Source organism: Lycium ferocissimum, chromosome 6, assembly GCF_029784015.1.
Source record: "Lycium ferocissimum isolate CSIRO_LF1 chromosome 6, AGI_CSIRO_Lferr_CH_V1, whole genome shotgun sequence".
NCBI classification, from domain to species: domain Eukaryota; kingdom Viridiplantae; phylum Streptophyta; class Magnoliopsida; order Solanales; family Solanaceae; genus Lycium; species Lycium ferocissimum.
Genome location: NC_081347.1, coordinates 1,157,140 through 1,211,650, shown reverse-complemented (window position 1 = coordinate 1,211,650; position 54,511 = coordinate 1,157,140). Strand labels below are relative to the sequence as shown.

General features: G+C 32.5%; 6 protein-coding genes across 9 annotated transcripts in view; 2 read left to right on the top strand and 4 right to left on the bottom strand.

Moving 5' to 3' along the window:
* Positions 1-7,682: 7,682 nt before the first annotated feature.
* On the bottom strand, positions 7,683-8,681 carry LOC132058819 (uncharacterized). Its single transcript, XM_059451183.1, has one exon. It carries the CDS (start codon positions 8,521-8,523, stop codon positions 7,876-7,878), a length of 648 nt encoding a protein of 215 aa, XP_059307166.1. The 5' UTR covers positions 8,524-8,681; the 3' UTR covers positions 7,683-7,875.
* A 4,676-nt stretch (positions 8,682-13,357) lies between these two features.
* On the bottom strand, positions 13,358-19,534 carry LOC132058818 (probable carboxylesterase SOBER1-like). The gene is made up of 6 exons (XM_059451182.1): positions 19,246-19,534; positions 15,010-15,062; positions 14,735-14,858; positions 14,518-14,639; positions 13,800-13,907; positions 13,358-13,707 (listed from the first exon to the last, which is right to left on the bottom strand). The coding sequence occupies exons 1-6, from the start codon at positions 19,502-19,504 to the stop codon at positions 13,618-13,620; spliced, it is 756 nt and encodes a 251-aa protein (XP_059307165.1). The 5' UTR covers positions 19,505-19,534; the 3' UTR covers positions 13,358-13,617.
* Positions 19,535-24,266: 4,732 nt separating this feature from the next.
* On the top strand, positions 24,267-28,715 carry LOC132058817 (mitochondrial pyruvate carrier 4). The gene is made up of 5 exons (XM_059451181.1): positions 24,267-24,424; positions 25,773-25,871; positions 26,024-26,076; positions 28,232-28,305; positions 28,452-28,715. Exons 1-5 carry the CDS (start codon positions 24,370-24,372, stop codon positions 28,498-28,500), a joined length of 330 nt encoding a protein of 109 aa, XP_059307164.1. The 5' UTR covers positions 24,267-24,369; the 3' UTR covers positions 28,501-28,715.
* Positions 28,716-35,395: 6,680 nt separating this feature from the next.
* On the bottom strand, positions 35,396-41,527 carry LOC132058816 (uncharacterized). Of its 4 annotated transcripts, none has more exons than XM_059451176.1 (4): positions 41,139-41,518; positions 37,149-37,236; positions 36,875-37,030; positions 35,396-35,788 (listed from the first exon to the last, which is right to left on the bottom strand). In XM_059451176.1, exons 1-4 carry the CDS (start codon positions 41,414-41,416, stop codon positions 35,630-35,632), a joined length of 681 nt encoding a protein of 226 aa, XP_059307159.1. In that variant the 5' UTR covers positions 41,417-41,518; the 3' UTR covers positions 35,396-35,629. The 4 variants fall into 4 exon arrangements, with proteins under 4 accessions (XP_059307159.1, XP_059307161.1, XP_059307162.1 ...); XM_059451178.1 differs by having other exon boundaries at positions 37,149-37,233; positions 41,139-41,517; XM_059451180.1 differs by lacking the exon at positions 35,396-35,788 and adding an exon at positions 35,812-36,246 and having other exon boundaries at positions 41,139-41,527.
* Positions 41,528-44,718: 3,191 nt separating this feature from the next.
* LOC132058815 (phosphoribosylglycinamide formyltransferase, chloroplastic) lies at positions 44,719-51,262 on the top strand. Its single transcript, XM_059451175.1, has 5 exons — positions 44,719-45,203; positions 46,599-46,710; positions 47,748-47,924; positions 50,271-50,397; positions 50,829-51,262. The coding sequence occupies exons 1-5, from the start codon at positions 44,852-44,854 to the stop codon at positions 50,940-50,942; spliced, it is 882 nt and encodes a 293-aa protein (XP_059307158.1). The 5' UTR covers positions 44,719-44,851; the 3' UTR covers positions 50,943-51,262.
* Positions 51,263-53,468: 2,206 nt separating this feature from the next.
* Positions 53,469-54,511, bottom strand: part of LOC132058814 (large ribosomal subunit protein eL6-like) — a 2,375-nt gene continuing 1,332 nt past the window's right edge. Inside the window, exon 2 of the mRNA XM_059451174.1 lies at positions 53,469-53,777. Within this exon, the coding sequence (XP_059307157.1) occupies positions 53,622-53,777 (156 nt within the window). The 3' untranslated portion in view covers positions 53,469-53,621. The remainder of the gene's footprint in view (positions 53,778-54,511) is intronic.

Genomic DNA, 54,511 nt, shown 5'->3' with positions numbered 1-54,511 from the left:
AGCAGAACATTATCGGTATCTTGTGCTACTAAAATATCATAAAATTATTTCAATGTATATTTTAGATTGGCTTGTATTATTTTAGGTGTGCCAACTACATCACTGAATAAGTGCTACAACAACAACTGCGCTTGTAAAGTCCTCTTCATTCTGCATTTTGGACATCCAAAGGACCATTTGGATTATGGTCTCGACGTGATGGCGTTGAGGATGGAATTGCTTATATTAGTTTATACAAAGTTTGATCTCTCCAAAATTACGTATTTAATATTTGCTTATGTATGATCAAGATGCTTTTTTCCCAAAATTACTTATTTAACATTTGCTTATGTGTGATCAAGATGCTTTTTTCCATCTTTTTTTTTTTCTTCGGAAATCATGTAAGGACCTCTTGTTTCGATAAGTTTACCTATTGCTTGCAAAATTGCGGTTCCAAAATGTACTTACTAATTTTGTCAGATTATTTCATGCTTAGTCCTGTGCCTATAGTTTTGCCACTCTGAAAAATCAGTATTAAAAAGAATATATTGATATTCAAAGTAGCTAAAGATCCTGAGTTCCTGACTCGTGAGATGAGATAACATAAACAACTTTGGCAATATTGAGTCGTCTTTGATAGGGAGCAGTTTACTTCTCAAAGTGGGTCTTACATAAGTGAATTCAAATTAATCGAGTCCCAAAACGGATATTGAACACCAGATGAGAAACCTATAAAATAAAATAAAAAAGACAAATACATTATATTTCCTACAATGACTATTTTCAGCTCACTAAAATAAAAAAGACAAACAGATTATATTTCCTACAATGACTATTTTCAGCTCACTAATGCCCAAACACTACAAAAAAAAAAAAACATGAATTAGAGACAGATAACTTTTATCGCTAAATAATAAAAAATTGACACCCAACGAAATATTTAATCATAGATTAATGATGAATTTCGTAGGTAACAATGTTTTCGTAGGAGTTGGTAGACTCTTTCAGTTCAGCTATAAGAGTTGTTGAGTAGTTGAATAGACTCTTTTCAGACCATTCGTGGTATCTTGTACTACTAAAATATCGTAAAATTATTTTATTGTATAATTGAATATTGGCTTATTTTAATTTGTGTGTGCCAACAACATCAATAATTGTACATTATTTTAATCAATTAAACTGAGTTTCAATAATTAATGCTTCATATTCTACTCGAGACGAGATTCATGCCATTTTTAAGTGTAATTTCCATTTTGTTGTCGAGTTTAAAGTGTTTACTAATATACATCGATGATAAAAATAACTTTTCATCATAAAAAGGTAATTATGTGTAACGCTTTGCAGTAGACATAGATTTGTAACCTGCAACACAGGGTAAATGAACTCTTACAAAAGGTAAATTAGAACTACACTACATTGATGAACATTAATATCTTAATTTTTGTGATAAAATTATGTATTTAGATATTAATAAAGGGAACTATAAATGACAATTTTTAACGAGTTTAATTGCATTGACAATATAAAGTTCTTTACACTATGAAAGTATATGTAGGTTATTTTAAAAAAGAAAATCAAGATGATATGGAAGTGCACATTTTTCAACATTGTTGTTGACTTAATTTCAATAGTATGAATTGTTGAACAACAAGCTGACTCTACTTTCTGGTAAATTCTCGTACTCAGACCAGTCTTTAGGTTTTATTTTGGTCTGTTTTATTTTGGACTTGGTCATGTTTTTTTTTTTTATTGACCAAGTATATCCGTAGACTTTTAATATCTTATACTATTATTCTATTTTGTACGTAATTGTTGAACACGTTGATGGTTCTTTGGACTGGACACAGACGATTTTGCACAGGTGTCAAAGTTATATATATACCAAATTAATTTGTAGGGACCAAATTTAAAATCAAGAACTGAAAGCTCCTCCAGGTATTATGAATTGAATAAAGAATTTAAATTTTATGAATTCGATTTTTAAAGTTTTAACATTGAATTTCTTATATTTTAAAACAGTTGAAATTTGTAATTCCCAAAAAAGAAACAGTCAAATACTTTAGGCATATTTTGAGCAAAAGCTAACAATCGTAATCATCATGAATTCAAAGGTGGCCAACAAAATCCCAAAATGTTAGTTTGATCAACTAGACCCTTGTCTCTATTTGAAGACCTTGATTTACACTTTTCATCTCGACCAATGTGATTCACTCCTACTAAAATGCCTTTGACCAAGTCAAATTTCAACCTTTCCTTTTATTTACTATTTTTTTAGCAAATGTTATTTCTCTCACTAGATATATGTTCGGTACTCGCTTTGAAACTCGATTGATTAATTCGAATTTGCTTTGAGAAGTTTCACTTTAGAGCTAAATCATTCTCTATCAAAAACGATTTCATACTCTAATACGAGGATGAAAGCAGTGTCAATTGACATCCTTTCGTCGAAAAATCACACACAATATATGTTAAATTCATTTGGCTTTTCATATACTTGCTTTTTTATATTCTGAATTTCCTTTAATGAAAATTCTAACTCCAACTGGAATGAAGAGGTACTTGTCATCCCACTACAGTCTTTGGTGGTAGAGGAGATAAATAAGAACGACGGTATATAGTTATTCCAAGAAAAAGTAGCCTCAATTGAGAAGTTTTAGCCACGTTAGAGGAATTGGCTTTCTGAGTTTGGAAGATCGATCAGGGAAATGAGAAAAAGATCAGATTAGTAATTTCTTCTTGATTCTATATACTTCTTTTTTAGATGCAAAAACTAGCATATTTCTCTTGTCTAATTGATTCTCATGTTTTCTTTACTTTTAATGAGTTTTGCTATTTTTAATGAAGCTATTGACTTATTGGATAATGAATAAAACAAACTATACGTAGACTTTGTGATTATCATTGGATTGTTTAAAATTTCCTTCTAAATGTGATTATTTTCTCGATTTAATCCTGTGATATTTGAAGTTTACTAGCCCCACTAGTTTAGATTAGCGTTGGTAGATCCACAAAAAGTGCAAACCGCTCCCACAAAGGGGATTATTTGAATTCTCTTTGCCAAAAATTCCTATAGTATAAAAATTATCTTTTATACAAGACATATAAACTATTGAATTCCCTTATAACACAAGGAAGGTTTCTAGTATTGTATGTGTGCATTCTTTTAAATCTCCTTGTTATAATTTTTAGTTTTATCACTGAGAAATGAAAATCACAATCATCCCATCACACACATAAATCCTTTTTAAATAACTAAAGTGCTTGAAAAATGAGGTTGTTTTGGTAATTTTTGTGTCCCATAATGTTATAATGGAATCATGGCCCTTCCTTCCATGCAGTATAATGCTGGATATTGTGACATTTATTTATCTATTTTTTTCTTGGCTTAACGCAATAAGATAAGATCCTGTCAAGTGATTATGGTGACAAAGTTTCAAAACCCAAATTGAGTTCTGACTTGGAAATTGTAACATATAAAGTGAAGTATTCTTTTTTTGAGACCCCATTATGTCATTTTTCTCATAATGATAAAGTGTTATACATATACTAAAATAACATGCATTTTGCTAGTTTCTACCAATAATAATATCTTTTTCTCTCCTTTTTTCATTTTTCTTCATGATGCTAGAAGCGTATTCAGAATTTGAATTTTATCGATTTTAGTTCAAAATTCTACAACTCATTTGATTGACTGGGTTCACAATCTGTATTTCAATTTATTTAATAATTTTTTTTTAACATATACATAGAGTCAGAGTCAACTTAGGTTCAGATTAACCTATAACTTATGCACTAAATTGACGCGCCCATGATGATGGACGTAATATTTATTCTTACCGGTAGTCGAATATAAGGGTTTGTTAGAAGTTTCACATAAATTTGTTGGAATTTGATGAGATAATTAATATTCAGATCTTATATGATAGGATAAATGATATACAATGTCTAAAATTAAACTAACGGAATTAGTAACGGGGTTATAAGATTGGACCGTAAGTTCCAATTATTAAAGAAATGATAAAGACAGATGTATTATCTTTACACCAGACTATCAGTTCTTGTGTAAATATTGATTGAATCATTACCAAGTACAAATAAATTTTATCTCTTTTAAAGGACTTACGAGAAAAAAATAATTGGCGTGCGAACAAAATCTCATATTGATAGTTGAAAAACGAAGCAACATATAAAGTATAGAATACTCTTATTGATATGAGATTTTTTGAAAAAATCGTGCGTGTTTGGCCTGATGCGAATATTACATAATAATAAGAGTATTTTTTTAGCTGTCGTAGCCCAACACATTTTATTAGAGCCAATAATTCAGTGAGTCGCGTATGGAGATGACAAAGTGACGTTATACGGTCCAACTTAGTGCCTCTGCTCATCAGTGGGCCGATTTTACTACTTTTACTCGTACCTTGAAGAATGAAGATACATACAATAAAGAGAAGCATGTGAGCTTTGAAGGCTATGCCTATAAATACATGATATAGGTGACGCACAATTAATCTCCAATTAAGCTGATAAATTTTGGTGATGGGTCATATGGAACTTAGTTTGGTATGGGGAAGGAATTGTTGAGTGTGCGAATAAAATTTCATATTGGTAGTTGGAAAAAAAAAAAAGTGTAGAATACTCTAATCGTGTAAGGCCTTTTGAAAAAAAATGTATGAACTTGGCTCAAAATGAACAACATTACAAATGATAAGTGTATAATTTTTGGGTTGGCTTAACCCGATAGAAATTGAAGTTGAGTATATGGGTTTTAATATAAAAGCAGGCATGATCAATTCAGAAATGATGCTTAATAATCATAATAAGTCCCAGTCTAAGTAAACATTCTTTAAACAATATTAATTCTTGTTTGGTTCATTGTTTGACTTTTCAGAGTTTTAAACTCTCAATATAGTAACCACAAAACTAAAAGAATTATATCATTGCTTATATAATACGATGATTAATTCAAAATAGGTCGTGAGAAAACAGACTTATATAATATTTGTTTTAAGTGTTCAACAACCAATAACTCTGACGTGATTATACGTTAGTAATATAAAAGACGTCCTTATACAAAAATCTCAAATTCTAGTGAGAGAAATTAAAGTTAAACATTAGGAAAATTCCATCAAATCCTACGCAACACAATAAATTGCACTAACACCAAAAATAGATTAAAAAAATGTCAGAAGTTGCAACCATAAAAGCTACAACAAACTCTAGAAAATAGACAAAAAAAAAAAATTGCAAAATACACTTCCAAATGTGAATCCCTTTGAATCCTTTTTTTCCTCGCAATTCATCAAATCTAAGAGCATAGCTTGTTAAATATTTGACGGAGGCTTAAAATGCCCACGTACATTTAACAAATTTAAAGGACCAAAACTGCTCAACAATATATTTAACATACTACTTTAAATCTATGCCAAACATAAGGGACCATTTTATTATTTTACCACATGAGTGTAGTTTCCCAACAAAATTATTTTCCAAGATTTTCTTATGAAAATCAGTAAGTGCACGGTTCAAAAATGGTGAATAATGAGTCCATCCCTCTATCCTTTTTAATTTAAATGCTGGAGTTTCACTAACCGACATGGTTTAAACGCGTTACTTGCACATACTTTAGTTTTAACGTGTTGCGCTCTTACTACTAAAACAAAGCATTTGCTAGTTTTTCTTTGGAAGATTCCTATTTCCTTATTTTAAAACATATTTGCCAAAAAAGGCAGAAACCCAATAAAAAGAATGTTTGTTTTGGTGTTTAAATAGTTGTGTAAAATGGAAGCAGAGTACTTAATAATGAAAAGAACAAATTCCCTTATGCTAAGACTCAAAAAGAAGAAGAATAAAAAGGCAATTTTGGACTTAAGTCTCTTAGTGCCTCTTATTTTACCTTTAATTCATGCTAACTTTGCCGACCTCGTTAATGCTTTGTTGACATCACTTTTTCACAAAAGAAAAAAAAACCCAAAAAGCAATTTATGGAAGAAAAAAAAAAGATGTTATATCGAGCAAATAAAAATGTAAATAATCATTGTAAATTAATTTAGAGGTAGGAACTTTTTTAAGAGACGTTTTTCTTAAAAAACAAAATCTGAAAAATGTTGGCTCACTAAAAAGATCTTTTCGTTGCAATTTTTTAGGTTTCTTACTTAATGAAATACCCATGTTACACCACAACTGATTCAAATTTGTGCGTGTAAGACCTATTAAAGGACAATTTATTAAATTCGCATGAATTCATAACACATATACTACACCCGCCCCTACATAAAGACAAACTTAAGCTAGAATTTAAAGAGTAGTGGATTTCTTTTTCCAGGCGTCCCTAACAAAATTAGAAATATGATAATGCCAAATTGTATGTATGTGATCATCTTATAATATTAAATAGCTGGTGTTTAGATTGAAATAGCAGTAGATCACAGTAGTGGATAATTATATCACATCATGAAATTGAAAGTTCCGACTACTGGGATTTATTGAATCCTTTTCTTCTACATTCATCACATTAAATGTACTATAGACAATAAGAAAAAGATTCAATAAAGTTGGTAGTGTTAGTATTACCAAACCCACATTAACTTTCGGTATTAGTATTACCAAACCCACATTAACATTTGTACTATTACGTACACCCTTATTTATAACCATAGAATTCGTGTCGACTTATATATCTCAACTAATTTCATAATTACCTATTATTTTTACCAGCACAAATATTAAATAATTATATCTACTAAGAGACTTAAACAAGGCTCGGACATATAGAAATAACCATAGAGTCCAGACATGTTCACACACCCTAATTAATTCTACGAGTACCTGCATATTTCTCCCCAACATAAATATCGAATAATTCTATCTAATAATATTAAGACTTGATGAACCTGACTGAAACATATAGAAAGAAATCGTCTCATATTTCTGCCTAATATCCTTTTATAACCAAGGTACAATCAAATGTCTTTTTTTTTAAAACCAAAGTACATTCAATGATTCAAGTACATTCAATGATTCAAATGAACTAATTAATTTAAAAAAAAAAATCAAATTTGAAAAAAGAACACGGCACAAACAAAAAGACCAGGAACATGAGTGTCTGAGTCATCCCTAGCAATATGACAAAATTTTGAAAAGTGTCGTACTTTGTTTCCTCGAGCCAAATGAAACATAAAAGGACAATTGTTTTGAATATTCAGAGTAATTGCAGAAAAATTATTTTAAAAATCACTGTTATTTTCTCAGGCCAACAAAAAGTTTCCACCTTTCTCTATATCCAAGAAAGAAATTTCAAGAATGGCTAGCTTTTTTACCCCTTTCCATTAGTCACTATTCAAAGTTGAAATTTCAAGCCGTCCATGGAAGACCTAAACCTAAACTTCTCAAAATTCACATCTTATTGTAAACTAATTATTTACAAAAATGTTCCTATTTTTTTTAACAAAACAACAAATGCTAATTACAATGAGTAAAAATCCAATAAACCATTAACCATGTGAAAGAAAAATTAAAATAAACCAATGAAGATGATTGTCCAAACTACCAATATTTTACATTGTGAAGTAAAGGGTATTTTACATTGACAAAAAATAAACTTAAATGTGTCTTGGAATTACTTCCAAAAGATTTATCCTTATTAACCTAAACTACACCATAAGCAACATTTAACATCAAAGAAAATGTTTATACAAAATGTGTAAACAAGAGAAAACCAATGAAGGTGATGATCATTCAAAACTACTACCCATATTTTACATTATGAAGTAAAGGGGGTATTTTACAGACCAGAAAGATAATATTAAAGTAGAAACCGAGATGGAAAAAAATAAAATAAACCAACCTAAATATTATTTTTTTGGAAAATTACCTCCAAAAAAAAAATTAAAAAATTTAGGTCCAAACACCCCAAATCTTTTCTCCAAGATAACTCATAAACTTTCTAACAGAACCTTTCTCACCTCCTTCTTCACCACCTGTTTCTTCTTCATCATTACCAGCAGTCTCCTCCACCGGGTCAGCCTGACCCGACCCGGACCCTGACCCGGGACCCGACCCGTTTAAAGATAACTCAGATGATGATTTCTTCAGCTCACTAGAAGAAGAAGACGAAGAAACAACACTACCAACACCATTAGATGACTTCTTTTTGTTGTTGTTGTTGTTCCTTCTTTCTTTTTTACTCTTTTCTTTTTTGCTTTGTTGCAAACCATCTTCATAAGCATCAAGTATCTCATGTATAAGTTGTCTATTTGGTGAAGAATCCCATTTAACCCAATAACTCATGTAACAACTAAAACAGTAACAGTTAAAACTAGCTACATGGTGGGTATTCTTTCTTTTACCGGAAAAGTTACCGGAAAGTAAATTTTCACCGGAAAATTCACCGGAAGAACAAGAAATGAGATAAGCTAAGACTTGTTTATCTTCTTGAGATAAAGATGAAGCAAGTGTTAAAATAGCAACTGGTAAAAATGAAAGATGGTCAGAAATTAAAGGAGGAGATGGATGAACTGTGCCTTTTCTATAAAGTTTCTTCATAGTTTTTTTTTTTTATGAAAAAAAATTGGAGATTTTCTTTTTTTTGGTAGGGTGGGTGGGTGTAGGGAAGAAGAAGAGAGAAAGAGAGAATGAGGGTTTTTGTGGCTGGTGGGGACTATGAAGAGTTTATTTTGGTAAGAGAAAAAGGGCATAGAAATTGATGACATATATTTTTGGGTTGCTTAGTGAAAATATAATATCCACATAAACATAAATTAATACTCCTGTCAATTGTATTCCATTAACATGAACTCTCTCCATTTTACTTTTACTTGTTCAAACTTTGCTCCTCCTTTTAGAATTATTTTTCCGGATAAAAAAAAGTGATCACTTAGTTTTTTTTCTGTTGGGTAAAAAAGGGTAGGTCAAAAAGAGCGTCCACTTATCAAATAAAAAAAAAATTAACTTTATTTTTTCAGATTTGTCCCTATTAAGTGTTATGTGATCAAATCTCAATACCTATTTAATTAAGGATAGTTTAGTCAAATTACTTATTTTATTAGTCAAATTACTTATTTTATCTAGGAGTTAGTATTTTCTTAAGGATTATGCAAATGACTAAGTGGACACTCTTTTTGATAGGGAGAGAGTAGTAAATAAAGTATATAAAAATAACTTAAAAATGAGTAATTAATATTATAGGTAAAATAGAAAAAAGGCTTATTTTTTTCTTAATACGCTAAAGTGGATAAGTAAAAGTGAAAACTAAATTTTAATATAATAGATAAGTAAAAGTGAACGGATGAAGTATTATTCATAATTTTATTTTAAAAAGTATTTTTAATTCCAAAAATAATGTTAATGACAATCGAGGTGCAGTAAATGAAGGAATGGCAAATTTAAGTCATTTTCAATGTGTTAGATGGATGTTTAACGCTTTTTTGTTTTAGATTTGTCAGCAAACTTCTAATTTAATACTCTTTGTGTTTCAATTTGCTTGTCTCACTTTCCTTTTTAGGTTGTTTTAAAAATATCTCTTTCCTGATCGACAATTTTTTAATTTCAATATTCCACATGACGTGTTTAAAAATATAAGATTAAAAGTCATTTTGATACATGATATATAGAGTACTCATTATACATATTTTTAGTTTAAGATCACAAAATTTAAAAGTTTTTTTTTACTTTTTTAAAATGAATGAAGTATTAAATTATTAGTTAGAGATTACTTACTAGAAATTTTTATTTTAGTTTATCTGTATAATAATTATATAAGTTGAATTTAGACAAAGATGTAATAATTGAGGTAGCCGATTTCGACTTATTTTGAAATTGAGAAGCAAATAGTAAGAGTATTATTTTTATACAATAAAGGAAAGGGGTATTGGGTAAGGTTCACCTGTGGGACAATGTATTTTATCAGAGTTTAGGACATAAATTTCAAAGAATTTTGATTGGTGGTTGGTTAATTTTGATTGGTTAATATGGGTAAGCAAAAAAGGGTGAGTCAATAGTGGGTGCTATGGGATGGACCCTACTTGTTACAGAATCTAATGATCAATCTTCTTTTAGCAGAAATTTCCCCCTCTTTTCTCTCACTTTCCAATGAAGAGATGCATTAATTATAAAAATCTAAGAGCTAAATTTAAAAAAAAAAAAAAAAAAATCTTACTATCTGTTACATCAAATCTTAAGAAATGTCATTTATCTGAAAACAAGAAAAGAAAAACCAAAACTTCACTGCACCCAAAATTATACCACTTTATCAATGTATGGGAGTAATTGTTCAGTCCATTATATGCAGTGAGCGGAAGAAAAAAAGACTTTGGTTATTTTTAATAAACAACACATTGTCCTCTGGCAAATTTAAGCTAGCGTTTTTGAAGCAAATTTTGAAAATTTATCTTTAAAAATTTGTTTAGTCATAGATTTTGGATCAGATTTTAAAAATCTGTCTTAATTTTTTTTTTTTTTTAGTGACCGGTTTTTGGGACATCTATTCATGACAATTCAATTTTTTTCCAAGTAAAATGCATGTCCAAACACAACTTCTAGTTTCAAAAATCACATTTTCAAAAACTCAAATTTTCATGTTTCAAAATTAATGGCCAAACGGGAGCTAAAGCTTTTGGATGTACCATGAATAATTTCAATTCAAAATTGATGCTCTGCTTATGCAAAGCAAACTTCGGGAGAGGCTAGTTGATAGGATTCACTCACAGCAAGAATTCAAGTGAAATTGTTTTTTAGTTCAAAGAAAACGTCTCCAACTACTTAGTGGAACCCATTCTTCTTCACCAGAGGTCCCGTGGGATTAGGGGTGTCAAATTTGGCACAAAAGGTGATGATCCGCTCAATCCGCCCAAACTTTTATGGATTGGGCTCAAGATAATTTTATATTGGGCTGATTTCGGCCCAACCCAACATAGCTCATTTTAAAGTGATCTGCAACTTAGCCCAATTCTATCCCATTTTTAAGATTTACTTAAATTTGGGTTTATTACTTGAGATTTAGTTTATTTGTTTAATATATACACTTTTCTTGTATCATGTATCTTATAAGTTTGTGGTGTGTTCAATATAAAGGGAAATATTTTTCACGAAAATTGTTTTCTTAAAAAATATTTTCGACGAAAAATCCGTAAAAATAATTTTCAGGAAAATATTTTTCGTGAAAAATGTATTTCTAGAAAATATTTTCCAAAAAAATATTTTTCTAGAAAATAGACCGGCTTCAAAAAAACTAGGTCGAATTGGGCGGGTCCTACCATTTTTAATCCATTTCGAAACAATTCAAATTTCAAATAACTTTTAGACCAATGTTAGCCCAACCCATTTATTACCTCAGCCCATTTTTATTGGGCCAATTTCAGCCCAACCCGCCCATTTGAAACCCCTACATGGGATGATTGAATCTCTTTATCTTAAATCACAGGTCTCGGGTTCAATCCCTTAACTTCAAGAATTTCTTAATAATAATAATAATAATAAAAACAACTACTTTACACGTTTAGGGAGTTTATTTGGCTTTTTTTTCATTGGAAGCTTACAAAAATGTACTCTTCGGCCACCTAGTTTACCAAATGTGGCCTAAGTATACACTATCTATACATTCGGTTGTATCAGAAGTGTACAGGTATGTATACTATATGTATAGTATACATATATTTAGCATAAACTATACACTGTCTATGCACTCTGTACATATTTTATAAACTAGATGATCGAATGATATTTGGCTGTTATTTTCTCTTTTTCATTAACATGCTCGAACACGAGATCTTTCATTAAAAAGGGAGTTCTTTTGCAATTTTAAGAAGAGAAAGTTTGGGCTGATAAAGTAATGGGCTTAGGTCGCTGCTTTAGTCAATGGGCCTAAGTGGATCACTCTTTGTTTAATATGAACGTGAAGTAATGATTTTCTGTTTTTCATGTTCGGTGCCAAATCCACTATCTCATCACTTACAATCATATGTCATAATTAGTAATTATGGTAACTAAAGACTTAGTAGGCGTTTCGTCATGAAAACGAAATATTTTTTACTTTATTTGAAATTTTGGAGTTGGAGTTGAAGATGGAGTTGTCCTTAGTTGTTTGAATGTATTGAAAGTGAAAAAAGTAAAAACAAGGTTTTAGATGTTTTTCAAATAAGTTGTATTTGAAATTATCATGGCCAAACATTAATTTTCAAATAAAGTGAAATAATTTTCCCGAAAAAAGGAAAAAATTCTCATGGCCAAACGGGTAGTTAGTATTGTACTATCATTTCTCAAAATATAGTTTGACACACATTTACCTTCTCTATCTTTTTTATTTCTTTAAAAAAATTGTTGTAATAACATAATTTTTGGTGTGACATGTTTGATTGCACAAGTATAATTAATAAATAATGAGAAAAATGCATTGATAATATATATAAATAAATAAAAACACTACAATATCATTGAGTTTTAACATGTAGCAAACCCGCGTTATTTTCGAGGTCCTAACATGTTACATTGTTAAAACAATGTATATAAATTAAATTCATAAATTATTTATGCTTTGTAATCAACTCTAAACTAATTTAGTAGATATTCATCATTTATGCCAAATAAGTTCCTTTTACTTTTTTGTGAGACAAACTCTGATTCAGACACTATTGCCCTTCATTGGGGGTGGTCTTTAATTTCTGCTTTGCCCCTCAAATTGTTAGTCTTTAATTTTTGCCCTTCGCTTAAAATATCTCGAAATTCTGAGTTCGAACTCTGATTTAGTCATAAAAATAAAAATAAAAATAAAATTGCAAGGCAAGGCTTTGCAAAAACTCTGCCTCATGTGGCAAACTTTGCCTTAAGGCATAAGTAAAAGCCTATCGGAGACGGCAGACTTTGCTTTATAAGGCAAACTTTTAGTTATGCCATAAGAATAAGATTGCCTTATGCAGCAGACTTTATCTTAAGACATAACTAAAAGTCTGGAGACGACAGACTTTGCCTTATAAGATAGACTTTTAGTTATACCTTAAGGCAAAATCTGCCGTCTCTGACAAATTTTTAATTATGTCTTAAGGCAAAGTCTGCAGTCTCCGACAGACTTTTAGTTATGCCTTAAGACTTTTTGCAAAGCCTTACCTTGCATTTTTTTTTTTTTGACTGAGCGAGAGTTCGAATCCAAAACCTGCGGTATTTTCGGTCACCTTTTTAAGCGAATGACAAAAATTAAAGACCAACAATTTGAGGACAAAAATTAAAAACCACCCCAAAAGAAGGGCAAACCACGCAAAAAATGTTTATTTAATAAATTTTCGAATCAAGAAAGGAGAATTTAAAATATTTGTATTTACCAACTCATTATAATCCTTATTCACTTAAAATGTAAGAATTTTCTAAAATAATTCCAAAATCCCAACCATAAATCCAAAAATATTTTTTTAAAACTTCACAGCGTTTCAACTATTTGGCCAATGTTTCATTACTACAGTTGTTAAATGAGTCGAGCAATATAGCAGAATATAAAGCAATTAACTCTAAACCAGGACAAGCAATTAACTACAAATTTACGTAATATCAGGCAAAGCTCATCCCACAAACAAAACAACAAATGATCAGTTTTTTTTTTCCGAACTCGGGATTTTGATCGTATGAACTGCAAGTCAAATATCACTTGGACTTTTAAGAATTGCTTTGAAGACGAGTCTTGATCCACGATTCCAAGTTCTTCAACTCCTCATCGTTTATCGAATGAGCAAGACCAGGGTAAGCCTACGGATATGGTAAACAATGGCTTATTAGTGATAAATTCGTGAAAAAATAAATGAAAGATGAACGATCTGAGAGAAACGAGTGATTATTACCTTGAATTCGCAAGTCATACCAGCTCGCTCCAGGAAAGGCGGCCCTGCTTGTCCGGCTTCAAACAATACCGTCCTATCAGCCATACCATGAGACCACAAAATAGGGGTCTGCTCGAAAGAGTTTTGATGTTAGATACCATAAGACATGAAAACTAATCAAGAAACACAAATCAAGCGGTAAGAGGGGCATGCTATATATATATATATATATAGAGGTGCAGGCAACTTATCCACCGAGTTTGGAATCATGCTCCAGATAGCCCTCGGGGATTTCTTGGTTTGTAAAAAGTAACTTTGGCAAATAACATATCTTCTAATACCACCATCATCATTATTCAAATTGCAAATATTATTACTTAAGGGGCAATCTCCATACAGGGAGGCACCTCGACTAGTTCCATGGGTTACCTGCTATCCACACCCCTCACCCCCCGACCAAAAAAACTCAAATGGTACCGGGTAACTCTATCCATCAAGCTTAAACAAATGGGAAGAAATCACCTAGTGTTTTGCCTCTCGTGAGATTTGGTGTCACAATAATTTATTTTCACACAAAACAGAAATGAGGAACAAGTGGAAATTCTTTCAGTTGTGCTGTACTGTATCATAGTGTTCATGTATACATCCTAAGTAGCAAGCACCTTGAGGAGAAGAACAACATATGCTACTTCAGGAAATAAAGTTTAGAAAATTATAGAAGTTAGTATCAGGCAATTACCTTTTTAGCTTCAGGAGTTTGTTGCTCTAATATAGAAGAATTAAAGGGGACCCATCCGCTAAACACGGCACCTCCTCCTAGAGTTTTTGGGTACAGAAGAACACTTGCTAACGTCAAGGCACCTACAAAATTAAGATTTAAGTATAATCTGAGAGTTCCCTGGATTTAGTAGCAATAAACAAACTTGCCAAAGAGAGAGAGAGAGAGAGAGAGAGACCTCCTTGACTAAATCCACATACGAAAACATTATTAGGACTAGTGCCAGCATCGATCTCTTTATCGATCATTGCATGAACATTCTTAACCGCTTTGAGCAAACCACTCTCATCTTTTGGCGAGCTCTGGTACAAGGTATTAAACATTAAGTTATATGGAGACAATATCAATAAGGTATTAAACATTAAGTTATAATGCAGCTGGGCATGATTACAAGGAGAATTTGAGAAAAGAAGAAGTGAAAAGAGATATGAGGAATGACAGAGAAAATCTTACAGCTGTCACTGGTATTTCATGAATGTCAAACCATGAGGGCATGACCGCTCCATCTGCAGTAAAGTAAGACAGGAAAGAGTTTAGATTTTAGATATTATCACCACTATTAGAGTGAAAAAGTTGGCAATGTTACCAATGGTGGAGCAACATGCAATGAAAGGGAATTCAGTCTCTTTCACCGGAAAAATCCGTGTAAATAGGATAAAAATAATTTTTTTTTACATATATAAGTTTTTTGAGAAACACATGTTCAAATCTCGAGTGTGGCAGTTTCTGGATTTTTTTAAATCCCCTTGTCAGAATTTCTGATTCCGCCAGTGAATGCTACCATTATTTTTATGAATTACCGAAACCAATTCCTTAGGGTATCCATTTTGATAATGTAATTTATTTATTTTTGGTTAAATAGAGTGATGATAATTAATGGAAAAGATAAAAAGGTTACATGTCTAGAGAGAGCAAATTCCAAGGAGGAACCAACAATCATACTGATAGGAGAACAGTTGGAACATTGGGTAGCTATAACATCTTATAGACACGTTACCATACCAAACATTATTGTCCCGGTGGAGAATCCACATATTCTCTCACGGAAATGAAAGATCCGGTGAAAAAGCAAGCGAAACCGGAATTATAGTATTTTAGTAACCAAGATGGCGTTAAAAACCTTGTGTTCTTCTTAAGAACTTCCTTTCCACCATTCTTAGATACATCATAAACTTAATGGACAATGTTCTTTTCAAAAATATTATTGACATCGTTGTCAATTGCACCAAAATCACCGCCAAGCTAATCTTGTCCTTAAGAAGCTGTAATTAACATCTTCATATGTTATTGTGCACTAATCATGCTGAACATCCTAAGTTTGCTTCACGATGTCTGCAACATGTCCAGAAGATGCAAGATTCTCTACACTAGTAGCTAAAGATATCCTTCACGGAAAGAATTGCTCTGATTTATCAATTTGCCTTTGTTGTTGAATAACTTTCATTATAAAGTAGACTATTCCCAACAGAATTTTGAAAGTCTTGAGCATTCTCTTACTCATTTAAGCGCTAAAGCTTCTCATCTTTGCGCATTGACAGTCAAAGGAAAGTCAAGACAACCAAACAAATGGGACTTAGAGCCTGTTTGGATGGGCTTATGCCTATAAGCTGTTTGCAGCTTATAAGCTAAAAAAAATAAGTTGGGGTAGTCTAACTTATTTTTTTTGGCTTATAAGCTGTTTTCAGCTTATAAGCTGCTTTAGATAAGCTAAGTCAAATGGGCCCAATTATTTTTTTGAGCTTATTTTAAGCACAAAATGACTTTAAGCTGGCCAGCCAAACACTCAAAAAAGCTGAAAACAGCTTATAAGCAACTTATAAGCCAATCCAAACGGGCTCTTGATAAAGCTTCTTCTTCTCCTTTTTTTTTTTTTTTTTTTTTTTTTTTGGAGAATGGTAATGTTGATAAAGCTTCTTTTTATGATGGTTCCACTAATTACTGTCCAAAGGCTAAATCCCTATCCACAGGGATAACTGTCCCCTTGCACCATCAACATCTTCCCCCTTCCCCAGAATTAACACATTGTTAGAGGAAAAACAAAACTACATCATTTGCTATGTTTCACTTTACAATAATTGAATTTATTGTTTTTTTTAAAACTATTTTTCCGGGATCATCACTACTGACATAGTACTGAATTAGAAGCTGCACATAATTTGAAAAAATTTTAGTCTACCCAACTTCTCATCTCCTCGAACTGCAAATTCTCATCTCCTAGTCTACTTTGTAAGATATCTCAACCACTACACACAAAAACCAAAAACAATAGAATCAACAACTACGCCTCAATCCCTACAAACCCCATTAAGGGGTAGGCCGAAATGAAATCTTTATGCAATTCCATTATACCATTTGACGCTAAAACAACAATTCCACTAGAACCTATAGAAACAATTACAATACACAACATGCATCACTAAACCAAATTAAGATACTCGTGTAATAGATATTACTATTAATCAACTCTGACTGTAGATGTTACATTCCACTTACCAACCCAAGTCAAAAATGAAATATTTATGCAATTCCAGTATATAACATTTGGCCCAAAGATGCCATCTTCATGGTGATCAACACAGAACCGATAGGAATCTTTATGCAATTCCATTATACCATTTAACCCTACAACAGCAATTCCACCAGAACCAATAGAAACAATTACAATATACAACCTGCAAAACTTAACCAAATCCAAGACTCTCGTGTTATAGATATTACTATTAATCAATTGTGACCGTAGATATTACACGCCACTTACCAATCCAATCAAAAGGGTAGTCAAAAATGAAATTTCTATGCAATTCCAATATATCATTTGGCCCAAAATTCCATTTTCACGGTGATCAACACAGAACCAATAGAAACAAATACAATACACAACCAGTAACATAGAAACCCCACCAAGCGATAGGCCAAAAATGGGAATCTTTATGCAATTCCAATATACCATTTGGCCCAAAACACCCATTTTCATGATGATCACACAGAACCTTTAGAAACAATACAATAGCGGTAGGCCAAAATGAAATCTTTATGCAATTCCGATATACCATTTTGCCCAAACAAGCCATTTCCGTGGTGATCATCACAGAACTAATAGAAACAAAGACTATACACAACCAGTAACATACAAACACCGCCAGTGGCAGGCCAAAAATTGAATCTTTATGCAATCAGAAAATACCATTTGACCCAAAATTGCCAATTCCACACTGATCACAACAGAGCCAAAAGAAACAAAAACAACGCACAACCTGTAACAACACTATACATACATGAATGATTGTGACCATAGATAATAGTAGTAGATATTACATGCCAATTGCCAACCCAATCAAAGGGTAGTAAAAGGTGAAATCTTTATGTAATTTCAGTATACTACTTGGCCCAAGAACGCCATTCAACACAGAACCGATAAAAAAAAAAACAGTAAGACCATATAAACCCCACCTAGGGGTAGGCCAAAAATGGAATCTTTATGCAATTAAAAACTACCATTTGACCCAAAAATCCCAATTCCACAATGACCACACCAGAACAAAAAGAAACAAAAACAACCCACAACCTGCAATAAAACTACAATGTACATGAATGATTGTGACTTACAGTTTCAGAGGTAATTACCAACCCAATCAAAGGGTCTTCAAAAATGAAATGTTTATGCAATTCCAATATACCATTTTGGCCCAGAAATGCCATTTCCATGATGATCACACAGAAACAATTGAAACAGATACAACGCACAAACAATAATGCAGTAACAACATACAAACCCCATCAAGGGGTAAGCCAAACATGGAATCTTTATGCAATTCAAAAACACCATTTGACCCAAAAATCCCAATTCCACAGTGATTACACCAGAACCAACGAAACAGTAATAACACTACAAGTACAAGAATGATACAGCAACTTATGGAATCTTTATGCAATTAAACAAATACCACTTGACCCAAAAAAGCCAATTACCAACCCAAAAGGTAGTAAAAATGAAATCTTTATGCAATTTCAGTATACCATTTTGCCCAAAAATGCCACTTCCATGGTGATCACACAGAACCACTATAAACAAATACAACCATACAAACCCCACCAAAAGGGGGTAGGCCAAAAATGGAATCTTTATGCAATCAAACACTACCATATGACCCAAAACGCCAATTCCACACTGATCCCACAACCTGTAATAACACTACAACTACAAGTACACAAATTAGTACACTGACTTACAGCTGCAGGTAACAGGGGTACAAACTAATACAATGCACAACCAGTAACATAGAAACCCCACCAAGGGGTAGGCCAAAATGAAATCTTTAAGCAATTCCAATATACCACTTGGCCCAAAAATGCTATTTCCATGGTGATCAACACAGAACCAGTAGAAACAAATACAACACACAACCAGTAACATAGAAACCCCACCAAGAGGTAGCCAAAAATGGAAAAGTCCATACAATTCCAATATGCCATTTAGCCCAAAAATGCCATTTCCATGGCCACACATAACCACTAGAAACAAATAGAATACACAACCAGTGACATACAAACTCCACCAAGGGGTAGGCCAAAAATGGAATCTTTATGCAATCAAACACTACCAAATGACCCAAAAATGCCAATTCCACACTGATCACACCAGAACCAAAGAAACAACACTACAAGTACAAGAATGATATAGTGACTTACAGTTGCAGGTAACTGGGGTGGAAGGAGCAGAAGGGAAAGACCATTCTGTGTTCTTGAATTGAGGGGAAGTGAATAATGTCTTAATTGGTTCATTTGCAGGGCCAGAATCACCCAAACCATGTAGCCAAAGAACAAAACTTCTAGCCATGGGGTCAGATTTTTTTGGATTTGTTGGCTCAAAGTGTAGCACAAAGACAATGGTGAAACCAAAAGTGATTACAACAACTAAAAAGGGTTTTAGTAATGGAACCAATTTCATCTTTGGTCTTCAATATTATTTGTTAGAAATGTGTATTTTAGTCCTCGAGTTTGGTGGAAAGGTATATTTCTTTTATTCTAATTTTGATTTCCACCCCGACGTCGGTATCCGTTGGATCCGACTAATCGAATTAGTGCCATATATTGGATAGTCCCATATTGGCATTGGGAGCAAAGCACTCTAACAATGGAGGCTCATTTCAGTTCCAAAAAGAGAGAGCTGACTCAAGACCTTGATTATGAATGGAATAGTATCAGTCACTATATCACAACCATTAATTCTTTTATTTTATTTCCTCTAATAGCATTAAAGAGTGTTTGTCCAGGAAATTTTTTGTAATCTTTTCTTTTACAAATTATTATTTAATCTATATATTGGATTGATTTTTTAAAGAACATATCGAAGACCAGTTTTTAAAATTTTAAAAGTTATCAAAACCTCATAAAATTTAATTTTTTTTCATGTTGAGGCATAATTTTAATTTCAAATACACTTTATCTACTTCACTTCAAAAACTTTTTTTTTTTTTTTTTTTATAATATTGCATTTTTAGAGTCCAAACGCCTGCTATATTACATTTCACATGTCTTTAAAAGAGGATTACCGTTGAACCATAATCAATTAATACTTATTATCATTTTAATTTGTATTTAATCATGATAAATTAGTAGCATTTGATATAAATAATTTGCACTAGTAAGTTTATTATCGATTTTTTTTATGAAGTGTATACCTCGCTTCCCTCCTGTACTCTTTTACTAGTGAAATCTACCGCGCTTCGCGCGGATTAGACTTTCGAATATTAAATTTTCTATTTTTTTTTTAAATATTTCAAGTTTAAAACAATTGTATTGTTAACACTTAGTTTATATAGTTTACTATGGTTTTTCGTTACTTAAAGGAGTTTTTAGTCTTCTGAAAAAACTTGTAGTATAATCTATGCGAGGGAAACAATATTTTTTTCCCTCTTAGAAAAAATAATCTTAAAACAACATGGTTATGTCATTGTATGTTTAATATATGCATATAATAGGAAAAAATATATGCTTTTTATTAACTAATTTTGTATATTTTGTCTTGTTTTTTCTTCTCTTTTCCCCTTCTACCATCTTTATGTTTTATCCTTTTTATTCTTTTTCTTAATTTCTTACTTCCCGATATCAATTGCACATTTTCATTTTAAAAAACATATCAAATCTTATTTTTCTTTATTCCTTAACTTCCTACTATAAAAATAAGTAACCAAAAGATAACATTCTCAAGTGACAACATAAATAAATATATATAAAAGAAGATCATAAAGAAATAGTGCATAAGAACATATTATAGAATACAAAGAAGTATATATATTATTATCAATTAATTATTCTATTTACTTTGAGAATATGTAAAGAATCAATATAGTTCAGAACATGATAAAAAAAAAGTGAACAAATTATTAGGAATACGAAAATTAAAGAACAAAAAAAAAAAATTATAAATCAATTTAATATTTTTTCTTTTTTGGATCATGAAATATTTAAATTTAACCAATTTTTAAAATTCCTAACATTAATCCGTAGCCTATTCTTTTTTGTACCGGTAGTCACTTACCTTTTTTAAGTTTTTGTTTTACTATAAGCTTTTGGTCCCTATAATTACGCATATTGAATGTTGTGTGTGGTAGATGATTTTTGGGTGTGTAATAGTGAAGATAAATCTTTTAAAACGATTGGTCGCAATTTAATATTTTGTGAAAGACCATCGGATTAAGTTTTTCATGAACACAATATTTTTTGATTGGTCACCAAAATAATTATCAAGTAAAGCGATTCAAAAGATTAAAAAAAAAATAAGAAGATGAAAAATAGCATAATTAACTTAATATTAGCTAGATCTCAATTTCGAAAATCTTAGAGGTCTAATTGTTAGCTAACTGAACTTTCACCTTATTGGTAAGGATTCGATTCTCTTATGTCTGTCATTTCCCTTTCCCCACTTTTCTTACATATAATTATGTACATAAAAACAATCTTTGTCAACAAAAAGAAAAGGATAAGAAACAAATAAAAAGAAACTTTTCTTTGCAGACAAAACATTTTCTTAACTATCTTAATTGTTGTAGAAATAGCAACAAAACAATCTTTTTGGCCTCCGATGTAAACTAAAACATAAAATCAAGAAATAATTATATATAGTTTTTGTTTGCTAAAGAAAATTATAGTATTAAAGAACCTAAATAAGTAGAGCAATTGGGGAGAAATAATGCAAAAAAGAACTCATTTTAGTTTTTCAAGTTGAAATGAGCTTTAGGACAAGACATACTTCAAGATTCCTCCAAACAAACATGTTTATCTTTAAGATTCCTTCAAAACAATATTTTTCTCCTAATCAACCTTTTTTCTTTACACCATAAGATCATCCTTCTACTTAAAAAACATAATTTCAAGTTCCTCTTTCATCAAAAGTTCATCCTTTTATCAATAAAAAAATGGAGTAGTAAATATATATAGTTAAAAATTAAGTTTATTTACATCAACCAAAGAAATGTCCTGTTCTACAGCTTATGTCCGATTTCACAAAGAAATGCCAAGCAAATCATCATCTAGATTTTGCTTCTATTTTTTTGATCGTTAAGTTTCAAATAGTTCCCAACGTTCCATGTCAATTTCTAAAACAAATCTAATCAAAAAAATTATGCATTGCAAAAGAAATTAAATTAAAATTAATAGGAGTGGACGAAAGTTTATGAATTTTAGAGGTGTATATAATTACCTTAAAAGAAATGCATCCAACGTTGAAGTAAATATCACCGAGTGTGCGAGGCTCTTTTTTGATGCTTTGATGACATAACATAAAACACTAAAATTTAGCAAATGCGAGTAAGAAATAAATATGAAACGTAAAAGTGTAAAGTTTTCAACCAAAACATTGGTAAATAACGTTGTCAAATCTTTTGCTATTAAAAAATGAGTCTATTTGAATTTGCAGGCAAGATAGCACATATAAATAAATTCAATCGAGATAAATTATTCACTAACACATAAATTTCACAAGATAAATTGTTACTATACAAAGTAAAAAGAAATATACCCGGATCTCATAATGGAGAATTTTCTAATGCAAATTTTATGGAGCTAAAATGAATGAACCATATATGAATAGGTTAAATTAGTTCATTGTCTTTGTATCTCCTATCTTAATTAGCACATTACTACACATTAATAAGAATCAATGAAAGGGAAAGGAGAAGAACTAACGTTTTTTATCTTCTGCCTTTAGGACATTATAACCATAATGTTTAGAGAATTTAATAGAGACCTCTAGGCACAATAATTTCACTTGTCAAATAAATACCACATTCAACAAATATTAAATTCACAAAAAATAGAGTGGAAAATTAAAAAAGAGTAATTAAAAGGAATAAGAAAGGAGAAGGCACGATTGAATAATTATAATAATTATTCAAGTCTCCACTAATAATTATAATAATTAATATAATAACTTATGCACAATGAATTAATATGGTTGTTAAAGAATTTAATGAAACTTAATAAATATGGTAGAATATAGTTAATTCTTTAATAAAAAAAATAAGGGAAAAATAGAGAAAAATGTCAAAAAAAGGAGAAAAAAGATAAATGTCAATGGAGGTCATAGAGAGGTGCCACATATGATTGTCTATCCCTAACTTTATATTATATATTGATTCATTCAATTTTTTCTCAACAACTCTGGAATCATATACACTCTTTGTTTCAATTTATGTGAACTTTTTCGGAGTACGAGAGTCAAACTTTATAACTTTGACCGTGAATTTTAACATTAATTTTTTAATTTTATAAAAATAAAATTTATATATTTAAAAACTACATAAAAAGTACTATAAGTGGTTGATATAGCAATATATTTCCAAAAGTTTTAACCACTCTTATTATAATATGGATGCCCTGTAGATGGTATATCCACCAAACAACGGGGTGGACCATTTCAAACGATTAATATCAATAGTATTCTTAATGTTACTGCCAAACTTATATTCCAGAAAATTGATTAAAATTAGCAAGTTGAAACTTTTTTTTATAACCAAAAGTCAAAAAACTACTCCCTACAATAATAAAAGAGAGAAATAACATAATGATCCCGTATGTTTGAGTATATTTAAAGTAGTACTTAACTTATTATATATTCTTGATCAGTTTTAATTTTCTAAATTTTGCCGAGTATGAGCGTTTTTAATCTTCACCACAAATTTAATAAACTATTGTGATTAAATTGAACAACAAATGTGAAAAGAAAAAAATTAACGCAAATTCACATTCAGAGATTCATTTTTTTTTGCAGTTTTTCTAACATTTAATTTTATTTTTTAGGTGGGTACAATTTTTAGGAGGTGTATAATTATTATTTTAAATGAAAATCTTTGCCAAAAGCAAGGGATTTCAGGAGGCAGAATGAGAGCAGAGGCACCACGATATATGAAAGAAAAACAGGCAGGGAGGTAAGAACGAGTAAAACTAGGTTATAACAAGACAACAAAGGTTAGATAACTCTTACTGGAGGAAGAGGGTTTAGGTCAACCGTCCCCTTAACCTAGACACGAACTAATCCTTCTCTCTCTCGATCTCGAGAATGTATGTCCAGTTTTCGTGGAATTCTTTTGATTCTATTTTTGATGGGGTGAAAAATGCACATTCTGACAAACTTAAAGGACAACAATCGATTAAGAGTATAATTAAGGGACTATTATAAACCTATTCTAAACATAAGGGACTATTTTTGTCATTTTCTCACAGTAATAATACAACAGAAGTTTTATTTTTCCTATCATATTATATACGGGAGATATAACACAAAGAATCTTCAATAACAGAGTTTTCATTTTAATGGCCACTTCAAAACTCCAGGCTCTATGGAATCATCCTGCTGGCCCAAAAACAAGTCAGTGTTTTTTTTTCGGTTATTTTTTGTAATTTCTTTTTTGCCAACTTTATACAATTTTGTTAGATTTAGATCTACTTTTTTTAAAACCTTTTGAAACACATAATGAAAGATTCTTTTGGATAATCCAATATTTGTTTCTGGGTGTGTCTTACTTTTTTTTTTTTTTGTAATTTTTGGATGTCTGATTGTTTATTAATTTGAAGAGATGAACAAAAAATGAAAAAAAAAAAATTAGATTTTTAGGTGCTATTTTATTGTATATTCTTGTTAAATTATCATTTATGAATGATATAACACATCAAAGTTAATAAAAGTAGTGCTGTTTATTTAATTTGAAGAGGTGAACAAAAAAAATGAAAAGAAAAGAAAAAAAAAGATTAGATTTTTAGGTGCTATTTTACTGTATATTGTTGTTAAATTATCATTTATGAATGATATAGCACATCAAAGTTGGTAAAAGTAGTGCTGTTTATTTAATTTGAAGTAAGGTGCACAAAAAATGAAAAAAAGAAGAAGAAAAGATTAGATTTTTAGGTGTTATTTTATTTGGTATTGTTGTTAGATTATCATTTATTGAATGATATAGCAGAAAAGTTGATAAAATCGTCCCGATTACGGGTTTGTATTTTACAGTTCTGTAAATTGAGATTCTAAAAATAGGGAAAAAAAAGGTAGTCAGATGAAAAAGAAAATCATGGAAAAGGAAGAATTTTTGTTTTACTGGTAATAGTTTCTTGAAAGTTTGTTTGAATCTGAATAATCGATTCACATGTTCAAGTGACTTTTTGATTCCATTTTAATTAACACAATAAAATGTAGTAATGTATCTTTTAAGGCTTACATTAGGTTTAGTGTTTGTTTGGAGTCCTTGTTATTTGTTAGGATTTGTATGTCATTGCTGGGATACGTGTGAAAATGTCAAGTTTTAGAGAACTCTTAATGATAATTTTTTTGTATCGGAATGAAATGAGCTTGAATAGAGCTAAATTGTTTATAGAACATTCATATGATTGATGTCAACTAGTTTGGGCATTTGTATGAGCGAAATAGAACTGATCTTGTGGCATTTGTATGATCAGAGAAAGCTGATTCTACGGATTCACAGTTTGACAAATTTTTCTTCAACTATGTGTGACTCTGTTGTAATTTATAGATGTTTTTCTTTGAGCTTGGGAATCATAATGGTTGGCTCAATTTGTTATTTTTCTTTGAGCTTTCCTATAGCCACTTGCACCGTGTGTACAAACATACTTTTTTTTTCTTGTTATTTTGCAGCTTCAGGTTGGTATATTTTTCTTATCATTTTCTTTGTTCACCGTTTCTTTCACTCGTTGTGTTCTTCTAGTTCATTTCTGGGCACCGACCTTCAAGTGGGGCATCAGTATTGCAAATATTGCAGACTTCGCTAAACCTCCTGAAAAGATTTCATTACCTCAACAAATAGGTATTTTTCACGAGTCATGTCTTGCATTATTTGCTCTACTCTTTCTATCTTGATCTATCATGAATCCAGAAAAATATGTCAATATGCATGATTGGTCATTTTCTGTTTCTGTTTGGTTTTAGTTATAAGATAAGTTGTTTCGGTTATTGCAGCGGTTACAGCAACTGGACTTATATGGTCTCGCTATAGTTTGGTAATTACTCCGGTAAGTTCAATATTACTCTGAATCTCAGTACAAGTTTATCTTTTTATGGTGTTAAAGTATGATTGACAAGCAAATAAATCCTTTCTACTTTGTGTTCAGCCGAATCTTTATATTGGTTTTAGTATATGATTAGTAGACTAAAGTATTATCATTTTCACATCAGTCTAATTTTTATATCTTCCTCTTCTGACAGTTATTGATGTTGTGTCTTTGTAACTGATGGAAATTTCTTGACTACAATCTAAAAAGTGAATATCTACAGTCAGATCAAAAGGATAAAAGAGAATCAACCCCCCAACCTCGTGTTACTGGTTGCAGTGTTATCAAAAGCGCAAAAAAACTCTTAAGGTTCGTTGGGGCTTTAAGCACAAATCGCAAATAAAGTATGGGCTATAATGAAAAATGGCGCAAATGGAGAAAAAATACAAATATATATGTTTAGTCCAAGACTAATAATTATAAGCATGAATAACAAATATATGGACAAAGAAATTGATTTTTTTTTTCTTTAACGATAAAGTGAAATATCAATTGTTTAGTGTCGCCTCTTGAGGAGACACTCATTGGCAAGGAAAAGTATGTCTAAGAGCCTTGATGAAGACACTGAAGCACACATTAAGCGAGGCGAAGCGCTAACACGTTTTGAGCCTCGCTTCAAGGCTTGATCGCCAGATAATAGCATCCCATGTTAGTATTAATTGGAGATAGGGCATAGACTCTGTTCAGAGGGTATTAAGCTACTTAGTTCGCTGACATTTTGAATTATTCAGAGGTCCCACACCATGAGAAAACTGTTCCATAGTTTGTAGAGAACATACATATGATAAGCACTCTTGAATCAAATTTATATAAAGAAATCTTCCCTGCATAACCTGCTTCAGATGGAGAAAATGTTGCAGGGAGCATGAAAATTTGTAGGTATTTAGTAACCCTAATGAAGAACAAGATTGTTTTCCAGACTTTGAAGGTAAACTCATTTATATATGCTGATGCTGTTGAGATTGTCCTCCACACATTGAAGGTTTGCATTCAAACTGTCCTTTATGGGGTTTTAGTTGACTCTAAGGCGTAATAATATCTAGAAAGGCTTAACTATAACTTATTATGATACACAAGTGGCCCCCCCGGGCTTTGCTCTAGTGGTACGAGTGCGATGCGTGATGTGTGGATTAGGCGCACATCACGGGTTCAAATTATGCCACAGTTAAAATGCCTAGTATTTAAGGTTATTGTTTGGTATTAAGGAAAATGTTTTCTTGGAAAATAAGTTGGTTTTCTTAGTTAAAATATGCTGATGCCATTGAGATTGTTCTCCACACATTGAAGATTTGCTTATTCAAACTGCCCTTTATGGGTTTTTAGTTGACTCTAAGGCGTAATAATCTATAAAGGCTTAAATATAACTTATTATGATACACGAGTAGCCCCTCGGGCTTTGCTCTAGTGGTAAGATTGCAATGCTGGATGTGTGGATTAGGACATCACTGGTTCAATTATGCCACAGTTAAAATGCCTAGCATTAAGGTTGTTGTTTGGTACGATGGAAAATAGGTTGATTTTTTTACTTATTTTTTAGTATTTGGTAAGTAAGCAAAAAAATATTACCCCAAGATCATTTATTTGTAATCTAGCAAAACATTATGGGGGTGGAATGAGTTGGGGTGTGGGGGTTCCGGGGTGGCGGGGTTGGGATGGTCAAGGGGTTGGGGTTGAGGGCATTGGGTGGGTGGGAAGAAGACAATGTACTTGGAATGTCACTTATGAAATTTGATTTCCCTACTTTCATTAGGTAAGTCATTTTTCAGGAACTTGTTTTCCTAGAGAAAATGTTTTTCACAACATTGTGATCAACCAAATGTTAGAAAATTGGAAATCAAACACACCCTAAATGGAGAAGGGTAGAGAGGCAGATCCATTATCCCCGAGTTTCGAACCTGTGCGTCACTGGCACTCGGGAATTTCTCAATTATCAATAAAAGAAAAGAAAAAGAAAAAAAAAGAAGAAAAAAAAAGAAGCTGCTTTTGCCCCCAGTTTGCATTATGACTTTGAAGCCACTTTGATTTACTAGCTTCTTGGTTTGTGGTGTCGTTTAGCTTCTTGGTTTGTGGTGTCGTTTTCTCTTTATCTTGTAATCCATAAAATTCGGAATTGCAGAAAAACTGGAATCTCTTTAGCGTAAATGTTGCAATGGCTGGGACAGGCATGTACCAGCTTTCACGAAAAATCCAGTGAGTCAGTTCTGTCTCACTACTCATTGAAGGCATTAAAAAGGACTTTGCAATGTTGATGAAAAGGAATCCTGCCATAATACTATATCGCATATTCTTATAGCTTTTGTTTTTCGTTCTAACACTACCATTTTTTCTTGATTCAGGCATGAATATTTTAACGAGGAGCAACAACCTGCGCTAGCTAAAGAATGATGATGAAAGTTGTGATTGATTAGTCAGGATTATCGAATTCCTGAGCATTTGCTCTTCTATGCAATTTGATGTTTTAGTTCTACTACTTTATACTTCTTGTGATGCTTACCACTGGTGATTTGATAAGTGATTGGGTGAATAATCACAGTTGGTAATTCATTTGTCTCAAATTACTCTAAGCTTTGACTATATGAATCTTTTACGCTCATTCTAGACGGAGAAATGTCGCATGGAGGTAGGCTTAACAACTAGCAAATGTACTTCATGTTCATTCTGCAGTGAATAAGAAGATTTGATACTCTTTTAGAAAGTCTTTTGAGAAAATTGAATTATCGGTACCATTTGTGTCTTAAAATTAAAATTGGTGATAATTTTGACCAGCCAAGGTCAAAACTCCTTAAAAACAACTCCTTAAAAACCTGATTAAGGCTTCATTTATTTGCACTTTCAGATTTAGACCTTAAGCCATTAAGTGCATTTATTTGCATTAAGATCTAAGAGCTTGTTGGGTCTGAATAGGTCTTAATCATTAAGATCTTGAATTAAGTTTTAATATCATTAAGAAGTATTTTTGTATGAAATTTTTTTATTACCAGTTCCAACGCCAACCCCAACCCTAAACCCTCTCCGCCTCAACCCTACTCTCCACTCCAACCCTAACCATCCACCTCAACCCCACCCTACCACCTACCCACCCTCCACTTCAACCCCTCACCAACTTTCCACCACCCCTACCCCACTAATAACCCCACACCACCCAACCTCACTCCCCACCACCAACCCCTACCCCCACCTCCCACCACCAACCTTACCCTCACTCCCCACCAACCCTTACCCCACACTACCCACCCCCACTCCCCACTACCCCCACCTCCCACCACCACCCCCACTCCCTACCAACCCCACCAGGTGTTTGTCGATGGGTTTGGCCATGTTTTTTACATTGTTAAAGTATGAAAATAAACTCTCTACAATTTGTGCACGTCCAGGGAAACCAAAAGTTAATTATCTACGTTCTTTTTCAGTTTATCAAGTCATACAAACATTTATTTACATTATTTGACTTTTAAATGATGCTATTGTATAAATACTTTCAATATCGTGAATAAACAAAAGCTTAAGGGTGTGTTTGACACAAAGGAAATTACTGTTAGAAAATATTTTTCAATTTTCTCATAATTGGCTGATTGAAATGTTTTGAATTTTTTTTTTTTTTTAAATAAACGTTCCTTAAAAATCAGGAAATTACTTTCTCAGTGAGAGTAAGGAAAACAAGTTACGTAAGTGGCATACCATGCTTATTATTTCCTCCCCGTCCTCCAACATCCCACCCCCACTCCCTACCACCCTACCCCTCACCCCACCCCATAGTGTTTGCTCACAATATATAAAACGTTTTTGGAACATTATTTTCTGCCTACTTACCAAACACCCGAAAATAAATAAGAAATCACTTATTTTTAGAAAACATTTTTCATGAAATCATTTTCCTACATACCAAACACATCAAACCTACGGACGGTCTTTTACTTTTTATTTAATTTGTTCAACAATAAGTGGTCTCATATCTTAAGGATGTTTATGATGCAAAGACACATAAAGTTTTTAATGGAATTTTCTTTTGTACAGTTTGTGTTCAAAATATGTAGACAAAAGAATATGGTTGAGGTAGGCTTGACTCAAAATTCTTTAGTAAGTAAAATAAGATGTGCTTTGCTTGCCCGCAAAGAGCTCAAGGGATATATAATTGACGATATTAACACCTGGTGGGGATTTATAGCTTTCTACACCTTAATTTTTTTATTTTTGTGAACAATAAAGAAATATATATAAGTGACAGAATTAGGCTACCAACTTGATATTTAACCTTCCAATATTTCTTCAAACTTCAAACTTAGCTTCTTCCTCTGGTCAAAAATTGATTTCCTATTTTACCCCTACCTTATGATGTCGACTGCTACCATTTCTTCAAATGGACTAAAATGACCTTGTCGCTTTTCTCTCTAATATTAGTCCAAAATATTATAATTTTTCTTTCGGAATTAATTTTATATCTCCCCATTTGTGCCCATAGACAATCGGCAAAACAAAAATAGTTTGGATCATGGAATTAAGCGGTAAAAAATAGAAAATAAATTTTATCAATGAGTTTTATGCACTGATAGTGAATAGAGGTTTTTCACCTTCAAGTTAATAAAATAACTTGCAACAACACGTAACTCTTTATAACAAGCCCGATACGGTTAATCTAAAAATTAGTAATAATATGCTATGAAAAGCTAAATTATATTGATTTATACTTGTTTTATGTAACTTAAATCATAATATAAGAATTAAAGTGTCGTACCACACTAACTTGAGGTTTATTAACACAAACAATAAAAAACATTTAATGGTCATGAGTTTTATTTTAATAGATCAATGCATTTAGCCATCTTAATTGATTGTAAAGCCTATATTAAAGTTTCGGTTTCTTGTTTAATTAAGAAAGCCAAGGTTATAAATATAATATAGCATAAAAAAAGTACTAATTGAAAAGGGCATGTGAACTAGAGGTGTCAAAATGGGCTGGCCCAACCCAACCCAGCCCTAAAGGACCAAAGAATTAAATGGGGAGTAGGGCAGCCGTGGCCTTTTTAATTGAAGAAATAAAAAATGACAATTAACCCATAGCTAATTGGCGGGCGCGGCTGGGACGGACTTTTAAGTTTTTTTTGTCTTCCAAAATAACATTTTCTAAGTGATTTTTGGTACAATTTGAATATGAAACTTTTGAAATATGAAATAGAATCTTCTACCACCCATTCTTGTGCAAATCCATATCATAGAAGAAAAGATTCAAGAGAATAAATATAAATTATTATTTTTAATCACTAATTCAGATCACGTTCAAAAGAAATTAAACATAATATAAATTCTAGGACTAAAAAGTATTACTCCAGTTTCTAATTACTACTCTTTTCTCATTACTTTTTATCTTTTTGTTTAATTTACTTATATTTTTTTAAAAATTAATTAATTTATTATTCTTTTCTGGCCTCAGCTCAACCTCGGTGGCGGGCGAAATTTGAGGCACTGAACCTCACTTATATGGCTAAAAATCTTACAATCCTACTTAAATAAAGGGTTGGGTTGGGCCGGCCTCGCGTGAACCATGCAAATGCTTATGTATAAATCCATAGATGGTAGCGTTTCAATTTCTACGAGAGATGATTTCATAAAAATGGCTGGTTATGGTGAAGAAAAGCTCTCTACTGTTTTTATTCATGGCAAAGTTGTTTGTCATGATCATGATGATAATGGTTGTAACAATATCAAGGATGAAAATTTGGAACTGGGTCCAACACCTATCCCCGGTTTGTGTTTGTCTCTCTTCATTTAACAATTTATGTTAGTATTCTTCTTTCGGTTCCCTTCGGTGTTTGTTATTATTCTTCTTCGGTTTCCATTCGGTGTCTGTTATTATTTTCTTCGGATTCCATTCGGTGCCTGGTATCCGTAATAGGGTCTCAATTAATTTGGATTCGCTCCGAGTAAGGCATATTAAATGAGGAAAGCACTCCTTACCAGGATTTGTCCATACCCCCGACTCGAACTTGCTTTTGGTTAAGGGTGAAAAATCTTATTCATTTCATCATAACACTCGGTGATAATTTTATGTTATTCTTATTTAGAGGTGAATTAGGATTTAAACATGATGAGTTTATAAGTTTAGAGTTCTGAGTATTTAACTACTTATACTAAATTATAGTTCAAAATTCGATATCTATCGAAATTTTAGTGATTTTTCCTATTCATATTGAAAATACTTAGTTTGAGTTATCCGCCTCGGTTTGTATTCTAGTACTAATTATTTCTTCTTTTTACTCTAAAAAATTAATGCTTGTCAAAAGTGTTGGGGAAATGTTTGATAAGAAAGAAACCAAAGCATTGAACTTCTCTTAGCTCAGAGCAAATACGTGTTAATCACAAAGTCTTTTCATTTTTTAAAACATTCTATGTGTTAATGTTTGAAGCCAAACTGATTTTTTATCAAATCTGTTTTTACGTGTATCTATAGTACCAGCTAGCGTTATATTTAGTTTTGACAATTTAATTTGTGATACTAAACTTAAATCCTAAATAGATATTTGTGTCATCAATAAACTCACTTTAATGTCAAAGTTGATCTTTGAATGGAACATTAGGATTCATTTAATTTAGAACGTTTCTTTACCTGACATTTTAATAAACTTCTTAACAGTTACAGTCAGATAGATATTGTGAACCTATGCATCTAAGATTAAAAAGGGTGGGGGGTGGGGGGGGGGGGGGGGGGGGGTTATAAGTTGTAAAAAAATTAAACTTTCGGTTGATTATAATTTTCTTAAAACTTGCAGGAGCTGTTAATAATTTTTGTTGCTTCCATTGAACACCACACCAGTTTCTGTCCTTGTAAAGGGTAGATCTACCTAAATTTGAAATAGACATGCATAAATATTGAAATATAATGTGAATATTATAAAAAACAAAGGTGAAAATTTGAAGACGGCAAAAATCACATAGTGGATTAGACTTAATATTATTGTGTGTAATTTTCATCCAGATAGTGCAATTTGTGCTTTGCAAGTATCCTTTATTCTAGTTTATGCGTACTATTATTATTAGGAAGGTAAAAAAAGTGTTTTCTTTGACCACAATCTTTAAAAGTATTTTGAACTTTTCTTTTTGGTTTCACATTCAATGTCCGGTACTAGCTTTGGGGCCGGGAAAATAATTTAGATTCGCACTAGGAAGTCCACTTGGGGGAGGTAAAACACCCTCTACTATTCTGAGGGCTAGAATTCGAGACATTTCATTATGGCTCAAAGGGTACATACCGCCAACAAAATTTTGCTGGTAAAATATTCTGAATTGCCAACTGTTTGTGACTTATGATACTTTGTATGCAACGTTAAAAGTTGTCTGCTTTTGAGCCGCAAAACCAATTGATGATGCTTGCATCAAGATTAGTTGTCTGCATTACACTCTCTTAAAGTGCAGCCCTTCCTTGAACCATGCATGTACATGAGATGCTTTGTGGAGAGCGATGCCCTCAAATAAAGTAAAAACATGGTTTTAGGTGCTTTTTTCCAAATACCAATAAAGTGAAAAAAAATTCCAAAAAAAGTGAAAAATTCTCGTGGTCAGTACTTCTGTTTTGTTTTCCTTTCACTATTATTTTGGGTCTTTCGTAATTAACCAACGCTTTTGGTATCCTAATTTGAATTGGTCTTGGATTTTGTATCCTAATTTGAGTTGGTCTTGGATTTGTACCCTAATTTGAGTTGCTTCTCATCTCAGCTGTATCTACAAGATTACAGGAGTACTTGAGACCACATCATCATACGTTTAATTTAATCCCATTGAGGCTGCTGCTAATTTCCAAGAGCACGGTCACGGTTACTGGACGAAACTAAGCCCCGTAATTCGAGAACTACCACCGCAATTAAGAAATAATAATACGAGGAGGAGGAGTAATTACCCCACTTTATTCCTTCAGTTTCACCTTACTACTCAAACAGACGTTTGGTATTTAACACCTCATCACCCTAGACAACTCCTATATATGGATCAATCTCATGAAACTAACACTAAATCATTTCATGTCGAACTATGCCCTTCTGTATACGCGTCATACGACGTTTTCTACTGCCTCCTTGAAGGAAATCTCGACAACTGGGGTGGTGAGACTTTTAATAATCGTGTTGACATCGATGGTATGATACGTAAGATACATTACTTGGTTAAGACCAAGCGTGGTGCTACACCTAATTGCCAAAACTTGGATATGTCTGTTGCTTTACCTTTGAAAATCGAATGTATTTTGGATGGGAGGCTAATAGAATTGTCGTCGTTCTTGAATGGAGGGATGGTACCTGCTAGTAAGACATCAATAATGCAGTTGCCGGAGAGAATGGAGATTGATGAAGATCAATGTTTGAATGATGACTGTCCCATCTGTTATGCACAACTTGGGAAGGAGGGGGAAAGGATCGTGTGCATGCCTTGCTCGCATATGTTTCATGGAGATTGCATTACAACCTGGTTAGACAGGAGCCATTATTGCCCTATTTGCCGCTATGACATGCCAACAACAACAACAACAACACAAGTGGGGTTATACCCTTGGCTCAAGAAAATCGTTTTCCAGAAGCTGCTATGACATGCCAACTGCTGAATTAGACTCCTAGCTTCTTTGTTTATTTATTTATTTTTATAATAGTTGATGTAATTGAGGAAGGTGAATTGAATACAGCACTTTTGGACAAGTTTAGAATTCCAAGCTCACTCATTGATGTTTAGTTCAAGTCATTTGATGAGTTTTTGTAAATACAATGCTGCCAAAAAAGAAGATAATAGTCCTCGACAACATTATGTTAATTTTTACTAGTTCAAGCTGTCACTTGTTTCACTGTATAAGAACTTATTCAAACAAATGACAGATGGCGATTGATGATAAATAGTGGTAATTATATTTTACTAATCTAGAACATAATGGAAACCCATTCCTTTTTATCTTCTCCACTTAGATATCAAACTTTTAGTCCACGCCATTATTCAAACTCGTCAAATTCACCTACCCAAAGCCCTGCGAACAAAAGCAATTTCACCTCTTTAGGACAACTTGAGGAAAAACATTTTCGACGGGTGCAGGTAGTGGTGGAGTTAAAATGTTCATCTAGGGTTCATCATCTACTATATATATATTGACCCAGTATATACATGATAATTTTCGGGCGCCTCTATAGGGGGAGTTTGAATTGTCCATCCAACAGTTTAAGTTCTTTCTTATATAACAATAAAGGCAACAATTTTGCTCCCAAAGACATGAATATGCATATGTTTGCAAATGGGATATAAGACATCAAACAAGTTCTTCAATGTGATGCACGTTAAATTTCATTCAACCAAGTCCAATATCATAGTGTTTTACTACAATGCCGGTGAAAAAAATATGAAACTCAGTCAATAGGGAAAAACTTTTTTGTGAGTCTACATTCTAATACAATGGTTTTACATTACAGTTACTTTAAGATCACTGTCGATTAAGGACTAATGCAGTTAAAGCGCCTAACTGATACAGGCAGCATTAACAGAAGAACCATCATTACCCAGTGCTACTGGAGTTCACTCTGTCCAATTTACCGTCTTTCGTCTGATTTGTTTTCGAGTCAGCATCGTTTTCCTCATGAGCCGTGAAACCCAATGATAAGTCCAAAGTGCTTTCATTTAAATCTTGTCTTTCTGGAGGTTTATCCTCTGGATCCTGATGTGTAAAAAGGCAATTAGAAGAAACTCATGCACATTATAGTCACAAAGTTAAAGAACACAACACTAGGAACAAACAAAACAGAGCAAAATAAAGAAGGATAATAAGAAAAGAAGAAACTCATTTTCCAAGAAAAAAGAGGCGAAGGGGGAAAACTTGTTGGCTTAAAACATATGAGAACTTCTCAAGAAACTTTTTCGTATTAGGGAGATCTAAAAGTACCGATTATATTTCATAAATGGGGTTTCTTCATCATATCCAGCAACCAAAAAATTAATTATTGTTACTTGAAACAGAATCCTCCATCCCAGATCCTCCTCCAGTCCACTGAAATCTCTCCTTTAGGCTCATTTACCTGTGTCTCTATTTCCCTCCAACATGTGGCATTTGTCTCTCTACCCAATAGTCCAATAATGGATGACCAAAACTTCCCTTGTCAACATCAAAGTGTTCATCTGGCACATATTTGGAAGAAAACATAAGCCTTCAGCTTCACTGCTATGTAACACACAGCGAAGAAAAAGAACCAGGAGCTTCCAGTGAAGGGTAAGACTAGCACCATATTAGTGTTCTCTGAAGCGACTTCCGGTACCAGCCAGCATCACGAATTTTTGAAAGGGACAACAGAAAATCCCAAGTACTGTTCCAACCCCAATCTCTTATTTGCCCAAAAAATCATCATTAGACAAAAAACTTGACAGATAAATCCACTTTTTACTGGCATATTAGGAGGCTTCAATTATTCTCTTGGCGTGTTTGCTTCTTTTGTGATTAAATAAACCAATTAACACATCCATTTCTATCCACAACAGGATATAGTTCTTTTAAACAATTATCTAAAATAGTCTAGATCAAACAAAAACTTGAGAACACAAAAAGACTACAACATGCTCAAAGAATGGAGATAGGAAATATGTTTTCACGAATTGAATAGAACCCGAGTTACACAAACACACAAAATATTAAGGCGCATGAAGTCCATTGCTTGATTCAATAGTCAATTATGTGCCTGTTCTTTTTTCCTTTAGCATTTTCCCTATCAAAGTTCTTCACCAATTGGGAGAGTGGAAGGTTTTAAAGTACCTGATTTTCTTCCATTGGCACATTATTGATGTCAGGTTTTTCATCACAATCATCAGCTTGAGATGTTGGCTCCCCGGTATTTGCGTCAGCCTCCACTGGTTCAGCTTCATCCTCATCCTGGTCTGACTCATTCTTTAGATCTTCAAGCAGAGCGATCTATCTCAACCAATTTAAAAATGAAAATTATTATCACTTCTTTTTTTGATAGGGACTAATGAAATATGCAAATTATTATCTATTGGCAAAAATCAGAACTACTTACTTACTGACGTACCAGAAGCAACCCCTGACTGAGGGAAAATATACAAAAAATAATTCTGGCAATCCGCACATTACTCAAGTACAACAAGAAGACCAATCTGCTAAAGGAGGTGTAATAAGTGATAAGAGTAGTATCTATCAGTGACAAGTGATGATTACTAACACAGGGAAGGACAAATATTTGAATTCCAAACGAAAAGACAGATCAGTTAAGCTTTTTGATCAGAAAATTGCCAAGACCTATGGTCTTAATTAGTAGTTGTGACTTAACGTGGCATTGGCTCCTTACATCCACTAGGCATAAAAGAAGGTTTATGATTATTGAAGGAGACCAGTTGAAACTAAATAAGTGTTCTCCTCTCAATTGCACAAAATCTCAGCATGTCTTTGGAGGTACTAAATAAGGGACCAGTGGAAGCAACTACAATGGTGCATAATATCATGGCTTCGCCTAGCTGCTAAAGGAAATTCTATTAGTTAAATCATCTCTTCAGGTTTCAAACAACCAACATAAAGCACATAGGTGCCCATACAACATAAAACAGGAACAATAATTAAAGGCATTAATCTTCTCACACAGTCTCGGTCTCTCTCTCCACTTACACTCACTCTGACCGGTACATATTTGTGAAAGCTTATGTTGTTAACTTTCTTCTCCACTCTCATGTATAGCTAGTCTCCACATTGACATGAAAACCCAACAAGAACCATAAAAAGAACAAATTATGGAGGTCTAGGAGTACTTTTACTGCTAGCTCCATGTTTGATGGACAAGAGGTATATGGGCAACTGAGAGACGAACACGAGAAAGATTGAGTCTTATATACTTGATATATAATAAGATGAGACAGGAGAGAAGATGCTTCTAGTGGAAATGAAAAGATAGCTTAAAGGTTCTGTCAACAAAAACTTACTTCTTTATCTGGTAGGTGGCAGAACTACTGTTCAAATATGATATAATGATCAATGAGAGATTTATCCAACCCCAGAACCAACTTTCAGATAAAAAAACATGCAGCCTAAAAAGTATAACGGTTCTATAGTTCTTAAGCCTCAATAGAGTTGGAAACTTCTACATTTTTTTTATCAGTGAAAGATCCACATCTTGCCAACCTAAACAACTTTAAAAATTTCCTAAAATCTCACAATTTAAAACCAGAAATCATCTTTTGTGTTTAATCAAAGGCAATATATAACTGCCCCATAGCTACACCATTTGATGTCAGATCTACACGAAACGTAAGACAGATCCGTCAACCTTACACTCCAAACAATTAATCCGATTTCTCCACCTCTTTCCAACTAGTAATATTTATACATTCTTTTCAATCCCTATTTCAATAAGGTTCTAAAATATATAAACTAACAATGTTATTAGAGTTTAATTGGTTGTAGCAGGCCACTTACAGGCTTAAACTCGTTTTAATAAACCTTGACCCCAAATAATTGTCCTCCACCTAATTAATTTCCCAATAATCTGATTGCCCTAAATAGCATGGCATTATATTTTAAAAAATAAGAAAAAGTAAACCAGATACAGTTGCTTGTTGAAATAGCTCAACATTGCAATACACAGATGATTTCTAATAAGCAGTAAAATTCATTAACTAAAAAACTAATAAAACCTTGAAAGATAATTAATTTTGGGATAAGAGCACTTTTGGTCCCTAAGTTATTGGCAAATTCTGTTTTTGGTCCTTGTGATATATGATTCAATATATTTAAGCCTTCAAAAATTAAAGTGTGAATTTTTAGACCTTTCGTGTAGAGAAAAAGTTATATTTGAGTATTTATAGAACCATATTGCAGTCAAATATGAAGTATAGTACAAATTAAACATAACACAATGGTAATTAAAGTGGTGGAACGACTAATAATTACAGTAAGTTTGTGAATATTCACAAGCAAGGGGATCAAAGTGCAACTCAATTAATTCAAGGTTGAATATGCTTAGTCACATATCATACGGACTAAAATCAGAAGTTATCAATAATAAAGGGACCAAAAATGCTATTAAACCTTATATTAATGGAATATGCTTGAATTCACAAATATGAAGTAACAAAGACAAATTTAACATAACAGAGTAGTAATTAAAGTGGCGGAACAACTAATACTTAAAGTAAATTTGTGAATATTCACAACAAGGGGGGGGGGTCAAAAGTGGTGAATATACTTAGTCAGATATCATAGGGGACTAAAATCACAATTTATCATTAATTAAAGAACCAAAAGTACTACTATTAACCCTTATATTACCGAAGGAATATACTTGAATTTACAATTAATTTGTGAAAATTCACAAGCAAGGGGATCAAAAGTGCACAATTCACTTAATTGAAGGTTGAATATGCTTAGTCAGATATCATAGGGACTAGAATCATAACTTATCAATAATTAAGGGACCAAAAGTACTACTATTATCCCTTCTATTACCAGAATATACTTGAATTTAATCAATTGAAGGTTGCATATGCTTAGACAGATATCACATGGAATAAAATCATAATGTATCAACAATTAAGGGACTATTAACCCTTATATTACCGGAATATGGTTGAATATGCTTAGACATATATGATTGGGACTAAAATCAGAATTCAATAATTAAAGGACCAAAAAGTGGTATTAACACTTGAATTGAAATAATTGAAGGTTGAATATGCTTAGTCGGATATTATAGGGGACTAAAATCATAATCTATCAATAATTAAAGGACTACAAATGCTATTAACCCTTAATATATTACCGGAATATACTTGAATTTAATTAAGTGGTGGAACGACTAATAATCAACTATTCACAAGCAAGGGGATCAAAAGAATTGAATATGCTTAGTCAGATATCATAGGGGACTAAAATCACAATTTATCAATAATTAAAGGACCAAAAATGCTATTAACCCTTATATTACAGGAATATACTTGAATTTAATTAGGGAGTGGAACGACTAATAATCACATATTGGGGATCAAAAGTATTGAATATGCTTAGACAGATACCATAGGAGACTAAAATCATAATTTATCCATAATTAAAGGACCAAAAATGCTATTAACCCTTATATTACCGGAATATACTTGAATTTAATTAAGTGGTGGAACGACTAATAATTCCAAGTAAATTTGTGAATATATTCACAAGCACGGGGATCAAAAATGTTAAATATCCTTAATCAGATATCATAAGGACTAAAATCACAATTTATCAACAATTAATGAACAAAAATACTATTAACCCTTAATACAGTACCGGAATCTACTTGAATTGAAATAATTAAAGGTTGAATATGCTTAGTCAGATACCACAGGGAACTAAAATCACAATTTATCAACAATTAATGAACCAAAAGTGCTATTAACACTTAATATAATACCAGAATATACTTGAATTGAAATAATTAAAGGTTGAATATGCTTAGCCAGATACCATAAGGACTAAAATCATAATTTATCAATAAATAATGAACCAAAAGTGCTATTAACACTTAATATAATACCAGAATATACTTGAATTGAAATAATTAAAGGTTGAATATCCTTAATCAGACACCATAAGGACTAAAATCATAATTTATCTATAAATAATGGACCAAAAGTGGTATTAACACTTAATATAATACCAGAATATACTTGAATTGAAATAATTAAGGTTGAATATGCTTAGTCAGATACCACAAGGGACTAAAATCATAATTTATCAACAATTAATAAACCAAAAGTGCTATTAACACTTAATATAATACCAGAATATACTTGAATTGAAATAATGAAAGGTTGAATATGCTTAGTCAGATACCACAGGGAACTAAAATCACAATTTATCAACAATTAAGGGACCAAAAGTGCTTTTAACCCTTAATATAATACCAGAATATACTTGAATTGAAATAATTAAAGGTTGAATATGCTTAGTCAGATACCACAAGGGACTAAAATCATAATTTATCAATAAATAATGAACCAAAAGTGGCATTAACCCTTAATATAGTACCGGAATATACTTGAATTTACGCTTGCGTGGTTCATCAATCGAAACGACACCGTCTTCACCAATATCCTTTTCAGTACTAGTGTTGTTATTAGTAATTGGAGTCCACTTGAGAAACATGAGATGAGAACCGTTATTATTTCCGTTAACTCCACCGTTAGTTACCGTGGTCTTTTTAACCGAGCTGACGTGGATCCACTTTTTCTTCCATCTACGAACCGGACCGGTAAATACAGTGGTTGGACCGTACCGAGTTGATTGCCGGCCGAATCTAGCACCTACTCCTTCCATTGATCAGTATTTTTGTTTTTTTTTTCCGATCTCGGAATTTTTTGTTTTATGTTTTATTTATTTATTTTGAGATCTGAGGGTATTTATAGTTTTGGTTTTCAATCTGGAGGGAGTGATCAAGTGTGTGAAGGTCTATGATAATGATATACCCCTCTTTGTAATTTTATTTTAGTATTTTACTCCCTGGGGTGGGTGTGATACCGTATGGTACGAAATTTAAAATTTTGGTACGCTAATTTTAATTTTTGGTTTTTAAAAATATTATATCATTATCTTACCAAATTAATTCGATATGGTTTGGTATTTTAAAGTTCGGTTTCGGTATATTATGATACGGTAAAGAGGTATCATAGTTTGTCCGACTTCGACTTACATATGTTTACATCGTGGAGAATTATGAATTCCGCTACTTAAGAAACGTCTCAATCATTATGTACTAAACACCTTACACATATAAAAATATTCAAAAGAAAGTACAAGCAATCCCCTTCGTAAATTAATTATACAAAAAGGATATTTAAATCAAGGTAGAGTAATCAAAGTTTTAACGTTTAAACAACTAGTTTTCTAATAATACTAGTTTATATATTTGTTAGTATCATAATACTATGATATATGAATTGTATATGTAATTATATATTTCGGTATGGTATTCAGTATTTTCTTTATGAATACCGAATATCGTACCAAATACCAAACTTTTTTAAAAAGCATACTAAATACCGTACCAAATACCATAATATCGAAACTGTGGTATAAAAAATTTAGGTTTCGGTATGATAATCAACATTTATCATACCATGCCCATCCTTTTTTAGTTACTCTAGTTTGACTACGGTACTGCGCACAAAGTTTAAGAAGTAAAAAGAGATTTTTGAGTCTTGTTGTCATAAATTTAAGATGTGTATAATGTACTTTGAATCTTGTAGTTATAAATTTATCATATAGGATATTTAAATTAGTCACTTACTAAATATATAAAAAAAAAAATGTTATTAACTTGCTAAATATAAAAATAGACGCTCGTTCGGGACAGATTAAAAAAAAAAATAAGACACTTATATTGTGACCAAGGATTATCTCTTTTAAGCTGAGAGTCTATCGGAAACAACATCGCTAGTCCACAAAGATAGAGGTAAGATCTGCGTATATCTTATCACACTCACACTCATATTACACTAGTATGTTCTTGTGGATTACCTCTTTTGCTTTTAAACAGTTGAATACATGGATATCTATTTAAAATAAAGGTATAATAGTCTGGGAGACCCTCTACTTGTTCCGATTTGTCATTTCTGTCCTTTTATTTTAGGGATTACAGCATTTAATATTACTACATATTTATATTTAGTAGCTGGAAAATAATTACCCCATCCATTAATTTTTTACAACTTATAGCAATATATATATATACAATCAATTCACGCTCCTTGAGTGTTTTGTCCAATACAGGTACATCAATGTCACATAGATCAATAGTTAGAGAGGTTTAAAATATTGAGTGGATGTGTCTGGACGAGACGTGAAGTGCAAATACTGAAATGTCAAATCCAAACAAGTACGGGATCTTCCGGTCCATTCCGCCTCAAACAAATTTACCTTTTAGTCATTAAGAGCTCGACCCACTAATTATATGGATTTATTTTTTTTTTGGAATTGAGTTAGGTATTCGATTTATTGTATTCGTGATGTTTTTTGTTATTTTTAGTGTATTTAGAAAATTTTTTATTTGATTCAATACGGCTAGGCCGTTTTATGAATACGGTCAAATGAAGCGGTATATTAATATTGAAGCTTTTGTTAATGACACAAAGTGTAGTAATTGATTTTAAAACCTCTCTAAATTATAACATTGATGTACCTGTATTGGACAAAAAACTCAAGGAGCGTGAATTGATTCTAAAAATATTGAAAAAAAAAATGAATGGAGGGATCAAATCCAGTAAAATAAAGTTTTTCACCCTTACCCAATAAATTGTTTTACATTTAGGGAGGACTTAATATTTTTAGTAGATGCGTCGACTTAAATATAGGATAAATAAAAAAAAAAATTCACTTTTTTATGAAATCTTTCAAAAATTAAAATCGAGTTTTTAATGTTCACACGATTCACGCAAATATCCTCCCATTCCATATCGATCTCATATTCATTCAAATTATATTTTTTCAATTGAAATGTAGTTCATATTTTTAACCAAAAAAAAAAAAAAAAAACTAGTTCATCAAAAAACTTTGAAAAATGATTTTTTTAAAAAAAATATATGTAATTCATCGGTTGAAATATCGAATTCAAGTTGAGTTCATAATTGAGGTAACAACGTTTTCAAGTTTTTTATCTTTTTTTTATTTTTATGATCAAAAAAATATAGTCAAAATATATGAAAAATATATAATTTTTTTCAACGAAACGGAATAAGTAATATTGAACGAATAATAAAAAATACAATTAAAATATAGCCAAAATATAGTCATAATTGAGGCTAACAACATTTTTTCCCTTTTTTTTTTCTTTTCTTATAGTCAATATATGTATATATTAGTCAACGAAATGCAAATAAATAATAATCAAAATATAATTAAAAATATAGCCTATATATGAAAAACACCAATCCAAAGTGGCCGCACCATAAGTTAAATACACGGTGCCGTACTTACCTTTTTGCCGTTTAGATTTGTCTGCCGCCAATGAGTAAAAGAGATAAACAAGTGCAAATTTCAATGGAAGCTCAAATTTTATCTTTTAAACTTTCCTTCAGCATACCCACCACTTCACCAATTCAAAAACCCAAAAACCCATTCTTTCATGTTTTACACAACCCATTAAATAATAATCTTACCCTTAAATCCGGCTCTCCAAACAAGTACGAAACCCCATTTTTCTTTTAGTCTTAAGAGCTAAAATTTAAATAGATATATGGAGTAATTGTTTGCAAAGAATGGAAAAGGTTATTTTACAGTGAATAAAGAACTTAAAAAAAGAAATTTAGTTTTTGTATCTGGTGGTGGTTTAAATTTCAGGATAACAATTTAAAGTGAAGCTACACTTGAATAAATTAACTAGGGACTATTCATTTGGAGATGTTTCACTGTTTTTTAAAATTTTACCAATAAAGATGTGTTTGGCGTAGTAATTTTTTATTTTTTATTGAAATGTAGTTGTATTGATTCTGAAAAAAGTGAATTTTTTTTTTAAAAAATAAGTTTTTTTGTTTTTAAAATTCTGGTTTAAATTATCTTTAAGATTTTCAGAAAAAAGCTCTGAGCTTTAAGAGATTATTAGGTCCCTTTTTTTCTCTTCTTTTCAAGAGTATATATTTTGCAAATAAATACAGAATATTTCCCTCTCCTTTACTACCTTGGCCGCACCACCACTTCCCGCCGCCGTACACCGCCGTTCACCGCCGTCTGCCGCCAACTCAAATAGTGCAAATTTCAATGGAAGCTCAAAGTTTGTCTTTTAAACTTTCCTTCAGCATACCCACTACTTCACCAATTCAAAAACCCAAAAACCCATTCTTTCATATTTTACACAACCCATTAAATAATAATCTTACCCTTAAAGGCTCTTTCTTGCAACCCCATTTTTCTTTTTCTCCTAAAATTTTACAGTGTAGTAATTGTTTGCAAAGAATGGAAAAAGAAGTTATTACAGTGAATAAAGAACTTAAAAAGAAGAAATTGGCAGTTTTTGTATCTGGTGGTGGTTCAAATTTCAGGTCAATTTATGAAGCTACACTTGAAGGGATTGTTCATGGAGAGGTAGCTGTTTTAGTTACTAATAAACATGGATTGCATAATATTTTTTCAGTTTATTTCAAGATTTATTTTTTAGTTGTCTTTTGGGTATTAGAATTTTGGTAAAGTCTGAGCTTGTATTATTAATGCCATGGTTTACTTGAGATTATGTTTTAGATATTAGCACTTTAGGGCTCGTTTGGTACGAGGGATAAATAATCCCGGGATTGTAGTATTATTTTTATCCCACGCTGAGGTGGGATCTCTCCTACTATAAGAATAGTACTGAATAGGGAGCATTAGGCATGCTAGCATCATTTTTTAGACGATTTGATTTGTTGTATTAAAGAACATGGATTGCATAATTTCTAAATATTACTGTTTAGGGTGTATTAGAATAGGAACAGTACTTGTATTATTAATGCCATGGTTTACTTTGTATAAGAATAGTACTTAATATTTAAGTACTAAACATTGTACTAAATTTTAGTACCAGCATTATTCTACCTAATACGCCCTACCAAACGACCCCTTAGTGTAGGTCATATGCTTTTTCTTGGGGTGGTTTGGCCTTTGAGAGATTATACGTTTAGAAAATATAGAAAAACTTTTAATACTTCTTACTTAAATTTGCATAATGTTGGCATGAAATGAGTTTAAATGGAGTAACGTGATCAATGAGGATTCATATAGCCGACCCCAACTTGTTTGGGACTCTGGCATAATTGTTGTTATTGTTATTATTGTATTTCAAGATTATATATTGTTGGCTTTTAGGTCCCCTCCTATTTGAGATTTTAGCAAAGCTTTGAGCTTTAGAGAAAACTTGTATATGTAGTCTATTTGTATTGCAATTTTCTTGATTAATTTTCCAAGGAATGAAATTTCTATTCGTAGTTTTTACTTCAGGCTTCATCTGCATTCTTTCTTCCTGAAATTTATTATTCTTAGGTTCACTAATAGTTTGCATGTTGAAGCTAGTGTGACTTCATGAATATGTATGCTGCGTTGAAACTGAAATCACGTTGGCGACGAACTTTGTCTTTCCTCACTGATGATGAGAAGTTTTGATGATACAATATCAGCTTAATAGGTTCTTGGTGGAAGCGTTTTGAAATTTCAGAGATTTCTGTTTCAATAAAAGTTTCCTTATGCTATTATGATTTTCCTTTGTAATTCGAATAGCTTTATGAGAGCTTATATGTGGATTGCTCCAATGTTATTTGGTGGAACCATACCTCTTACTCATGGTTTTCAAGTGCTTATGTATCCTATTGCATTTGGTACAGTTGATATTTTGAGGAATTACTCAGGAATGACACTAAAGCTTTTGAACTGTCTAAATCTCACATTTAGCCCATTTTATACCTGAAGATATGCGTATTCAATTGTCTTCTCCTAGTTGCCATTCATCTTTTCATTTAGATTCTTTTGTAATGAAATGCAGATTGTGGAGGTGCTAAGTATGCAAGGGAGCAAGGCATCCCTGTTATTTTGTTTCCTAAAGCAAAGAATTCATCCGAGGGTTTATCAGAGGAGGATCTTGTGGGTTCTCTAAGGTTTTGTCGTTTCTATCCATGTCTCTTCTATTGACCTGACTAGAGTGGTTAAGTAGTTTTTCCAAAAAGAATACTCTTCCCTAAAATTATGCCATGATGCAATCGGTTCCCCTTCTCCGTGTCTTTACTTCTCCTTCTGGATAACTAGCAGAAGAAAAATGGTACTCCCTACATCCAATTTATGTGACGCTATTTCCTTTTTAGTCAGTCCCAAAAAGAATGGCACCTTTCTATGTTTAGTAACAAGTTAATTTAAAACTTCCCATTTTAACTCATGATTTCTAGCCACACAAATATATCTATAGCTTATATTAGACCACAAGTCTGTGTCTAGTCAAATACCTTCACATAAATTGGTGGGACGGAGGGAGTGTCTGAATAGGAAGAAATTTACTTGTACTGCTACTTTTTGCTGAGGGTTGACTTTTGATATATTATGAGTACAAAAGATATGTTGTTTAAGTTCTTTGTCCTCAATCTGGTAATGCTTTTGATGTTCTGAAGCTGCACATCTGTCAAAAATTCCTGTCTTCCGCAGTTGCATTACCATATTTAGTTTTGTCACCCATTTTGCTGTTGTACTTCTGCTCCCCAGCAAACTATTTTAAAAATTTCACCTATTTTCGACACTAATTCTGCCTATTTGAAACTTGAGAGTTATTCTGTTAAGCGCTTCTCTTTTTGCTCACCTTTCTTTAGTTTGGTCTTACTTCTCATTTGCCCTTGGTTTCTTCTACATGGAGAAAAAAGACTATTACCGAAGAAATGGGAAATTAAATGTGAACAAAGCATGTAAATCGTGATAAACGTCTATAATTTCTTGCTTATCTTCTCTCTTATCTCTGTATGGATACTTTTCATACTTATTAGTCATCCAAATGAGGATGGATAAATCATCTAAAGTGGGACATGAATAATCTTATATCTTCATATTCTTTACCATTTATCAGTTTCAAAAAAATATTCTTTGCCAGTTATCTTTTTTTTTTAATTGGTAAGTTACCGGTTATCTTATACTAACATTTTTTTTTTTACAGAGCCCACAACATCGACTTCATTCTTTTAGCCGGGTACTTAAAGCTTATTCCTACTGAGTTGGTCCGAGCATTTCCAAGATCAATATTTAATATTCATCCGTCACTTCTTCCAGCTTTTGGAGGCAAAGGCTACTACGGCTTAAAGGTGCATAAAGCAGTCATAGCTTCTGGTGCTAGGTATGTGTTGTGTTTGCTATCAAAATGGAATTATTCTTGTTAATCAAATATCTCCCTGTTCCTTAGCTTCAGTTGTTGTTAGGTTCAAACCTAAAGACACTCTGCCATGATAAATAGAAAGTAAAGAAACACTGTCATGTGGACCGAAAGAGTCGATGTCAAGCACCATTTTCTATCCTTTGTCTTTAAACTATCACGTCCTTGAGTTTATTCACTAGGCCTGGACGGCCTAATAATCCAGCGTTTTTGAAAGCAAAAAGTGGAAAAAGCGACGATGTCCATGGGGCTTGTGTGAAAAACAAGAAGTGAAGTGCCATTTATGAAAAATTTAAAAATATCATACATATAAGAATTTAGATCTATAATAATCAAATTTCAATTGAAATAACTAGTTCCAATATCCAATTACAATAATGCCGATGTGAATCCTACTCAAATTTGAGATTTAAAGAACCGGCCGTTTCTTGTTTGATCACGTTGTGCATCATTTTCTGAAGCGCACCCTTTGGCCATGAAGCAATGAACCTTTGCTTCACATCGCTTTATTGCTTTAAGCAAGGAAACAATAGTCCTTAACTTGATATTTTCCTTTTTTTGTTTTTTTTAATGCCAGTGGAGAGAGAGATTATTTATCTGTATAATGAGGATTATACTGTACTATAAATCTGGCCCTTATGAGACTTCCGTTATTCTAAAGAGAAAGATGTTGGATTGATGTGAATTTTCAGTTTCATGAGCTTAAGCGCTCATTCCTTGTTAATTAACTATTTTTCTAATCTGAATAATGCATTAACTGTACCAGATTATAAGCTGTCTGTATATAGTTGGACTTATTATTTCCGTTGATGATTTCCAGTTATTAACAGAGGCAGGTTCAGATGCAGGGTTTAGAGTTAAAGGTTGGGTGCGGCTTACTTTAGACAAGCACAGATACATTTTAAAAACTTTCAGTTATAGTTTTGTATAATACAGTTTATTTATTTTAGGTAAAGTTTATAGATTTATATAATACAATCCGAAAGCAGCCACACCGCTGCTCATAATGTGGATCACCCTTCGTTGCTAGCTCCAACTTCAGAGTATCATGCTATTCAAGTCAGTCATTGAAGACACTAAAAAGGGAGATGTTAGAAGCCGGTTGTTCTTATCGTTCCCTTCGATCAATTTAATATATTGCCTGGGAGTAGGGGTAGCAAAATGGTTTAAAAGAACAAGTAACCATCCAATCTGATTCATTAGATATGGGTTGGATAACCGACTTTTAGAAATGGATCAAATATGGATATTATCCATATTATCCTCTAAAAAAATGTTTATCCAGATGGATAATATTGATATCCATATTATCAATGCCCATTTGTGTGCGTGTTATTTTTCATGAGTTCTTGCTTTCTTGGAATCTAAGCTTATTTTGGCTTTGATGGGTGGGTGGATATTAAATCCGTTTTTTGTTTAACCCGTTTTCGACCCGCAAATACCCAATCCGACCCGCCCGTTTGCCACAACTACCTGGGAGTGAACTCCCAAAATCCAAAGAGTAAAGCGAATGCAAGTGGAAAGACACTGAAGTTTTTCGTGTAAAATACAAATAAGTATGATACTACTAGATCATTCTTGGAATCGCTGCATAAGGGGAATGAGATCATGAGTTTTATTTGAATTCATTGGTCAAAAATACAAGTCTAAAGAGGGTATGTGTTTTACTGTCCAATAGTGATCTTGCGAACATCCAGCTTTAGCTGTTCGCTTGCAAGAGGCAAAACCAAATTGCGTGCTTGAGTGAAGAGTTAAATACTCGATGTGACTTTTTCTTCCTCTATAAGGTAGATATCAATAGTCTTAACCCAACACTTTTGGGGTTGGAAGTATCTACATCCGTTTCTATTAAATATCAGCGAAATGTGATGTAGGAACATCTTTTAGATCTTATCAGATAAATGTTGAGGATTCACATTCTCCAAGTGAACCATTTCTAAGCTGGTTTTTGCTATGCAGATTTACACTCCAATTTTGAGTTGAGAGCCCTTACTCCATTATCCCGGAATTCCCAGTGAATTTTCATAAATTGTTAAAGACAACTCTTATCATCATTTAAGCAAGAATTGGTGATTAACTATTTGCTTGACTGTTCGCTGATATTGTCACTTCTGACCTAGTTGCTGCATATTTTCAGTTTAAACTGACCACCCTTTTAAAGAATTAAGCACCTAACCTTGTTCACAGGTTTAGTTTTCCCTGTGTTTAGTGCTTTATATCCTCATTTTAGCTCCTATATGTATGTCTACTGGTTTCAAGTTCCAAGCATAAGTAATTCATTTTTTCTGCATGTTCTTTGCTATTATGTAGGTATTCTGGTCCAACAATCCATCATGTTGATGAGCATTATGACACCGGACGTATTCTTGCTCAAGGGGTTGTGCCTGTGCTAGCTAATGACACAGCAGAAACACTTGCTGCAAGGGTTCTTCAGGAGGTCATTAATTTCTTTTACACATTTCTTGTTATCGCAATCAAGTTGGACATTTCATGTTGCACTGATAAAGTAAACCTGTGGTCACAGTTCTCAATCTTTGATCCCCCCTCTTTTTGGATCGTTACCTTATGTTCCACTTCCAGTTCCTATGTTAGTAGGAGGGGGATGCAGCCAAAATTTTCAATGCATATGTGCTTTTCAGTGTTTTAATGCAAGGATAGCCAAATTTTTTTTCCCAATCTATACATCTATTCAGCAAATGAGTAGGATTCCTGTTTGTTATCATGTATGGTTTTAGAATGATGGTTTTTCTTTACAATATGGATACTTGAGCAGCCCATTTACTTCCTTTTTGTCATCTCTTGTTTGATTGCTTGTCCATTGCTCTCTATTTGCCCTACAATTGAAGCACTAACATTCTTGCTTAGCAGGAGCATAAAATATACGTGAAAGTAGCGGCAGCATTATGTGAAGAGAGAATCGTATGGCGCCAAGATGGTGTCCCTCTTATCCGGAGCAAAGAAGATCCCGATCACTACAAGTAGCAAAATGCTTAATAAACGAAGCCGGAGATCAGTAACCTGCGTGTTAAGTTACTAAGATGCTAACATAATTTTGGCATGGATGCCTCGTGGAAGGCGTACCAACATCCTTAATTGTTCGACTGACCGATATACGATAAAAATTTTGCATTCTTAATGATGTAGATGGATATTATACGTCTATAACTTTTGTACCAATATGTTTGGCAACTTTTTATGTTTTCATCTTATGAAAGAAATAGCTTGTTGTTCCTTGACATTGCTGGATATTAAATCAGGGTTGCAAACCTGGACTTTATGAAGATATCATGTTGTGAAGCGGATCAATTGAGTTATATGATGTTTCTCATCTTATTCATCATATTCTTCTGAGATGGTTAAGCGGATGTTCCTAACAAACTAACGGATGCAAAAAAATGTATCTTTCACAGACGACACATTTATCATTTAAGCAACCATACTTAAGTAATATATACTCACTTTGATTTTAATTGTTAAGGTTAATGCTCGGTGTTGTGTGGCAATTGCTCCCGACATTGCCATATAGCTTAGTTTGTTAGCAAATTGTCTAAAAAGAAAAACGTTAAAGTATGAAAAAGGAGATCCTTTTTGACAAATAAAAAAATAAAAAGAATACACTTTCAGTCCGTAACAAATAAAGAAGGAAAGGAGAAGAAGTAAACAAAATATTAGAGAGCTACAATATCCTCATTTTAATTATATCTAAATGTCACGAATACCTTCTCCTTTTTAACTAAGCAATTTTTCTTTCACATGTTTTCCAACCACTAGCTATAGTTTAATATATTGCTTCTTTTAGCAGTGGCTACCCTGCCTCATATATTTTGATTTACACCTAAACAACAATATACCCAGTATAGTCCCACCGGGTAGGGTTTGGGAATGGTAGAACATACACAAACCTGACCTCTACCGGGTAGGGTCTGGGAATGGTAGAACATACACAAACCTGACCTCTAGCTTGTAAACCTGAGATATTCCAATAAATCAGTTTTCAACCTAATCATATTTCACCACTTCACAAATTTAGTATGGTAAACTACTGAATACTTCTAAGAACTTTCAAATAAGAATGGTTGACCTGTTGTTCTATTTCCTTATTGGTAGTCGAACCGAACTTAAAGAGTTTTTGAATTAAAGAAAAAGGAGAAGCAGGGAAGGGGAGAAAGGCACTTCTAATAGAAGGATGATGAGAAAAACGTGTTTAGATTATTATATATATAAAAACTGTGTTTAATCATTGATGTTATAAGAATTACATTTGATTATTCGAGTAATCGGAAGTAGTTATAATTAACAAAACTGGTTGTCAAGAACATGTGACTTAACCAGGTAATAACAAAGCATAAGTCGCTAGAGAATAAACTTTCACGCCAAAACATCAGACTTATCAAGATGATAGAAGAGTTCATCATTAAGGATGTCATTGATACACAGCTTTCCTGTTTCATCCCTTTGAATTTCATATTCGAAGTTCCGATCGATTCAACATATGTATTAGTTTCAAAGGATCCATAATAGAGGGGCTGAAGATCGATTTACCTTCAATGCAACCTTTACTACTAACATTTGATGCAATTGAAAGGACCATAATAGAATGAAGAGATTCCAATAGAGGGGCTGAAGATCAATTTACCATACCAAAAGGTCAAAATTCAATTATCCTACATAACATAACACTCCCATTTGGAGCCTCAATAATACTGATAGCTTAGGTGATAAAAAATCAGATTGTGTTCAAATCTTACTGCCGTTTATGATTTAACATATAAATATATGATGGATCCGCAACGTAGGCTTCACAGAAAAAGGTAGAGCACACCTTCAGAAAAAGGTAGAGCCCCCCCCCCCCCCCCACCTTCATATAGGCTATACTATATCTTGTCCGCATTAAGGGTAATAGTAAGAACACACTACAACCAAACGTGATTAGTAACTTGCATTGCTAGTATTGAGCAAAAGTCATACTATCGCATTCCAAGATAACCAAAAACAGCGTGTTTATACATCGCATAAAGAAGAGAACGTAACAGATTTGTGATAGTGCATGACTCGAATGCGTTGTGAGCACCTATGGACGTAAATGGAACACAAAGCAGTTAGCCTAAAAAGTTGCATTAGTTGATTGATCTTAGAGAAGGGCCTCTTAGAAAGGCTAAATCATATGCCATTTCCCTCCCTCATCCAACAACCTAATATGCTAAACCAGTAATGACACGCGATTCAAAACTGTCATGCAAAAATGCAAGTAGTTCAGTAAGCAGATATAGTGAGCACTCAGAAAACAGCACAAAGAAGTTTGGTAAGCAGATATGCTGACAGAGAAGAACCGTCCAGTTAACTTTCTCCGATAAAATCTATTTGTATTGCTACAGCCACCTTGGCAGTCAAGACCAAGAGTAGTCAATTTCACCTTTCTCTTAGTACATGCAGCTTTCAATTAACAAACCATTGAGCTCAAGATTCAAGTTTTATAACACAATAGTAGTACTAGTACTAGAATAAAAGTAGAGCAAAACTCACATTGCATATCCCAACTCGAGCTGTTTATAAGCAACAAAATCTTCAATACAAAGACTAAACGCAGGTCCAAAACAAAACATAAACCAAAATAGATCTAACAAAATCAATTTCATCAAGAGTTGTTTTAATTTATCTGGCTTAAAAGACAAGCTCGTGGGGTTTCATTCCCGACTTGAGCGAGAACCTAGCCGACAAATAAGCCTTCAATTCGGGAACAGACTCGATGGCCTTGATCAATGCTGCATCCACAGCTTTCTGGTCATCCTTCTTTTCCTGAGGAAGCACATTCTTCTCCTACAAAACACCAAACAGAAAAAGATCAAAATAAGAACAAAAACAATGCCTATGAATCTTCACAGACAGACTACGTTTCTCCAATTAACTATAATTTTAAACAAAAAAAGACATTTTTCTGGTAATAAAAGGTAATAGTGTAAATTAAAAAGCAATGTTACAGAGTATGGGTCATGTTGGACCAACAGATCATGCTTATGGTTCATCCTATATGGGTTAAAAATGTAAATACTACTCTCTCCAATTCATTTTATATGAAACTAATTATTCCTATATTTTGACAGTCCAACCAATCTCTTATTTGAATACAACAAACTTCCAAACTATTGAGAATGTTAATTTTCAAAAATGTTGACCTAAAAATGTAAGGTTGTAAAAAATTTAAATGGTTAATCCATAAAACAAAAAATGAGCTCTCCCCTTTTCAATGCCTATGAAACCTCAGTAACCATTTTTCACCATGTAAATTCATCAAAGGCACGCATAAGAGATCAAAACATTCACCAAAAACAATAATCCACTTCCTAATCATACAATAAACAAAAGAATATTAATCCTCAGTAACGATGTTTCTACATTTAAATGGATCTAGACCAGCATAAGAGATCAAAACATTGACCAATAACCCTGCCTAATCATAGAATAAACAAGAAAATCTATTCTTTATGCATATAAAACAAAAGAATATGAATCCTCTTTAACCATGTTTCTCCATTCAAATGCATCTAAAGCCA

Excerpts from the sequence above, each read along its gene's own strand:
- LOC132058816 (XM_059451176.1), bottom strand. The coding sequence starts at position 41,416 with ATGGAAGGAGTAGGTGCTAGATTCGGCCGGCAATCAACTCGGTACGGT. Across the intron at positions 37,031-37,148 it reads TCAGTCAGGGGTTGCTTCTG|ATCGCTCTGCTTGAAGATCT; the intron begins GTACGTCAGTAA and ends TGGTTGAGATAG. Across the intron at positions 35,789-36,874 it reads TGCCAATGGAAGAAAATCAG|GATCCAGAGGATAAACCTCC; the intron begins GTACTTTAAAAC and ends TTTACACATCAG.
- LOC132058818 (XM_059451182.1), bottom strand. The coding sequence starts at position 19,504 with ATGAAATTGGTTCCATTACTAAAACCCTTTTTAGTTGTTGTAATCACT. Across the intron at positions 15,063-19,245 it reads CACCCCAGTTACCTGCAACT|ATGGAGCGGTCATGCCCTCA; the intron begins GTAAGTCACTAT and ends ACTTTACTGCAG. Across the intron at positions 13,708-13,799 it reads GTATGACTTGCGAATTCAAG|GCTTACCCTGGTCTTGCTCA; the intron begins GTAATAATCACT and ends CCATATCCGTAG.
- LOC132058815 (XM_059451175.1), top strand. The coding sequence starts at position 44,852 with ATGGAAGCTCAAAGTTTGTCTTTTAAACTTTCCTTCAGCATACCCACT. Across the intron at positions 45,204-46,598 it reads TTTAGTTACTAATAAACATG|ATTGTGGAGGTGCTAAGTAT; the intron begins GATTGCATAATA and ends AATGAAATGCAG. Across the intron at positions 47,925-50,270 it reads GTCATAGCTTCTGGTGCTAG|GTATTCTGGTCCAACAATCC; the intron begins GTATGTGTTGTG and ends GCTATTATGTAG.
- LOC132058817 (XM_059451181.1), top strand. The coding sequence starts at position 24,370 with ATGGCCACTTCAAAACTCCAGGCTCTATGGAATCATCCTGCTGGCCCA. Across the intron at positions 26,077-28,231 it reads ATAGTTTGGTAATTACTCCG|AAAAACTGGAATCTCTTTAG; the intron begins GTAAGTTCAATA and ends TCGGAATTGCAG. Across the intron at positions 28,306-28,451 it reads CAGCTTTCACGAAAAATCCA|GCATGAATATTTTAACGAGG; the intron begins GTGAGTCAGTTC and ends TTCTTGATTCAG.
- LOC132058819 (XM_059451183.1), bottom strand. The coding sequence starts at position 8,523 with ATGAAGAAACTTTATAGAAAAGGCACAGTTCATCCATCTCCTCCTTTA.